This window comes from Nicotiana tabacum, chromosome 22 (assembly GCF_000715075.1).
Source record: "Nicotiana tabacum cultivar K326 chromosome 22, ASM71507v2, whole genome shotgun sequence".
Classification (NCBI taxonomy): domain Eukaryota; kingdom Viridiplantae; phylum Streptophyta; class Magnoliopsida; order Solanales; family Solanaceae; genus Nicotiana; species Nicotiana tabacum.
This window is the reverse complement of record NC_134101.1, coordinates 181,494,386-181,566,474: the sequence shown is the minus strand read 5'-3', so window position 1 is coordinate 181,566,474 and position 72,089 is coordinate 181,494,386. Positions and strand designations below refer to the sequence as shown.

General features: G+C 39.5%; 5 protein-coding genes across 5 annotated transcripts in view; all 5 read left to right on the top strand.

The window, feature by feature from the left end:
• The first annotated feature begins 26,437 nt into the window (after positions 1-26,437).
• LOC142176181 (uncharacterized) lies at positions 26,438-27,742 on the top strand. The gene is made up of 4 exons (XM_075243271.1): positions 26,438-26,598; positions 26,785-27,030; positions 27,316-27,510; positions 27,625-27,742. Exons 1-4 carry the CDS (start codon positions 26,438-26,440, stop codon positions 27,740-27,742), a joined length of 720 nt encoding a protein of 239 aa, XP_075099372.1.
• Positions 27,743-27,759: 17 nt separating this feature from the next.
• LOC107817541 (uncharacterized) lies at positions 27,760-28,182 on the top strand. Its single transcript, XM_016643393.2, has one exon. The coding sequence runs from the start codon at positions 27,760-27,762 to the stop codon at positions 28,180-28,182; it is 423 nt and encodes a 140-aa protein (XP_016498879.2).
• Positions 28,183-47,805: 19,623 nt separating this feature from the next.
• On the top strand, positions 47,806-49,933 carry LOC107794056 (chloroplast envelope quinone oxidoreductase homolog). The gene is made up of 4 exons (XM_016616511.2): positions 47,806-48,038; positions 48,352-48,493; positions 48,593-48,684; positions 48,933-49,933. The coding sequence occupies exons 1-4, from the start codon at positions 47,976-47,978 to the stop codon at positions 49,623-49,625; spliced, it is 990 nt and encodes a 329-aa protein (XP_016471997.1). The 5' UTR covers positions 47,806-47,975; the 3' UTR covers positions 49,626-49,933.
• Positions 49,934-50,967: 1,034 nt separating this feature from the next.
• On the top strand, positions 50,968-53,432 carry LOC107794055 (chloroplast envelope quinone oxidoreductase homolog). The gene is made up of 4 exons (XM_016616510.2): positions 50,968-51,157; positions 51,637-51,778; positions 51,915-52,006; positions 52,429-53,432. Exons 1-4 carry the CDS (start codon positions 51,092-51,094, stop codon positions 53,119-53,121), a joined length of 993 nt encoding a protein of 330 aa, XP_016471996.1. The 5' UTR covers positions 50,968-51,091; the 3' UTR covers positions 53,122-53,432.
• Positions 53,433-71,213: 17,781 nt separating this feature from the next.
• The window catches only part of LOC107801723 (chloroplast envelope quinone oxidoreductase homolog), a 6,569-nt gene continuing 5,693 nt past the window's right edge, over positions 71,214-72,089 (top strand). Inside the window, exon 1 of the mRNA XM_075243689.1 lies at positions 71,214-71,372. Coding sequence (XP_075099790.1) covers positions 71,307-71,372 — 66 coding nt within the window. The 5' untranslated portion in view covers positions 71,214-71,306. The remainder of the gene's footprint in view (positions 71,373-72,089) is intronic.

Sequence of the window (72,089 nt, the reverse complement as noted above, 5' to 3'; positions counted from 1 at the left end):
GGTAGAGAACATTCACTCCGCTGGGAGAAACCTATACTACTATGTTCCACAAATTGAGGCAGTTAGGCCTATTGAGTCCTGTGGAGCCCAAATTGCCAAATCTGCTTCCCAAAAATCTGGACCACTCGGTAAGCTGTGAATATTGTTCGGGGGCTCCCGGGCATGATACTGAGAAGTGTTGGAAGTTGAAGACTACCGTACAAGATCTTAGTGACATAAATAGGATCGAGGTCCAGGAGCCAGAGGAACCTAACATCAATCAGAACCCATTGCCGGCACACCATGAAGCCCACATGATCGAACTAGTGCACGAAGGAGGGAAGCTCAAGAAGCTCTCAAAAATGGTAGTGATGATCTGTGCCAGTCCGAAAGAAAAGTCGATCAGTGGAGAAGTGGTAGTACAGTCTGAAAGGGTAGAAGACAAGCCAGTAGTGGCGATGGGGAAGAGTTCGTCTGATGTTGTCAAGAATCCAAAACTGGTCAAAGTAACGGTGCAAGGGATATCAAGCAAGCCAGTAGTCGTGAAGGGGGCATGCATCGGACCAGTTGTTATCAGGCCAGTAATGCAGTTGCCGATAATCAGCGAGAAAGCTGTTCCGTGGAGCTACAGTCAAGTAATGGTAATGCACATGGGGAAGGAAGTTGTGGAAGAAATATGTGAGGCACAGGGGTTAACTCGTTCGGGAAGGTGTTTTGCTCCCGCAGAGTTAAGAAGGGACAATCCAGTAGCGACAAAGAATCCAGTTACCGAGGAAGAGGCGGAAGAATTTTTAAAGAAAATGAAGGCGCAAGATTACTCCATTGTGGAACAGTTGAGGAAGACCTCGACACAGATCTCATTGTTATCATTGTTGATCCATTCAGACGAGCACCGCCGGGTATTGATGAAAATTCTGAATGAAGCCCATGTCCCAGATAAGATTTCTGTGAACCATCTAGAGAAAATAGTGAACAAGATTTTCGAGGTCAACAGGGTCACTTTTTCAGACGATGAGTTGCCCGTGGAGGGTACAGAACATAATAGAGCCCTATATTTGACTGTGAAGTGTGAAGACTCGGTAGTCATTCGCGTACTGATTGATAATGGGTCCAGTGCCAATATCTGTCCTTTGGCCACATTGAACAAACTGAAGGTCGATGGTGACAGGATTCACAAGAACAACATCTATGTTCGAGGGTTTGATAGTGGTGGTACAGACACAGTGGGTGACATCATACTTGAATTAACAATTGGTCCAGTCGAGTTCACCATGGAGTTTCAAGTGCTAGACGTGGCAGTGTCATATAATCTTCTGTTGGGGCGACCCTGGATCCACGCCACCAAAGCAGTGCCTTCTACATTACATCAGATGGTCAAATTCGAGTGGGATAGGCAAGAGATTGTAGTACATGGGGAAGATAATACAAGCGCCGTAAGTGATGCCATTGTACCCTTCATAGAGACTGACGATGACAAGGGGCCGTGGGTTTACCAGATTTTCAATACGATTTCAGTGGACAAGTTCCCGAAGGTGAAAGCATCCCACTTCCCAAACTAGCAGCTGCAACTATCATGGTAGCCTCAGAGATGTTGAAGAACGGGTTTGTGCCAGGCAAAGGTTTCGGGGCTGATCTTTAGGGTATTGTTCAGTCGGTTTCTTTGCCCCAAAATCTGGATACCTTTGGGTTGGGGTTCAAGCCTACAGCGGCGGATGTGAGACAGCCCCTCAAGTTGAAGAAAAGAGTTTGGGTTCTTCCCAAGCCAGTTCTGCGCCTATCCAGATCATTTGTCATAGCAGGTATCAGAAAGTTGTCGGTCTCGAAAGTTCTGGACCACTGATTAGGCCAGATGAAGATCTGAATGAGGGCTTTGAAAGGCTGTTCACCGATGTCAACATGGTAGAAGATGGAGAAGGGTCCAGTAAGTTAGATGTACAGTTTGTGGGGCCTAGGGCAAAAATCAACAATTGGATGGCTACTCCCCTTCCTACCCGGAGGGAATCTTGGTAGTGGGCTCTGATTTTTCTTTCTTGTCTTTTTGGATTATTCCAGGGTTGTAATCCAGTTTTGTTTTGTATTCGGCAAAGTGTGAAACTCTGTTATCCCATATTTTAATAAAGTGAAAGCTTTTGTTCTTCTTATTTTGTTTTAACTTTGTTTTCTTCTTTTCTCTTTCTGAACAATTCTCTTTATATTGGTTCTAATGACATGGCATGCACAACGGATCATCAACTCAGTCTAAAAAATCAATTTGATTCTGGACTAATTGTACAAGAGGTCGATTATGATGATGAATCGGAATACGACGAGGGTGAAGCCTTCGAAGAGATAAACAGAGAGTTAAGCCAGTTTGAGGAGAAATCCAAACCCAACTTAAATGACACAGAAGCCATCAATTTAGGGGATGCAGATGATATCAGGGAAACTAAAATAAGCATCCACATTGCACCGAATATCAGGGAAGAACTAATCAAAGCACTTATTGAGTTCAAAGACGTTCTTGCATCGTCGTATGATGACATGCCGGGGTTAAGCACGGATTTAGTAGTTCACAAATTTCCCATTAACCCGGCATGCCCTCCCGTCAAACAGAAATTGAGGAAGTTCAAAACAGACATGAGTGTGAAGATTAAAGAGGAAGTAACCAAACAGTTGCAAGAAAAGGTTATTCAGGTCACTCGATATCCTGATTGGTTGGCTAATATGGTGCCAGCGCCGAAGAAAGATGGGAAGATCAGAGTGTGTGTCGATTACTGTAATTTGAATAGGGCAAGCCCCAAGGACAACTTTCCATTACCCAACATCCATATCTTGATCGATAATTGTGTCGGACGTGAGATCGGGTCTTTTGTGGATTGCTATGCTGGGTATCATTAGATTCTGATGGATGAAGAAGATGCGGAAAAGACGGCTTTCATTACGCTGTGGGGGACTTATTGCTACCGGGTAATGCCATTTGGTTTGAAGAATGTTGGGGCAACGTACATGAGAGCAATGACTACTGTGTTTCATGACATGATACACAAAGAGATTGAGGTATATGTGGACGATGTGATCATAAAATCCAAGCATCAGGAAGACCACGTAGCAGACCTAAGGAAGTTTTTCCAAAGACTTCGAAGGTACGATATTAAGCTCAACCTGGCCAAATGTGCATTTGGTGTTCCATCTGGAAAGCTGTTGGGATTCATCGTCAGTCGGCGAGGCATTGAGTTGGACCCATCAAAGATCAAGTCCATCCAAGATTTCCCACCGCCGAAGAACAAGACAGAAGTAATGAGTCTGTTGGGAAGGTTGAATTATATCAGCAGGTTTATTGCTCAACTCACAGCAACTTGTGAACCCATTTTTTGGCTACTGAAGAAAGATGTTACGGTAGAATGGACGGCAGAATGTCAGGAAGCATTTGACCAAATCAAAGGATATTTATCAAATCCACCTATGTTGGTTCCACCTGAGCCGAGAAGACCGTTAATTCTTTATCTAACGGTCCTGGAGAATTCGTTTGGCTGCGTACTGGGGAAACACGACATTACAGGAAGGAAGGAGCAAGCCATCTATTATCTCAGCAAGAAGTTTACAGGCTACGAGGTTAAGTACACTCAACTCGAGAAGACATGTTGCGCCCTAACTTGGGTGGCCCAGAAATTGAAGCATTATCTATCATCATATACTACTTATCTCATTTCACACTTGGATCCACTGAAGTATATTTTTTAGAAGCCTATGCCCACAGGAAGATTGGCGAAATGGCAGATATTACTCACAGAATTTGACATCGTCTATGTGACGAGGACGGCCATGAAGGCCCAAGCATTGGCTGATCACTTGGCCGAGAATCCTGTTGATGAAGAATACGAGCCCTTGAGGACTTATTTCCCTGATGAAGAAGTGATGCATGTAGATGAGTTGGAATTATCTAAGGAACCAGGTTGGAAGCTCTTCTTTGATGGAGCCGCAAATGCGAAAGGAGTTGGAATAGGAGCGGTACTTATTTCTAAAACAGGACATCATTATCTTGTTACGGCACAGCTACGTTTCTATTATGCCAATAACATGGCTGAATATGAGGCATGCATTTTGGGTTTACGGTTAGCTGCAGACATGGATGTCCAGGACGTCTTGGTCTTGGGAGACTCGGACCTCCTGGTGCATCAGATTCATGGTGAATGGGAAATAAAGGATTTGAAGTTCATACCATATCAACAATGTTTGCACGATCTGAGCAAGTGATTTCGATCAGTGGAGTTCAGACACATCCCAAAAGTTCATAATGAGGTTGCCGATGCTTTGGCCACCTTAGCATCAATGTTGCACCACCCAGATAAAATTCATGTTGACCCATTGCATATCCAGGTTCGTGATCAGCATGCTTATTGCAACATGATAGAGAAAGAAATGCATGGCGAGCCATGGTTTTATGATGTCAAGGAATACCTCAGGATGGGGATATACCCGGAACAGGCCACCGGAGATCAAAAGAGAGCCATTCGACGATTGGCAAATGGATTTTTCCTCAGTGGGGGAATGTTGTACAAAAGAACACCAGATTTGGGATTGCTGAGATGTATAGATGCTAGTCAAGCCACGACAGTTATGACAGAGGTACATGCTGGAGTTTGTGGGCCACATATGAGCGGATATGTATTGGCGAAGAAGATTCTTCGAGCAGGGTACTATTGGCTCACTATGGAGCGTGATTGTATCAGCTTCGTGCGGAAATGCCATCAGTGTCAGATACATGGAGATCTGATTCATTCTCCACCGACAGAATTGCATACAATGTCAGCACCATGGCCATTTGTCGCCTGGGGCATGGATATCATTGGACCCATTGAGCCAGCAGCATCCAACGGGCATAGGTTCATTCTGGTGACCATCGATTATTTCACTAAGTGGGTTGAAGCTAAAACTTTCAAGTCGGTAACCAAGAAGGCAGTAGTAGATTTTGTTCACGCCCATATCATCTGTAGATTTGGAATCCCAAAGGTGATCATCACGGATAATGGTGCTAATCTTAATAGCAATTTGATGAAAGAGGTATGTCAATAGTTTAGGATCACACACCGTAATTCCACCCCATATCATCCCAAGGCGAATGGCATGGTTGAGGCAGCCAACAAGAACATAAAGAAGATATTGAGGAAGATGGTAGAAGGTTCCAAGCAATGGCACAAAAAGTTGCCTTTTGCATTATTGGGATATCGCACTACTGTCCGCACTTCAGTAGGTGCAACTCCTTATTTATTGGTATACGGAACTGAAGCAGTAATACCAACGGAAGTTGAAATTCCATCCCTTGAGATTGTCACTGAGGCTGGAATTGATGATGATGAATGGGTCAAAGCCCGATTGGAGCAGTTGAGCCTGATTGATGAAAGAGATTGGCAGCAGTATGTCATGGCCAATTGTATCAGAAGAGGATGGCAAGATCATATAATAAGAAGGTGCGTCCTAGGAAATTTGAAGTAGGATAGCAGGTACTGAAACGAATCTTGCCACATCAGGCCGAAGCAAAGGGCAAGTTCCCCCCGAATTGGCAAGGGCCGTTTATTGTGACCAGAGTGTTATCCAATGGCGTTTTATGTTTAACAGATATCGAAGGGAAATGCGTCGACATGGCTATCAATTCTGACGCAGTTAAGAGATATTATGTATGATTTCTTTTTATTGTAATTATTGTCTGTTTGTACTGGCCATTTACCGGAGAATGAAATGGCGGAGGCAATTCTTTCTTCTATCCAAACACTTTAACCTTTGCTTCCCCTTTTAAGCCTTATTTATTCTTTCATACCCCTCTTTTGGAATCAATAATGAAAATGAAAGAAAAAGAGAAGAGAAAATAATGATAATAAAGACAAAAGAAAAGTCACAAGAAAAATAAAGGAATTGGGAACTACGTTTGACCTGATTCCTCAAAAAGGATACGTAGGCGCCTCACGGCTCGGTCATAGTGTAACAAAAAAAAACAAAAACAATCCCCAAGCAAGAAAAACTGGGGCAGAAGTTGTGTTTATAATTTTGGAAAAGAAAGTTGATTCCAAGAGTTGTAATGTTTTACCCATCGAAATTATTTTGAACCTTTTACCCTTTTTCTTTTAGCCATACACAAAAACCCATATCGATGTCCAAAAAAGACCTCCCGATTAGTATCCAAAAAGTGCCAAGTCATGAAAACGGAAGTCGGGAATAACACTCTGATCCCTAGCAGAGAAGAGGATTATAAGATGGAAATGAATTGGTAGCCGAAAGAATCCCCGGCAGAGAGAGTCATATCGGTAACACTCCAATCCCCAGATGGAAGAAAAAATAAAATGAAATAAGAAAGTCTTATCGGTGAAAACCTCTACAGGCACCATAAGGCGACGTAAGTTGAGAGAAATAAAACTAGAGAGTCTTATCGGTGAAAACCTTCACAGGCACCATAAGGCGACGGAAGTTGAGAGAAATGAGAGAGTCTTATCAGTGAAAACCCCTCGAAGGGCGCTGTGAGGCGACAAGACAAGATTGGCAGAAAGGATCCGCATTTGGCAAAGAGTTGAGTGTCTGTTTATCCCCAGCAAGATGAGGCCGTCCGAAAGATTGATTGATATAAATAGACTGGGTTGATTAATCCGGAATGCACGACATGATCGTTGGGATCAGTTATATCATTCAGATAAGTTCTTTTCTTTCCTTTTCCCCAGCATTTGTTCAGAAAGATTTCTTCTTTTTCTATCTTTGGAAATCATCACTTCTTGGTCTAAAGACTTTATCTCCCCAGCAGTTTGTTTTTGAAAAGGAGTTTCAAAGCTTATTACCAATTGCCAAGGTGGTGCAAAAACACAATGTGGATAGGACGGGCCAAAGATAAGGCGACAAAGTGAAAATAAGTTTGTCGCAAGACCAAATGATGAATGGGTCTAGATTCCAAGAGGGGCGAATTTCCAGGGGAAGTTGGAGAAAAACAGAAAAAACAACAGTTGAAAAGTTATGGATCAAAATTCCAAGAGGATCCCCAGCAGATTTGCGAGATGCAGGAACAACTCCGACAGATTATCGACCAATTTTCGCGATGGTCGGACAACACAGAGCGGGGAAGGAAGAGAAAAGAAAAACCATCCCCGGCAGGAATATCGTCCCCAGCAAATAATATCATCCCCAGCAAGTTTTGTAATAAAGCGTAAAGCAGGGAAAGGAAGAAGGGAAAAACCATCCCCAGCAGGAGTGACACGACCACTCACCACGTTTTAAACTAACAAATTTTTCTTTGACTTGAAGCAGGGAAAGGAAATGTTATTGACAGCGGGAAGACATGGCCACAAAGAAGATTATCAAACTGGGGCAGAAAATTTTCTTGAAATCAGATAGCCACTTGGGGAAGATGGAAGATAACACAAGTTTTGAATGAAGTGGAATCCCCAGCAGTTTACGGGATAAGGCAATACAAGTTTTACAGAAAGCAATCTTGGAAGAAGCAAGATAACCCAAGTTTTAAGGGTAGTGGTCTCTGAATCAGTGACATCCCCACCATTGTTAAAAGGAGGGAAGTAACTATTCTTAAAGAAGGAAGATAATTCCCCAGCAGTGTTATCCCCGGCAGAAGTGAAAACACCAGTTTGAGGGAGGTAGTTCCAGTGGAAGGAAAGCACCAGCTTTAAAGGAAGTAGTTTTTGAAGAAGGAAAATAACATATTTTTGAATAAAACACTGGTGTTATCCCCAGCAGTTTTTAGAGGAATGAAACACCAGTTTAGAGGGAAACAGTTCTAAAAAGGATAATTTCAAGTTAGAAGGAAAATGGTTCAGAAGGCAGGAAGGAGCAACAGCAATAAAACGCATTTTTAAGAAGTAGTTGAAGTCAGGAACCCGCCTGGAGAATGGAGGTATTACATTTTACGAAATAGTCGAAGTCAGGAGCCCGCCTGAAGAACGGAGGGGTTATATTTTCAAATTGTAGTTGAAGTCAGGAGCACGCCTGTAGAACAGAGGTTGTTATATTTTCAGTTAAAGAAGTCAGCAGCCCGCCTGTGGAATGGAGGCTGAATTATTTTTAAGTCGTTGATGGAGTCAGGAGCCCGCCTGGAGAATGGAGGCTGATTTACTTTCAAAATTGTTGTTGGAGTCAGGAGCCCACCTGGAGAATGGAAGCTAATTTATTTTCAAAGTTGTTATTGGAATCAGGAGCCCGCCTGGAGAATGGAGGCTGATTTATTTTCAAAGTTGGAATCAGGAGCCCGCCTGGAGAATGGAGGCTGATTTATTTTCAAAGTTGATAAAGTCAGGAGCCCGCCTGGAGAATGAAGGCTGATTTACTTTCAAAGTTGTTGTTGGAGTCCGGAGCCCGCCTGTAAAATGGAGGTTATTATAATTTTAAGTCAAAGAAGTCAGGAGACCGCCTGGAGAATGGAGGTGTTATATTTTTAAGAAGTTGATGCAGTCAGGGGCCCGCCTGGAGAATGGGGTGTTATATTTTTAAGAAATTATTGAGGTCAGGGGCCCGCGTGGAGAATGGAGGTGTTATATTTTAAGAAATTGTTGAGACCAGGAGCCCGCCTGTAGAATGGAGGTGTTTATTTTAAAAAATTGTTGTTGAAGTCAGGAGCCCTCCTGGAGAATGGAGGCCATATTATCTTTTAAAGTCAAGTTGGAGTCAGGAGCCCGCCTGTAGAATAAAGGAGTACACATTCAAATTGAAGTCAGGAGCCCGCTTGCAGAACAGAGGAATATATTTCAAGATCAAGCCAGAAGTCAGTAATGCGGAGGGTTACAACAAAAATACCCCCCAGCATGAATCCCATTTCAGAAATATGAAAGAAGACTACAAGAGCAAGTCGAATATAGATAAGATTCTGTAATCATTAGTCTAGTCTAGCTTTTTGTTTTCTTTCAGCATGGTGTAATAAGGAGGTCGGAAAGCAGTAATAACAGCATGCAACAGCAGTAACATTGCGGTCCCATGGTCGGCCCAGCTACCAAAACTTCCCGAACTACATTAACCTGATTCTCTTCTAGCCAGGGATATGTAGGAAACCTTTGAAGCAAAGGTTCGGTTAAATCTTTTCAAAAATGCTTCACACGGAGTATTCCAACGGGCAAAAATCGCTCGTATCCGCTCACTTTATCTTTGCACGAAAACTCTTTTTGTTTTTTCGGACAAAGAGGGGCAGCTGTGAGCACGTGATTTTTGCCCTATGAGAACTACTCCCAAAAATTCAAAATAAAATGGTTTTGTGTTGTTTGTGATTTATTTGTATTTTGTCTATGCATGTTTAATTCTACTTTAATTAAGAAAAATACAAAAATATGTGTTGCATGTGCATTTAGGATTTAATTTTACAATTTAGGACTTAATTAAACAATCAAGTTTGTTTTACAAAATGGAAAAATCACAAAAAATATGTACTTTGCATTTTTTGCATTTAATGTCCGAATTATGTGATTTTATCTTTATTTGATGTTTAATTTCGTGTGATAGCTAGTATTAAGAGTTAATGTTTTAGTTAATTGTCAATTTTATAATTTAATTAGGATTTTTAGTTGAAAAGGAATTAAAATAAAATGAAAGGAAAAACAAGAAAAGAGTGAAAATTGGGCCAAGTTCAATGCAAAAAATCAGGCCCAAATCACCCATGGACCAAGTCCAGTTGGCCTGGCCAGAGACGTCTTAAAACGACGTCGTTTGGTCACTCTTAATCAAGGCCGTTGGATTAAATTGATCCAACGGCTGAGATTTAATCTCCCTTACCCATTCCCGAACCCGACCCGTTACCCGGATCCAGCCAACCCCCCCCCCACTTAGACCAAACGTCACCGTTTCCTTTAAGTAAATTGATCCAGGCCGTTGATCGTGCTTGATCCAACGGCCAGGATTAAACCACCCCCCTCCGTATATAAGCCCAACCTCTCACCTCACACCCCCCCTAAGTCATACCCCTATTCATCGTCTCCTTCAGAGACCAACCAAACGACCCTCGAAACCCTAGCCGCCCTAAAACCCTTTCGCTTGAAAGCCGGCGGCAACAACGCCGATGACCATGAAACCAACACCCCTAGAGCACCTAACCACCCTCTCCACGAATCCCTTACCCGCTTTGCTCGAATCAGACTGTAGCTTCTCGAATCTTCAATCGAAGATTCGAGCAAAACTTGAAACCCACCCCAACCAGTCCCAAACTCACACCAAGGCACCCCCTGACCACCCTCGTTACGGATTTGTTAACCGTTTGCCTCGAATCAACCTCCAGCTTCTCGAATCTTCAATCGAAGATTCAAGCAGAACCTAAACCTACCCCCAACCAGTCGCAAACTCATACCAGACATCTCCCTGACCTCCCTCATCACCAAACCACCGTTGGTTTGGTTCGAATCAGACCAGAACCGTTCGAACCCCAAATCGAACCCCCAAGAACCCTAGAAAACCAAAGGTTGAAGTTTGTCTGAAGAAAAGGAATTTGGGTGTCCAGTGGACCTTAGTCGAAGTGTTCTCAGTTGAGACCACTCGATTAAGGTCCGTTCGACCTCAAAAAGGTCTGAGTCAGAGTCCAAGTCAGGATCGTCTAGTCTCCGAGTTCCTGAGGTATTTTCCTTTTCCTGTTTGTTCAATTTTTGTGTTTTTTTATTTTGTTTACTTTGTTTAAGTGTAGCTTTATTGATTTTTTTTAGTTTTGTAGATTGATTTTGACTTTCTTCATCAGACCTTTTATTTGGTCCAATTTTATCATTGCTTCTGTTTGTTGTGTAATCGATTGAATAAGTGTCGTCGATTAGTCCGATAGGTTTGAGTGTTAGTTTAACATGATAGTATTTTAATTTTGGTTTTGATTTCATGGTTCATTCTAGTCTATTTCCCCTCCTGCTTCGTTTCTGTCCTAAAGGTTGTGTTGAAATGAGCCTGTTGGTATAGTTGAACTTAGAACTGAGCCTGTGGGTATGTTCAGTTCGTCACATTGTTTTGAATTGCTTGGTCATTGGCAATGTTTAGAATTGCTTGGTCAGTCGAACGGCTTAGTCACAACTGTTATTTTGGTTGTCATCTGAACCTGCTGTGTCATGCCCTGTAAGGGTGTTCTGAGTCATTAAAAGACTTGGCCTATATTTTGTTGCTATTTGATTCAAGCTTAAGCAATTGATGAATCGAATCCTACTGTTTAGGGTCTGAAATGAATCTGACATTGGTTTGAATTCAGTGTTGGTATGATAATGTCAACCAGATAGTAGTGAGTCATAATGTTGCATTCAGAACTTAGGAGAATTGGTTATAGCTGTAATTTCCGGGGCTTTAGGAGGGTATTTTGGGTTTTAAAAGGTCTGAAAATGGCTTAAGATGAGTGGGTTGTGGTTGAGTGTTATTCTAGTTCTAAAACTGGTTTTTTGGAGCTGTTCTGAATCTCATTGCTGTTGTATTGTCTGTTGCTTACCTACTGCTGACTTCTCCTTCTTCTTGTCTTGTTTTCCAATCCAGGTACATGTTGAATCTCCACATCATGTAGAGTTTGACTGAAATAAAATGAAATGGAAACCTAACTTCATTGGAAAACTTCAGTAGCTACTATATCTTCTTTATAATTGAATGTAATGGTTTGAATTGTAATTAGGATGTTTGCTTAAGTAATTTGGAATGGCTGAATCTACAGCTTGTAATAAACTGCCTTTGAACTGCTATGAACCAATTCAAATTCGTGACTATCTAACTGCAATTCAGTACAATGGGTGTATGTGTAGTTTAGTGTTCATTTATGTTTAAAAAGAAAAGTCGGAAACAGTTGGATTTGAAATCGAGTTTGATGTCCAGTTGAGCATGTATTGTATTGCAGTAACTCATATCATGCAGATTAGTTCTTAATATATAGGTGTTAACTAGCGTTGGTAGAAGTGTATGACCAATAGTCTAATCCTTGAAGGCTTGATATGCAATCTTGTTGTCGAACTCAAAGCTACCTCTTAATTTGCTCTTTCACCTTTAGTAAAAACGGACCAGTAGTTAAAATAATCTAATCTTCAAACCATGTTCTGTTCATTTGAGTAAAAGGACGCAGTAATTTCGATGGGTACTTGATTTGATTCAACTGAAGCTGCGTCGGTCTAGTGGTCAGCCTAATTCCAGGCCATCTGAGCTTTAGCGCTTTAATGAATGGCCCGGGTTTTACCTTATTTGTATACTCGCATGGGCCTGGGCCAAAAACTACGTTGGGCCGGCTTTTGGTTGTGCCAATTCACATTTTTCGGGCTTATTCTTGAGCCCTGAGACATATTTGGTTTACAATTATTGTTTTAGGCCCTTAACAAAATCGATTAGGATTTTTCCTTATTTTTAGAGACAAATTAATTAGAAAATCTTAGTTCACTTTAGGATGGACCTATAAATGAAATGAGATGAGCCTCGCTAAATAGAACACATAAGTCGCGGGGGCCTCATCAAATGTATATTTGAAATACTTAGATTCCGAGGTGAGCCGTTAGCGAATTTCACGGTCTTCCCCAAATAACCACGCGTTAGTCTCTTTAGGCGCGTACTTTAATAACATTGCCTTCTTAAACCCGGGTGCACATTTATGTGACCCAAATCCAAATCTCAACAAAGTCGAAATGTGTCTCTAATCACGGGTACATTGATTGTGACGTGGTTCGAGATGCATTTCCACAACGTTGTAAATTCTTTTAAAAACAATGAGTGAGACGAGCCTCGACAAACAGAAGTATACAAGCTGTGGGTCCCTCTATACGTGTTGGTAAAATTACTTAGACTTCGGGATGGGCCGTATAGCAAAATTTCACGGCCTTACCCAAAATAATGATACGCTAGTCGCTTTAGGCGCGCCTTTAATAATTTACTTTCTTAAACTCGGGTGCACATTTATGTGACCCAAATCCAAATCTCAACGGAGTCGGAACATGTCAATAACCACGGGTGCATTGATGTGACGTGGTTCGAGATGTGTTTTCACGACGTTGCAATTCTCATTAAAAAAAAAAAGCGGTAAAAAGTTAAAATTTGCACATAGGTTCAACATGTATTAAAATCAGATAAATAAGACGAATATGACAGTTGAGCGACCGTGCTATAACCACGGAACTCGAGAATGCCTAACACCTTCTCCCGGGTTAACAGAATTCCTTACTCGGATTTCTGGTTCACGGACTGTAATACAGAGTCAATTTTTTCCTCGATTGGGGATTCAACCGGTGACTTGGGACACCATAAATTATCCCAAGTGGTGACTCTGAAACTTTTAATAAATCCCATTTCAATTGTCCTTTAATTGGAAAAACTCTCCCTACGCCCCTGCGGGCACAGGTGAAAAAGGAGGTGTGACAATGGATGGTAGCCATGGGATATTTCATAACATGGTTGTTGGTGAAAGTAGTAGGTCGAGGGAGAATAGAAATAGTGATTCCATAATTCATGATATGGTTGTGAATGCTTTTGGAATGCACTTTGGGGGTGAGCCCAACGAAAATGTTGAACAAACTCTTAATGATGAAGCAAGACTTTTTTTGAACAGTTAGAGGAAGCTAGTCATCCACTACGTGAAGGACGTCCGCACTCTGAGTTGTCTGTTGCAGTTAGATTACTAAGTACCAAATCTGATAGGAATATTTCTCAAGCAGCCATAGATTCTTTCATTGACCTTATGCGTGAACTAGTTGACGAGGAAATCGAATTACCTGGTGATTTCTATAAGGCAAAGAGATTAGTTTCTAAGTTAGGACTTTCGTCAATGAGAATTTATTGTTGTGAAGATGGTTGCATGTTATATTATAAAGATGATGCAAATTTAAGCAGTTGTAAATTTTGCGGAAAGTCTCGTTTCAAGATGCTTTCCAGCGGGAAGATGGTCGCTATCAAGGCGATGCATTATTTACGTCTTATACCTAGGCTAAAGAGGTTATATGCATCGATGAGTTCTACTCCTCATATGAGATGGCACTTTGAAAATTGAAGACCACCTGGTGTTATGTGCCATCCTTCAGATGGAGAAGCTTGGAAGCTAGCTTGTCCTTACTGCATGGAAAATAGTAAAGCGTTTACTTTGAAACATGGCCGAAAGCAATTATGGTTTGATTGTCATCGTCAATTCTTGCCTGAGGGTCATGAGTTTAGAAGGATGAAAAATGCTTTCAAAAAGAATAAACTGGAATATGATTATCCACCTCCAATACTTTCAGGTGATGAAATTTGGGAGAGGGTCCAGAACTTCAGTAAAGTTACTGAAGTTCCACCGCATAGATTCCCCGGATACGGTGTTACTCATAATTGGACCAAACAGAGTATTTTGGGAGTTGCCTTATTGGAAGGATAATCTTCTCCGTCACAACCTTGATGTCATGCATATTGAGAAGAATTATTTTGACAATTTGTTCAACACAGTGATGGATGTTAAAGGTAAGACAAAGGATAACTCGAAGGCTAGAATGGACTTACAAGAATATTGCAGGCGGCCTGAATTACACTTGCAGACAGCAAACAATGGTAAGTTATTCAAGCCTAAAGCAAGTTACACATTCACTTTGGAGGAAAGACGGCAGATTTGTGATTGGGTAACGAATTGAAGATGCCTGAGGGTTATGCGTCGAATTTTGAGAAAAAAGTTGATATGGAGGTAGGGAAGTTGAGCCATTTGAAAAATCATGACTGTCATGTTTTCATGGAGACCTTAGTGCCTATTGCATTTTCTGGTTTGCCTGAAAGAATCTGGAAACCCATCACTGAGATTAGTTTGTTTTTCAAAGACTTGTGTTCTTCCACATTAAGGGAAGAAAACCTAAGCCGGATGGATCAGAACATTCGTGTAACTTCGCAGTCACAGGGATCACATCTATCGTCATCAGCGACTCCACCTATTGGAGGCCTTCGCTTGCGGGATAGTAGCTCTGACCCCCCTAATCCTTCCACACATGCCTCTAATACACATGTTTCGGACGATGATGCTGATGTTGCTACTGCTGCTGACGAGGAGGTGCATTATGATCAGTATGGCAGGATCATCATAGTCCCTGAGGGTGATGGGTCAGAGTTATTTGTTATTTTTATGTTTATTTTTTTGTACAGTTTTTACTAAGATATTAATTTGTTTTATTTATTAAATTGCAGGTTCCTCCCGAGTAATATTACAACGAGGATAATCACCAAAGCAACCAGAAAGCTTTATGATGCCCCTTATGCGTCTTGGTGTGAATTCCCATTCTCAATGAAGGAGGCAATTTTTAATGAATTTAAGGTATAAATGTTCTTTTAAGAAGTATAATTATTTATATTTTTGATATTTCCATATAATATTTAACTTTTGAAATACAGAGCAAGTGCGTATGGGAACACCAGTATAGCGCGGACGTGTCTACAAATTTTAATCTCAAAGCTCGCAAGCGGTTGTCGCATTCTTTCTCCATAGCTAGACAGCTGAACCAGAAGCCTGGCTAGTTGCTTCAGGAGTTTTGGGATGATTTTCAAAGGCAATGGCTTACTGCAGAGTTCTTACAGAAGAGCGAAAAGGGAAAGAAAGCTCGCGCATCTGAGAAGGGAGGATCATTGCACACTGGAGGTGCGGTCAGTCAGGGGACAATAAAAAGAAGAATGGTACGTAATTGCTTAATTTATTTTAATTTTCAAAGTATATCTATTATATTTATTAATTAAAATTTATGAGTTTTTAGGAAAAGAAGTTGGGCCGTCCGATGAACCAAGATGAGTTATTCAGGGAGACTCATATTGTGAAGAAAAAGAAAGAGACGGATCAAGAAAGGTGGGTCGAGGGACGTGCCTCGACTGTACATGTAAGTTTTCACTTTTCATTAAGTATTTTCATTTACTTTTATATAAATTTTGAAATACTAATTCAATTTACTTTTTCTTATAGGATCGCTTCAGAGTTGAAGCTGAGGAATTCATACGCAGCCAGCCACCTAATGAGTCGGGCGCGCCATTCCAACTTTCGGCCGAGGATGTTGAAAGACTATGGACGCGGGCTGCAGGCGGTCCAAAATGGGGGAAGGTATACGGCCTTCCTACTAAGACATTCCATCGCTATAGGTGTGGAATGCAAGGAATAGGGACTTCCTCGCAAGCCGAGCAACTTGATGGGGAGAGCCTCTCCACTATGCAGGAGACTGTGATAAAGCTCACATCCGAGCTAGAAGCGTCCAAGGAAAGAGAAAAGCTTAGAGATGCTCAGTATATTGGCGTGGTCGCTCAATGCCAGAGTATGCAAGAGCAGATCAAAAATCTACTAGCTGGATCTTTTTCGATTCCCCGATCTCAGCCATCATTGCCAGAGGCTGCCCGCCCCCGTGCTCGTTTGTCCCGTCCTCCAAGTGGCCATTCCTCCCATCCTCCCCGTGATCATTCTTCCCATCATCGATAAGTAGACCATTCTCAATACCGTGGTGATGATGAAACTTCATCAGACGGTGATGATAATGATGTACCAAACAATGAATGAATTTTAGACAATTTGAACTAGACAAATACAATTTGTTTTCCATTGGGTTGTAATAAGAGTTAACTTAGTTTGGTAGTTCTATTGAAATTTACAATTTATTGGTTTTAATGTAGCTTTTAATGTTGTTTTTGTGTTGTTGTTGTTGTTTTTGGGTTGTTGTTTGGTATTGTTATTGGAATTGTTGTTTGAATTGTTGTTGTTGTTGCTTGTTAGGGTTTTGGTATGACTGGCAAGTGGTGTAGCTGCCAAAACAGGCAGTTTCTACCAAAATAATACACAGAAAAGCGACCAAAGTTGGTCTCTATTTGGTCGCTTTTCATGTTAAAAAAATAATTTTTTGGAGAATAGCAACCAACGTTGGTCGCTATTTACCCAGATTTCTACAAAGAGCGACAAAACTTGGTCGTTATTTCATTAAAAAAATAAAATTTCTGGTGATATAACGACCAAAATTGGTCGCTAATATTTAAAAATAAATTAAATTCATGTATTTAGGGACCAAAGTTGGTCTCTAGTTTAATAAAATAAATAAATAATTGAATAAAAAAGCGACCAATATTGGTCTCTAGTTTCCAGATTTTAAAATATAATATTTGGATTAGAGACCAAAGTTGGTCGCTTTTTAATGATTAATAATAAATAAATAAATAACGTATTTTATATTTAGAGACCAACTTTGGTCGCCAAATTTATATTATTAAATTAATAAAGCGACCAAAGTTGATCTCTATAGTCAATATCTGGAAAAATTGGTCCATTTAGCTTAGAGACCAAAGTTGGTCGCTAATTAGCGACCAACTTTGGTCCCTAATTAAAAGGGACCATCAATATAGCTACCAGGCCCTTTTGGTCGCCTTTTGGTCGCTTGTTAGCCCAATAACGACCAACTCTGGTCGCTTTTTGCGGTCGCTTTTCCCGAATTTCTAGTAGTGCATTTATAATGGTGGCAGCATTGTTTTGATTTGCCTTAGCAAATAGAACAATATCATCAGCAAAAAGTAGGTGTGACAACGTAGGTCTATCTCTCCCAATTTTTATAGGGTCCCACTGGTGGGTGAGTATGGCATCATCGATTAACTGGGAGAGAGTATCTATACATATAATAAATAGATGAGAAGATAATGGATCTCCCTAATGTATGCCCCTTGAGGGTTGGAAGAATTGGGTCGGTTGACCGTTTATGAGTATAAAAATGGAAGAAGAAGTTACGCATGACATGATTAGGGAAATAAGTTGAGTGGGGATATTGAGACGTTGTAAGGAGTATCGAATGAAGGACCACTCCAGATGATCAAAAGCCTTTTCAAGATCTATTTTAAGTATCATTTTACCCGTTTGACTAGTGGTTTTGCGGAGAGAGTCTAATACTTCTTGAACGGCAATAGCATTATCAACAGCTCTTCTCCCCGAGACAAAGCTGCATTGGTTGGGGTGAATAAGGGTAGGTAGATAGGGGCGAAGTCTATTAATAATAATCTTTGTTATTATTTTATGTTGTGTTACAAAGTCCTATGGGTCGGTATTGGGAGATATTTTGAGGGTTCTTAACTTTTGGGATGAGTCTAACATAAGTTTTATTAATACTAGACGGAATTGAGAAGTTAGTAAAAGCGTCTCTACAAATGTTAATAATGGCAGATTTGGTGTTGGGCCAGTATTTTTGGAGAAATATTGGATGAATCCCATCGGGTCAGGGTGCCTTTAATGGTTTAAAAGAATGAATGGCTCTATATACTTCAGCGTTAGACAGTGGCTTTGTCAATAAAGCGTGATCGATGTCTGAGAGGGAATTGGGGCTAGGATGAGCGTTGAGGTATGAGGAATGTGTTAGACCAGTAGTAAAAAGTTCCTTGAAATAGGAAAGGATAGTGGACTTAATTTGATGAAGATCAAATGTCCAATTTCCCACGGAATCTAGGAGGCCAAAAATACCGTTTCGCCTTTGACGTTGTATAGTGGTGAGGTGAAAAATTTTTGTATTAATATCACCGTCATTGAGCCATTGGACGCGAGATTTAAGCTTCCAAAAATCCTCTTCATATTTGAGGATTTTATTAAAATTCATTATAAGGCAATTTTCCAAATTATAGTGGAAGCTATTTTTTCTATTAGGATCCATATTTTGAAGACCATGTATGCGAGCTAAGGTTGTCTTTTTTTTTTTGTAAAAGATATTACCAAAGGCGTTGACATTCCAATGTTTGGCATGGGCAGTGAAGTTTTCTAAAGCATCATGATATGGCGAAAAATCATGCCAATTGGCAGAAACTACAGAGGCGAATGTTGGGTGGTTTAACCACATAGTTTCAAAACGAAATAGAGGTGCAAACTTTGGAATGACTTTAGTAAGGTTTAAAATTAAAGGACAATGGTCCGAATGAGTACGTGGAAGGTGATCTCAAGATGAGCAAAGTAATCCATTATAATGAGAAACTTTATATTTGTAGTCCCGAGTAAATAGTCCAAGAATCACTACATACTAAAAAATAATACTTTTTTTAAAATTACACATTTTACTATGATACTACTCAAATTGTTTATTTTGTCTTACAAATTAGAACTGTTTACCTTGAAAATGGTAATTACATTTAGATTTAATTTGTGGTTCTAAAAATAGGTGATCTATTTTAGTACCAGATATTAAGCAATAGATGTTAAGTGTGAGCTGAGAAAAAGAGATAAGAGCTTGAAGATAATATGTTATTCAAACCGAATGGCAGGGAATTGGGGCCTCGAGCTAGCCTACGCTAGGCCTCGAGGTCGAGCTATACGCTAGACTGGGGCTGAAAAGGACTAACAGTTCAGAGAGCCTTGATGATGGATCTTTATGATCAATAATGAACAATCAATGAAACGCAATAAATCAAAGTAGAGACAATGGAGAATGTTTAAATTAAAGAGCAGAGAATGTTCTTGTATTGAATATCATGTGTGAGAAAAATAATAAGGGTCCCCTTTATATAGGAGGGGGAATCCCAAAATAGTACACATGTATTTATTACAAAGATACACAGCTGGTACAGCTATTTAATATCACGGTACAGACTTATAATATGTTTGCGGGCGTTGTCAGCTTTGAGCACGCGCCTTGGGAACTTCCTGCTTATCCAAGATAGTCATCGATTTACGTTGCCCCAAGGTTAGGCATTAAGAACCCTCGTGGTCAAACCTCGAGTTGTGCCTCGGGCCTTCTGAAGATGAGCCGCAGAATGTCATAACGATCATGAAATCAGTCTCTCTGATTTTAGCCGTATACAGATAGTCCCCACGTTTCTTAGACTGAAATGATAAGAAACGGTCTTGAATCTTTGCCTCCTCGATACTCCCATTATGATGTCAGCCCATTAGAGCATTAAATACCATAACTCAAAGGTTTCGCAGAGGTCGCTATCAACACGATTATCGAGAAGCCTGCAAACCGCCATTGACTCGACTCTTCTGCTTCCCAAACACTGCCTAAATGGATTCTATATATACTTCAATTTATCTTTTCATTCACACTTTTACAACATATTCAAGTCTTTAGGGCCAAGTTCACAAATTTCCGCCTTCAACTTCTTTTTGTGCTCATTTCTTCATCTTTTTTCTTTGAAATCAAGTTATAATCATGGCCAAAACTTCAAAAACGGTACCTCAAAAAGAGGGTACAGCTTCTTCATCATGCCCATCCAAGGGCAAACCAAAAACTCCCCCAAGTATTGAGCAATGTATCGCTGGCCACTTCGATACGATCTCCGATTTTACCATCGAAAACCCACTTTCTACACCGGGCCGATGTGAGCCCATGTCTTGGTACATCAGTGTGGTGAACGATATGAAAAGATTAAAGGTAGACTATCGATGGGGGAGGCATTAAGAGTAGAGATCCCCACGGCTGAGGAAAGCATAGTAATACACAAACCTAGCTTCCTTAGTGTATACACATACCCTTTCACCCTAGGCCCAGTAGATTCATCTTGTCCACCGGTAGATCCGGTGATTCTGGACTTTTGCCATCAGTACCGAGTTACACTCGGTCATATCTATCCTTCTTTCTGGAGGATTTTTTATATGCTCAGATATTTTTCCAATAGGGTCGAGGGGACAACCTTCATCCTCAAACATTTGATCAGATTGTACAGCCCCCGTTTCTTTCGATGAGGTTTAATCAAGCTTCACCATCGGTCTGCCAAGACATTCTTTGCTAACACCGATGAGGACAAAGACCTAAGGTGGATGAGCTGGTTTGTTAGAGTGAGAACCTTAGACACCATCCCTGCCGATAGGATGCCATTCCCAGAGGAATGGAACATGAAGCGTAAGTGTTATTACATCGAGAACATTTTACTGTCCCTTCTCCTTCTTCTGAATTGATTTTCTTTTGATTATGCAGCCACCGCTTGGTTCCCCGGTGCGGTCCAGGACCTTCCGTGGTGGATCAGAAGTTTAGACTCTGTTTTTCCATATGGTGAGCGCATTTGGCGTGATTTGTCCAAGACGCGATGGCAAGCTAAGAACCATGGTAAGCTCTTCTTGTTGTTGTTGCCAAATTTCATATAAGTATTCTTTGTGGTGGTAATTTTAATTCATCATGCATGTGTAGGCCTCGGAGATGGTGTGTTGATGAGGTCGCCTCCTCCTGGGAAGAACAAACCTCGAAACCCGACAAGGGTAAGAAGAGAAAGAAGGAGGCATCGGCCGAGTCCCCAAAATCAACAAAAACCAAGGTCCGCAAGCCTAAGATTGATGCCACGATCTTGACTTCGGCTGCTGCGGCCACACTTCGTGAAGATGATGATGATGATGACCGCCTATGGTACAAATGGCAAGACGGAGTGTTAATGCTCCACGAGTTATTGGTCAGAAGGCCGCTGAGGCGGGGGTGATGTGCCGGAGAATTTTGGCATATTTAATACTAATTGCTTATATTTTAGCTTGTTTTAGATGCAATTTCCTTTTATACTTATGTAATTTTAGTGTTTTTGCAGTGTATGAGGTTTAAGAACTTAAGAGCATGGAAAGGAATTCAAAAAGCCACAAAAAGACAAGAAAATAGCAAAAAGGCATCGCAAATGTGGATATGATATCGCAAAGCCAACATGCGAGCCGCATATTGCACAATGAAATCACAAACCACAACAGTTTTCTGGGCAAAATTCAACGCCAGAAATGCAGTCCAGTCTACGATCGCATAATATGTTTGTGAGCCGCAGAATGGACCGCAAACTAAACATGAAGGTTGCTGAAGGAAGAAAATGCGACGCAAACTGCGATCGCAATTCTACAATGCGGATCGCAAACCATGAATGTGGTGAAGGCCTGGAAACTAGGGTTGAAATATGCAATGGCCATGTCAAGAATGCAGATCGCATGTCTGTTATGCGACAGATATGCGGTCGCATATTTAACCGGAAAGGGTATTTTTGTCCCGAATTTTGACCCACTATAAATAGATTTATTGGGATTTTGTGGGGGTACCTGGTCTGATTTTGGGAGCTACAATACAAGGCTTTAATATTCCTCTCTTTTGGAAGCTTTTGGCTCAAGTATCTTTCACTTTGTAAGCTTTATGGCATTAAATATTCTATTCCTTTTGTATTTTAGTATGTGTAGCTAACTCTAAATACTAAGATTGTGGACCTTAAATGGGTGTTATGTTAATGGATGTTTAACATTAAATATATGTATAATGGTTGGTTGATATTTATTTACTTTTCATTCTTCATCTATTGTTGGTAGTTGCAAATATTAACAAGTGCCATTAAATTCTTACTTTTCTTGGGAAAGTGGGTTGGAATTTGGTAGAAGTAAATATCAAAGACTCAAGGCTTTAAACCTTGTTTAATAGAATCGCTTAGGAATAAGTGGATTTTATTTGGCATATATTGATTACTCTTAATTGCAACTCTTTTATATTTGGAAAAATTGTAAAGAGGAAATATTACCCAACTATTGGAAGATATTGGGTAGTCATTTAGAAATCATTTGCATATCAAAAGAACCTTCCATTAGAAATATATCATATTAACACCGATCACATTACACTTTATTAATGGGGACACAACCTTGGTTTCTTTAATCGAACTATCTACATTCTCAATATCACAATTAGTTATTTCTTCAAACCAAACTCAATTCATACTCTTGTTACCATTAACCGGATAGAATTACGACTTTAGTCAAGTAACACACTATTTGAGTAACCTTTTCACACCTATTCCATGTGGGATTCGACCCCAACCTCGTTGGGTTATTATATTTGACACTGACTGCCTTACACCATTTATTAAAGTGTAATTTGAGCGTATCAAATTTTGGCGTCGGTATCGGGGAATACAGTTTTGAAATTACTAATTAGTGTGTGCTTTACTTTACGTCTTATTCTATTCCATCACACTTTGCTTGTTTTGCTTGGTGTTGATAGGAAGACATGTCCGAATATGAAGAAGAAATGGAGGCGGAAATGGAAGAAAAAAATCCTTTTGCGGACATAGAGGAGTACATTGAGGATACAAATGCTATTGTACCTCCGGTCGTTGGCGCTGCAACTTTCAAGGTGGAACATGGTTTAATCCGTATGCTCAAAGCGGATGGGTTTTTCAGGAATTCCATTGATGATGATCCGACACAATATCTTAGAAACTTCTTAGGTGTGTGTGCGATGCACAAGCAAAACAACATCACTGTTGATGCCTAAGGTTGAGGTGCTTCAAGTACTCACTAGTTGGGGATGCAAGGAAATGGCTTCAAAATCTGCCACCAAACTCCATTTATTCTTGGCCCGAACTTGCCTGAGCAATCTTAGCTAAATGGTTCCTGCAAAGTAAGAAATCTGAGCTCCGGGATAAAATCTTCTTTTTCAAACAAGTACCAGGAGAACATCTACATGAGGCATGGGATCGGTTCAAATTATATTTGGTTAGGTCTCCCAATCATGATTTTCCAGATTCCATCTTGTTGGAAAATTTCTACATGAGCTTAGATCCGATGAACCAATCTATAGCCAAGAATTCAGCTGACGGATCTTTTATGGACAAGACATTCACAAGGGTCACTCAGATCCTTGACAAAATGGCACAACATAATCAAGCTTGGCACTCCGAGGATACCACAGGTGGAATTGCATATGGTTCTCCCTCCTTGACCAACCTAATTAAGGAGAATCAAGAGAGAGATCAAGTAATCGCAGGGCTTGCCAAAAATGTCAATGTGTTGACAAAAATGTTCACGAAAAGTTAAACAAAAAAGGTGAATGTGGTGGAGGGTGTGCAAGCTATACCAAATGAAGATTTTGAGGAAGCAAACTACATCAACAACCCTCAAGGAGGGTAGCAAAAAAACAATACCAAGGTCAAGGACAACAAAATCAATGGAGGCCAAATCCTCAAGGGCAAGGCCACCAACAATGGCAAAATGACCAAGGTGGCTCAAACCAAGGAAATTGGAACAATAACAACAACTTCTAAAACCGGAGTTCAAACCCTTATATTCCTCCAAAGGGTCAATATTCAAATCAAGGTTCCTCAAGTGAGTCTAAGTTGGAAGGTATGCTTTAACGGGTATTGCAAAATCAAGAAAAATCCGACATTTCTATGAGGAACATGACCGAGTTTGTTGGCTCTCATACCGCATCCATTCAAAAATTGGAGATGCAAATGAGAGACCTCTCTAGGGAAAAAAATCCAAAGCAAAATGGAACACTCCCTGGTGACACAATTGCGAACCCAAGGGGTAGTGGGAGTGGCCCAACTTCTCATGTCATGGCGATTACTACACGAAGTGAGAAGATACTACAAGGAGAGGGTGAACAAGTGGTTGAAGTAGAAGAGTCTGAACAAGGGGTTGAGGTTGAAGAGCCAAGTGTTGTCGAAGTTGAGAAGATTCGGGAAGAGTTGCAAGTGCAAAAAGAGAACCGGGTAGAGGTAAAGGAAAAGGTAAAAGAGACACCAAAAACTCTTCCACCTTATCCTAGACCTCCTCCTCCATTCCCTCAAAGACTCGCTAGGAAGGTTGATGATCGCAAACTCGAAAAGTTCTACGACATTCTCAAGCAATTATCGGTGAATATTCCATTTGTGGAAGCATTTCAAGAGATGCCGGGTTTTGCTAAATATTTGAAAGACTTGATTACCAAAAAGAGAACCACCAAAAATGAAGTGGTGAATGTGACTCACCGGGTTAGTTCTATCATTGCAACATCCATCGTTCAAAAGAAAGAAGACCCGGGAGCTTTCACCATTCCTTGTACCATTGGGGCACATGATTTTGCAAGAGCCCTTTGTGATAATGGGGATAACATCAACTTGATGCCTATTGCCATTTACAAGATAGTAGGGTTAGGTATGCCAAGGCCCACAAGTATAAGATTGCAAATGGCCGATCGTTCCATCAAACAACCGGTGGGGATTGTTAATGATGTACTTGTGAAGGTAGGAAAATTTCATTTACCCACTGATTTCGTAATCCTTGATTGTGCGGTTAACAAAGAGATCCCTATCATTTTGGGGAGACCATTCCTTGCCACTGGAAGAGCACTAATGGATTCGGAACGGAATGAGATCAAATTCTGTGTGAATGATGAACAGGTTACATTCCAAGCAAGCAAGGGTATGAAACTACTGCATGAGTATGAAAGCATCTCGGTGATTGATGTTCTTGATGAAGTAGAGGATGCGGTTGAAATGAAAATGGAAGAACAGTGCCTCGGTGAGGCATTGGCGGCTATTTTGGTGAACTTTAAGGGTGAAGATATGGAGGGGTATATGGAATCGGTAAATGCATTGGAGGGGCTTGGGTCCTACACTTATGCTCCGGCAAAGCTCTCTCTCGGCTTGGAGAATAGAGACACTCCTCCCGCAAAGCCTTCTATTATCGAACCACTGCAACTAGAGCTCAAACCACTTTCACCACACTTGAGGTATAAATTTCTTGGCTCAAATGATACTTTACCGGTAATTGTTTCTTCTTTGTTGAATGATGTGCGGGTATAATAATTGTTGGAAGTCTTGAAGGATCACAGGCAAGCCATTGGATAGACAATTGCGGACATTCGAGGGATTCCCGCGGGAATTTGCAAACACAAGATCCAATTGAAGAGTGAGACGAAACCAAGTGTGGAACATCAACGATGGTTGAACCCGTCAATGCAAGAGGTGGTAAAGAAAGAAATCATCAAATGGTTGGATGCCGGGGTAGTCTACCCTATTGTCGATAGTTCATTGAGTGAGCTCGGTGCAATGTGTGCCAAAAAAAGGAGGCATGACTGAAATTGAAAATGATAAAAATGAGCTCATCCCAACAAGAAAGGTGACCGGTTGGAGGATGTGTATGGATTATCGGAAGCTCAACAGTGCCACATGCAAAGACCATTTCCCTATGCCTTTTATTGATCAAATGCTTGATCGGCTAGCAGGAAGGTCATTCTATTGTTTCCTTGATGGATATTTCGGCTACAACCAAATTAACATCGCATTGGAGGATCAAGAGAAGACGACATTCACTTGCCCCTATGGAACTTTTGCCTTTAGCCAGATGCCATTTGGTTTGTGCAATGCTCCGGCTACTTTTCAAAGATGCATGATGTCCATTTTCTCCGACATGGTGGAGGATTTTCTAGAGGTTTTCATGGATGACTTCTTGATGGTAGGTGACTCTTTTGAGCATTGTCTTAACAATCTTATACAAGTGCTTAAGAGATATGAGGAGACCAACCTTATGCTCAACTGGGAGAAATGCCATTTCATGGTGGATGAAGGCATTGTATTGGGGCATAAAATCTCAAAACATGGCATCGAGGTTGACTGGACTGAGATCGAGATTATTTCCAAGCTTCCTCCACCTATTTCCGTTAAAGGTGTTCGAAGTTTCTTAGGGCATGCCAGATTCTATAGGCACTTCATCAAGGATTTTTCCAAGATTGCAAATCTTATATGCAAACTCCTTGAGAAAGATGCCAAATTTATGTTTGACGGGAAATGCCTCAAAGCCTTTGAGTAATTGAAACAAAGGCTCACCACGGCACATATTATTGTCACACTCGATTGGTCTCTCCCTTTCGAGCTCATGTGTGACACCAGTGGTGTATCCATTGGAGCAATGCTTGGCCAACATCACAACAAGGTTCTCCACCCGGTCTATTATGCAAGCAAGACACTCAATGGAGCGCAAATGAATTACACAGTGACTGAGCAAGAACTTCTTGCCATTGTTTATGGCTTTGAGAAGTTCCGGGCTTAATTGTTGGGATCTAAGGTGATAGTGTACACATATCATGTTGCTCTTCGCTATCTTATAGCAAAGAAGTATGCAAAGCCTCGGTTGATTCGATGGGTCTTGTTGTTGTAAAAATTTGACTTCGAGGTCAAGGATCGTAAGGGAACTCAAAATTAAGTAGCGGATCATTTATCAAGGCTTGAAGAGGCAGGGAGGCCAAAGGGAGATCTTGAGATCAACGATGCATTCCAGGATGAACACATATTGGAAATTTCTAGCACTTTTGCTCCTTGGCATGCCGATATTGCCAACTACTTGGTTAGTGACCTTATTCCGGATGGATTGGAATCCTATCAAAAGAAGAAGTTTTTGACAGATTGTTGCCAATACTATTGGGAAGAACCATTCTTGTTCCGTGTTTGTGCTGACAACATCATCAGAAGGTGTGTTCCAGAAAAAGAGATTATGCCAATTCTAAAGGCATGCCACGACTCACCGGTAGGGGTTCATCATGGGGGAAATCGAACAGCGGCTAAGGTACTTGAATATGGTTACTATTGGCCGCCAATCTATCATGATGCCAATCAAATGGTCAAGGCTTGCGACTAATGCCAAAGGCAAGTATCAATCTCCAAGTGGCATGAAATGCCAATGCACTTTGTGATGGAGATAGAAATCTTCGACGTGTGGGGAATTGATTTTATGGGTTCCTTTGTGAGCTCTTGTAGGATGAAATATATCTTGGTAGCTATGGACTACGTTTCCAAATGGGTTGAAGCAATTGCCTTACCAAACAACGAGGCAAGAAGTGTGACCACATTCTTGAAGAAAAACATATTCACTCGGCTTGGCACTCCTAGGGCCATTCTTAGTGATGGTGGGTCTCATTTCTGTAACAAGGCTTTCACGGGGCTACTAGAGAAGTATGGAATCAAGAACAAGGTGGCCACACCTTATCATCCCCAATCTAGTGGTCAAGTTGAAGTTTCCAACCGAGAGATAAAGAGCATTCTAGCAAAGATCGTCAATGCAAATAGGACCGATTGGTCAAGAAAGCTAGATGACGCGTTATGGGCATACCGCATGGCATACAAAATTCCTATTGGCACTTCTCCTTATCGGTTATCTTCGGCAAAGCTTGTCATCTACCCGTAGAACTGGAACACAAAGCCATGTGGGCTCTGAAGAGGTTGAACTTGGAGTGGGTTGAAGCTGCGAATTTGAGGTTAACACAACTCAATGAAATGGAGGAATTCTATTTCCATGCATATGAAAGTGCAGTTGTGTATAAAGAAAGGATAAAGTTCATCCATGACAAAACGATTTTAAAGAGGGAGTTCAAGTTGGGTGACTTGGTTTTGCTCTTTAACTCAAGGCTCAAATTGTTTCCGGGCAAGCTCAAATCAAAATGGTCCGGTCCGTTCAAAGTGGTAAATGTCTCTCTTTTTGGAGCTATGGAACTAGAATCGGAGGATGGGATCCGAACCTTCAAATTGAATGGCCAGCGAGTCAAGCACTACTTGGGCACAGATGGAGAAAAACATTTAGTGGAGCAGCTGGCTCTCAAAGATGGTCCGTGCCCGATCAATGAGTGAATCCAAAAGAACGCCAACTTCGTCGTGCAGCGACGTTAAATCAAGCGTTTCATGGGAGGCAACCCATGTGTGGTAACACCCTTTTTGGTCTTTGAGTTTTTAATTCTTTGTTAGATAAATTTAATTGAGCAATTTAAAGTGTGTGTTAGAGTGCAGGGGATTCAAAAGATCATGACACGGGGTAAGATTGCATGAAAAAGGGAAGAAAAAATCACCTTGGGTAGTTTGCTACACATATGCGGTCGTATTTTCACTATGCAGACCGTATTCTGGTCGCAAAACAACACAGTGTGTTTGGTTAATTTGGTGGTAAATATGCGACGAGTTGGTGCACTTTGCGGACCGCATTTTCACTTTGCGATCGCATAGTGCACCGCATTTTTGGCCCTTCAGCAAGTCACTTGAATCCACCACATAAAACTTATGCGGTCGCATAGTGTGTTATGCGGTGACTTACCCACCGCAAATCAGTCAGGTATATCTTCGCATCCCTTCAGCTCTCGCACATTCAAAACAAAACAAAAAGAAATATAGAAACAAAGAACGAAACAAGGGCAAAACGGCTAGTGTCATCTAACAAAGGACGAAAACACTTGAGAATTCATCTCATTAGTATTCTTATTCATCTTCACTGGTATGTTTCCTTGCCCCGATTTTTATTTTTCAATTTCGCCTTTGTTTCCCCTGTGTCTCTTTTCTATTTTCTTCCTTTATCTTGATTGTGTTTTGTAAGTAAATGTCTGCCCATATTGTGATAGTCTTTTGGGTAGGAAACATATTTGGGGTGTTGGGTAGTAAGAATTAGGACCGCCATTGTTGAGGGTAGAATTAACTCTTGGGGACGATGGAGTTTGCGGTTCGCATAATCGAAATGCGGTCTGCATTTCTGCCGCATAATTAAACCCTAGTTGGCTAAGGAAGATGATCAAATGCGGCAACATTTGCGATCACATAATTGATATGCGGACCGCAAAGTCACCGAAGACTGAAACAGAATGCCCAGTTAAAACCTTGCTTTTTGCGGCTATTTTTGCGATCATTTCCAACTTTGCGGTGGAATTTGCGATCGCATTTTGTGATTTGGTTTTTGGGAGCAAATCAATTCTGTGATGGTTATGCGGTCCACATAGTGGTTATGCGATCGCATAACCTATCGCAGACTGAGATCCAGAAGTGACCTATCAAGTTTGCGACAAGTTTACGGTCCACATAGTGGTTATGTGACCGCATAACCTATCGCATTTTCAACTTTTTCTTAAATTTTTCTGTTTTCTTTCCACTGTTGCCTACCATGTTGCTCACATTTCACTTTTGTGCAAATATGGGTCCCAGGAAACATCTAGCCTTTGCCTAGAAAAGGGCCTCCTCCAGTCGTCAAACTCACCAAGCAAAACGACCGCGATCAGACCCTGCTGCTACACTTCCATCCCAGTCTGATGAGGAGGAGATCTTTCCCTCAGTTTACCTACAAGTTGAGGCAAGAAGGAAACACGAAGATGACTTCCAACTCCAATTTGGGGTCGATGGGTCCAGGGAACTGTATAGAGAAGGGCTCACCAAACAGAAAATCCTGGCCGAAAAGCAATTGAGTTTGAACGGGCTACAAGAGTAGTACCCCCACATATGGGAGAACATCAAAGCAAGACAATGGGAGTGCTTCACTGAACCGCTTGTTGAATATAATGAGACTCTTGTCCATGAGTTCTATGCATCATATGGAGCCTCCAAGATGGCGCACCACAAATGCAACAGGATTTTTGTTGACACCGTACTGGTTCGGGGGAAGAGTGTGTTCTGCAGCAGTGAGACAATTAATGAGTTGTACTTCCCTGGCTGGAGATCAGGCGCAGCTGAGTATGCTGCCAATGGGAAAATAGGGAAAATGAGCGTAGTTGATTGCTTTGGTAATAGCAAAGGGTACCCCTGCTTGGATCAACCCTGTGCATAAAATTTACAAGGAGGATCTCACACGAGAGGGTCGATTTTGGCTCAGCTTTGTTACCTCTCGACTGATACCGTCCACGAACGAGACTGACATAGGCATTGAGAAAGCTCTTCTCCTTGAATATATTATGGCGAGTATTAAGATTGACGTGGGAGCTCTTATATTCCAAGAGATAGGGATCTGGGAAAAGCAGCACGCCACCTCGCTTCCATTTCCCTGTTTGATCACAGCCCTCTGCAAAGCTGTCCAGGTCCCTACCATGCCACACACTGACATGATAAGGAAGGAGACGAGGGACATTGATATCATGTGGATTAGTGATATTGTTGCTGCCCCCAGAGGTTCAGACTCAGGGCCCAGTTGATATAGAGCCTTCAGACTCCTAGACTCCTGTGACCCCTCAGGTTCCAGTTGCATCCACTTCTACTTCACAGCCCGCCTCTAAGTTCATCACTACTCAGCCTTCTGCTGCACTACCAACGATCTCGAGGCTTGGTCTTATAGCTCAGCATGCCAATGATAAGGTAGACCAGCCTCTGAAGAATTTGCCCAAACTCATCAAACAAGCTTTGACGCCTATTCAGTCCTCACTAACCGTATTCCAACAACAACAAACGACTTATAGGGATTGCCTGCAACAACTTAAGTTGAGGGTTGAGAAGATAGAGCGGGGTGAGGTTAGTGACCTTCCTAGGCTCCAGGAGGAAGTTTCCACTATGAAGACCGAGCTCCACAAGATGTAGACTTTGGAGTTCGATCTATCATCCTTCCTACCCAAGGAAGGTGAGCAGGGTACAGACACAGCAGCACCAGGATTGGACCTTGACTTCTCTACTCTGATGACGGACATTGCACCTCCGACTGTCGGGGCTTCTTAGCCTCCAGCTCCCCTTGCACATATTGAGATTCATTCTGAGAAGGATTCCGGACATTATTCAGAGTTCGATGGTGCGGAGGCAGACGAGGGAGAGGATAAGGAGGATTCATGGCCCACGGAGGATGATGGCCCTCAGGAGAAGGGCAAGCAGATTGTTGCTCCTACAGTTGTGGATGAGGAGCAAGCAGAAATTCAGATGGCAATCAAATATTCTCTAGTAGATATGGCTGCCCCTGTAGATCCATCGGCCACTCAGCCATCAGTGGGTGAGGCTAGCAGCTCACAGGCCCCAGCTCCAGTATTGGGCCACCCAGAGATCCCTCCTCCATCAGTGGAAGTCACTCCTTAGGCCGAGATCTCATCGGTCCCAACTTCAGCATTAGAGGGTGACCCCACCATCACTCAGCCGGCTTCCGACTCCCATAGCGCTTAGTGCGCCTCAGGGAGCCCCTAAACTTTATTCTATGTTCTTATGCATTGCAGTCTACGCATGTTTTTTAGTTGGGGGTGGTAGGTAGCCTTGGTATATATTTTTGTGACATTGGCAACTGTTGAACATGTTTTATGCTTTTGTGCTACCAGCAACCTTATGTACTCATTTGTATTTCGTGATTCTGTATATATTGGTGTTTTGTGATTTCCGTACATAAGTTGTGTTATCCTTGTATATAAAAAAAACAAGTAGATAGTTGTCCATCTTTAGCAATTAGCAATTTCCCTTGGTTTTTCTTCGCCGGGTTCTTTTCCAAGAGTGTAATAGTAGAACCGGGATAGTAAAATGAAGCATGTTGACCGGTTTAGTGTACTTGTTTAATTTCAAGCATGTGTGTGTGTATATAGCATATACCCTTCCATTAATAAAAAAACAAAAAGAGATATCAACTGTGTGAACTTGAGGCTCGCTCTGTGACTCTATGTCTATCTAGAATTATACATGCAAATATGATGAAAGCTTTGAGTTGCCAAGTGTTGACTCGAGGGTTTCAAACTATGTAAGCCAAACAGTTCGTGTGCCATGTGTGTGAGTTCTTTTTGTAAATAATTCTTGTGTTTACTTCTGCCATCTAGAACTTGCCCGGTTGGTTTTTCAATGCTTTTAATAATTACATTTGGTTGGAGAAATGATCTTAGGTAGTCTTTGTGATTTTTGGAAAATCAGTTAGCCTTTGAAGCCACCAATTGTACAGATAGTATCACTAGTCACCCCATTTGAGCCTTTAACCTTTTCTTTGGCTACATCATTACATACCTTTCCTTTTTTATGAAATAATTCCCTCTTTTGAACTCGTCCTTCCTTGACCATTGAGAATGAGGCTAAAAGTCTAAGTTGGGGGTGTGTGTCAAGCCGAAAATTGGCAAGGTTGTGCAATGAGCGTAGGAAAGTGTACCTCAAAATGTGAAACTACTCAAGCTCCAAAAGCAAGTTAAAAAAAAAGTATAAGAGTTGTGAGTGTTTATACATAAGGAGCCTTGAAGAGAATAAAAGAGGTAGTTGAGGTGGCTAAATGGTGGAAAGGTTGATGCAAATGAAGGCTTTGTGGTTTGAAAAGAAGCAAAGAGCACAAGAAAGAAAAATGTGATTAATGTTCAAGGAGGGTATAGTCACTTGTACCCAAATGCTTATCCGACCCTTCCCTAAACCTACATTACAAGCTTAAAAAGTCCTTATGGGATTGCCAACCGAGCGTTCTTAGAATAAAGCGATGAATTAAAATAAGGGCAAGCCTATGGTATGGTATGTTGTAACACTTGAAACTCTTTTTGAGGGTGAGTGTATTTGTGAATTCGTCCCTTTTGTTGGCAGTGTAAATAGTGTGATTTTGGGACTTTCTTTCTAGTGAGGGCACATAAATTGTGAGGTTAGACAAAAGTTGAGTTTTCGAGTCAAATGCAAGTGCACTCAGCTGAGGGTAGCATTTTGTCACATTGTTTGAGGCTTAAAGTTTCACAAGTTGATTAGTTTTCCTTGTATATATTGATGGTTCAGGAAGGGTAAAACAATCGAAGATGCATGCTTGTAGTACTAACAACAAACACCGTCCATGATCACTATTGTTTCATATCTTGTAGATGTAGTCTAGAATAGAATAGTGTTGTCTTAGTTGCTTGAGGACAAGCAAGAGTTTAAGTTGGGGGTGTTGATGTGCCGGAGAATTTCGGTACATTTGATACTAATTGCTTAGATTTTAGCTTGTTTTAGATGTAATTTCCTTTTATACTTATGTAATTTTAGTGTTTTTTGCAGTGTATGAGGTTTAAGGACTTAAGAGCATGGAAAGGAATTCAAAAAAGCCACAAAAATACAAGAAAAGAGCAAAAAGGCATCACAAATGTGGATATGCTATTACAAATCCAACATGCGAGCCGCATATTGCACAATGAAATCGCAAACCACAACAGTTTTCTGGGCAAAGTTCAACGCCAGAAATGTGGTCCAGTCTGCGATCGCATAATCTGTTTGCGAACCGTAGAATGGACCGCAAACTAAACATGAAGGTTACTGAAGGAAGAAAATGCGTCGCAAACTGCGATCGCATTTCTACAATGCGGACCGCACACCATGAATGCGGTGAAGACCTGGAAACTAGGGTTAAAATATGCGATGGCCATGTCAAGAATGCGGATCGCATGTCTGCTATGCGACAGATATACGGTCGCATATTTAACCGGAAATGGTATTTTTGTCCAATTTTTGTCCAGAATTTTGACCCACTATAAATAGATTTATTGGGGTTTTGTGGGGGTAAATGGTCTGATTTTGGAAGCTACAATACAAGGCTTTAATATTCCTCTTTTTTGGAAACTATTGGCTCAAGAATCTTTCACTTTGTAAGCTTTATGGCATTAAATATTCTCTTCCTTTTGTATTTTAGTATGTGTAGCTAACTCTAAATACTAGAGTTGTGGACCTTAAATGGGTGTTATATTAATGGGTGTTTAACATTGAATATATGTATAATGGTTTGTTGATATTTATTTACTTTTCATTCTTCATTTATTGTTGGTGGTTGCAAACATTAACAAGTGCTATTAAATTCTTACTTTGCTTGGGAAAGTGGGTTGGAATTTGGTAGAAGTAAATATCAAAGACTCAAGGCTTTAAACCTTGTTTAATAGAATCGCTTAGGGATAATTGGGTTTTATTTGGGATATATTAATTACTCTTAATTGCAACTCTTTATATTTGGAAAAAGTATAAAGAGGAAATACTACCCAACTATTGGAAGATATTGGGTAGTCATTTAGAAATCATTTGCATATCAAAAGAACCTTCCATTAGAAATATATCATATTAACACCGATCGCATTACACTTCATTAATGGAGACACAACCTTGGTTTCTTTAATCGAACTATTTACATTCTAAATATCACAATTAATTATTTCTTCAAACCAAACTCAATTCATACTTTTGTTACCATTAACCGGATAGAAATAACGACTTTAGTCAAGTAACATACTATTTGAGTAACTTTTTCACACCTATTCCCTGTGGGATTCGACCCCAACCTCGTTGGGTTATTATATTTGACACTGACCGCCTTACACTATTTATTAAAGTATAATTTGAGTGTATCCGAGGGCGGACGATGTGGACCAGATTCGTGTTGGGGAGACCCTCGAAGAGGGTTTGGACACAGTCCCCGAGCCTCATGTCGGACATGGTGCAGTCCGTGTCGGCCACTCCTCGGCTGGCGAGCTTGGAGAGCCTAAATTCAAAATTGTTCGGGGTCGAGAAGAGACCCTTATAGAAATTGATACTGTGGGAGGCTTTGAATCGGGCCCTTCATGTTCTCTGGGGGAAATAAGGGATGCCCAGAACCAGGGTGCTGCCGATGCAAGGACTTCTCTGGGAGAGGATGAAACATTCAAGGCCTACTTCCTCAGTGTCGATGAGGACACAGATCTCGACACCCCTCGTTGCTCTCAAAGAGGCTGAAAGGCTTCAGAAGCAGGTAATTTTCTTGACATACCATTTGTGCTTCAAACTTTTGCCCCTGCCTTTCTAACTCCTTTGTTGTAAGCCAAGAAAATGTATGACCATGCCTTTTCAAAGCTTCAATATAAGCTCTCGTGTTGTGAGGAGGAGCTCAAGTAGCTCCCCTCGAAGCTGAATGAGTTGAAGGCTTCCTCTGCCCGAAAAGGAAGAGGAGTTAAATGAGCTTCGGGCAAGTTTGGAGGGAGTCCACTAGGAATAGACCAGCTTTGCTGAGCAGGTAGCACGACATTCTCGTGTTCATCTCTTTATTCTTGCAACTTGATTCTCACTATTTTGTTTTACCTTTGTAGATTGGGCAAAAGGATTCCCTGGTGGGGCAACTTCAGGAAGAGGTTGCATCCAAGGACGCGGAGATCCTCTATCTGAAGAGGCAGAATGAAGACGTGGACTCAGAGAGAAATCTTTTATGTGGAGAGCTGGCCTCGATCAAGGGTCTTCTTCAAAGTGCCTAGGAGGAGGTCACTGCATTATCTGTGGCCAAGGATGAGGCCGATTAAGATGTGTCCTCATATAAGAGAGATGCCGCCACTGCAAATGATCGAGCTATGGAGATATCCGAGAAGGCCGAGCAGAAGCTGGCTCGGACCGTTGCTTACGCTCGCCTACAAGCTAGAAGGCAGGCCTTCGAAGAAGCAAGCACCGAAGGCGTCGATCTCTCTGCTGAGATCGAGAAAGCCAAAACCTTGGAGGAAGAATCAGCACCTTCAACTACTTCAGATGAGGATTCTAGAAGTGACTCAGATGGTAGTGAGGGTGAGTAATAGTCTCGCGTCGTCCTCTCTGCTTCTTCTTCTCTTCCTTTTGTGTATGGGCTCCTCGGGGGAGTTTTGTAAGGATAAATTCTGTAAATATATTTTTGGAAATGCAAAGAGATTTCTTTGCCTCATGTCTTCAAATTTTATTTTCAAGTGCTAATGCAAATTTAATCTTTGAATTTCGACATCGGCTCTTTGGGGCCCATACTTGGAGTAACCAAGATCCTCGAGATCGGGTACCATCTCGAGGCTAGATTGATAGCTCTTTTTTAGAGCCCATTTGTAGTGACAGAGATCCTCGAGATCGGGCACCATCTAGAGGCCAGAGTGATATCGATGGCTCCTTAGAGACCATAGTTATAGTAATAGAGATCCTCGAGATCGGGCACCATCTGGAGGCTAGATCGATATGGGAATTTTGGACCCTCGAACGATGTGTGATGGCATCATTCATATGACATGGTCATGAAGTGACCGAGGTGGTCCCACCAATACACTTCCCTAAAAGGGATAATGGCCTAGTCAGAATTAATTGGCCTTTAGAGTGGGTGAATAATTGCCGCTTGCTCTATATATGAGCTTGCTTTCCTCTCATTTGAGGACTTTGTTATTTTGATCAACTATCCTTCTTGTGGAGCTTTTCTTCCTTGCGCTAGTTCTTTCACTATTTTAATTCGAAGCTTTCACGTAAGTTTTCATTTCCCTTTCCTCGTTTCACTATAGTTATGGCTTCTACACCAAAATTAGTTCACCAAGAAGAGGAGAGTTCCGCCTCTATTTCCCGCTCGATCGGTGGTACACCACCAGCGTCCGGTGAACTAACCTCGAGATGCTTTGTCTCGAGGAGGGACTTTACATTAGAGAGACCGTCCAATGTTCAGGGCCATCGGGAGCACGTATCGAGGTTTATCTCATCAATAGGAGAGGAACACCTCGAGGCAGTTAGGTAAGACTACGGATGGGGAGAAAAGGTGGTACTGCAGGTACCTTCCATGGAAGAGAGCATCATGGCTCATGTAGAGGGGTTTTTGAATGTATGCACGTACCCCTTTACACTAGGGCCTCTCGATAAAGTTGCGCTCAAGTTTTGCAGAAGATATCGGGTTACCCTGGCACATGTTCATCCGTCGTTTTGGAGGATATGTTGATGATAAGGTACTTTGCAGATAAAGCCAAGCTCGAGTTCACCCTCAGCCATCTTATTAGATCGTACCGGCCCTAGCATTATCGAGGCCTGATTACCCTACACCATCGATCCACTTGGCCTTTTGTTGCCAGCAATGAAGAAGACAGGGATCGAGGGTGGATGAGTCAATTTGTCTGAGTGTGGACTATCGATATTATCCCTGCAGAGTTCCTTCCATTTCCTGAGAAATGGAATTTCACATGTAAGTGGTACACTTGTGCTTTTATCATTTTGTTTGTTGTGGAGGCAGACTCTGTAAAGATGTTTTCCTCCCTTCTCTATAGCAATCCCGTGGCTGCCATACGAGGTCCCCGACCTAGCGGATTGGATCGGAAATTGGAAGCTTACTCGATTTACGATGAGCATAAGTGGCGAGATCTGTCCAAAGGCATATGGGAGGCCAAACACCACGGTACGTGCTGTGTGGTTTATTTCCTTTGAAAGGTACTTTTTTTATATGTATTAACTCCGTCACCGCAGGCATTGGAGAATTTTTTGAGATGAGATCGTGCCCCCTCAAAGATGAGGAAGGATCACCAGCTTCAAAGCCGAAGAAAGATAACAAAAGGAAGGAATCCTCGAAGGATAAGGGCGCTCATAGCGAGGCAAGCCCTGTTCGGAGGTTCAAAGAAGATGTATCAGCTGAGCCTGCGGTACACGAGGCTTCTAGAATCGGAACAATGGTTCCTCCTTTGTCTCTTTCTTCTTCTCCCGTCGAAGGTACTTCGAGGGATTAAGATTTTCTGCTACCACCTTCTTCTCCCGTCGAAGGTACTTTGAGGGATAAAGATTTTCCGCCGCCATCTTCTTCTCCCCGTCGAAAGTTCTTTGAGGGATAAAGATTTTTTGTCGCCGCATAAATCAAGCGGGGTCTCAACGATCATATCCCCACCGAGTGCGGTTCGACTGGGGCCAATGAGACCAGGCCAGTAGATGCACAATCAACCTTTGAGAAGGCTCAGCAGCTCTGTTCTATGGTGAGTTTTGATTGATTTTGTTGGATTTTTGGTTTTACATTTTCATTTACTCACTGGGATTCTTTTTCATAGGCCTTTGAAAAGCTCAAGTCCGAGTTGCTCAAATGTGAAGCCAAGTTGAGGAAAGCCTTGGACGGGGAGAAATCCCTCTGGCTTCTTTGTGATAAAAGGGGAAAGGAATTGAGTCACCTTCGGTACTAGGCGAATCAAAGCCTAAACTATGAAAGCCGCCTCGAGAAACAGGTAACCTTTGCTCCGAGGGAATGCATGTTTCTTCTTCTATCCTCAGAGATTAATATTTTGATACTTCAGTTGTAGAGAAAGACGGAGGACCTGGAATGCCTTTGGGGCGAGGTTGGCCAGGCCAAGTGTGAGTGTAATGAGCTAAAGGCTCAGATAGATGCCCATATTGCGGCCAAGAAGAATGCTTTGGCCAAGGCTTCTTCCCTCGGGGTGCAACTCCGGAATGCTCGTGAAAACAGCACGGTCCAGACGAGTAGGATTGCAAGGCTCGAGTCTGACCTTTTGAAGATGAAGGCCGAGGTTGGGGATGCCCGGGTTGAAGCTGAAGAGATTCGAGCTAAGGTTTATAAGAAAGTGGCCGTCTATTTAAAAGATGATGCCACGCTTGAGCTGAGTTGAGAGGAGCTTCTAATCGGGAGAGCAGAAGCAACGAGTATGCCCGGTGCAAATCTCGGAGGGAAACCCTCGAGGAAATCCATGCTATGGGCTTCGATCTCTCAGAAGAGATTGAGAAGGCCAAGGTGGATGAATACGACGCTAGTTCTGATGCCGAAGATAATGAGGGAGAGGCCGACGGGGCCGCAATCCCCGAAGGGAAAGTAGAATAGGCTATTCTTTTTTGATTCTATGTATAGGGCTCTCAGAGATCATTGCAAATGTAGCCTTGCATTATTTCATATATACATATATAAAGAAACCTTTCGGTTTTCTCCTTCCATGAATTTATATTTTCTTGTGTATGTCTTTATTTGTCTTGAGTTTTGACATTTGTCAATGATTAGCCAGATGAATTGGCCTTCGAGTAAAAACCCTTAGGTTTACAAATCGGCCCTGAGGCTTGTTAGGCTGGCCCATAGGCTTTTGCACATTTGGTCGGTACGACCTCTAATCTAAGCTGGCGACAATGGCTCTTACGCATTGGGTCTGTACGACCTTTTGATTTAAGTTGGCGACAGTGGCTCTTACGCATTAGTTCGGTACGATCTTTTAATTTAAGCTGGTGATAGTGGCTCTTACGCATTGGCTCGATACGACCTTTTAATTTAAGCTGGCGTTAGTGGCTCTTACGCATTGGGTCAGTACGACCTTTTAATTTAAGCTGGCGATAGTGGATCTTATGTGTAGAGTCGGCATGACCTCTAGTATAGGCTTTATTTTTCCCTCGTTGAAGTTTTTATGTTTGTCCAGCTCTTCGACGGTTCGATATGAACCTCGATTATGAGCCGTTATATGATGATAGATGAGCAACTCAGGAGGTTTTGCTCGATGGATGAATTGTTTTGAAGCCTTTTTTTGTTTGGAGCTGATATGATCGAAGCTCTTCTGCTTATGCTGAGGGTAGCCTGGTTAACCAGTTCTTTTCAAAGTATTTCGGAGTAATTGAAGGCTTGTGATTTCATGGCGACGGTCGGGCATCCCCGAGTCGCGTTAGTTTGGCCGGAGCCTTGTTACCGGAGTCATTGTGTTTGGTCGTAGCCTTTTAGTCCCTGAGTGAGGTAGCCTCGGCGTCTATATCAAGGGTATGCCTTTTTAGGGGTCTTACAAGTTTGAATATATAGCCTTGACTTTAAGATTGGGATTATGCCTTTTGTAAGGTCTTACAATTTTGAACATGCCTTACTTGAGGTCTTACAGATAGGTTACTTGGTACAAGTATAAATCATGCCTGGCTTGAGGTCTTACAGATTTGGGCATACCCGAAGGTCTTATAGCATTGAAGATGCCTCATAGAGGGCTTACATTGTTGATAATGCCTCATGGAGGTCTAACAATGTTGGGCATCGCCATATGGAGGGCTTTTGAGCTCGAGGTTGCCCGCTCGGGGTCTTATGGGCTCGAGTTTTTGATAACTGGGGTGACAGTCCCCGAGACATTGAAAGTTTTTGGCTCTGGAGTCGTTCTTTGCAAGCTTGATGTTGTCTCATTGAGGGCTTACGAGCTCGAAGCTTCCGGCCCGGAGGTCTTACGGATTCGAGTTTTTTTTATGTCAGTTTCTGAGTTTTTGGGAAATTTTTGGCCCTTGGGCCATTGCTTGTAGAAATGGAAAACTTCTTTGAAGCTTAAAAAAGATATTCCTTTGATCACTTGGTACAAGTATACATGTTTTCGTCGTCGAAGGTTCGATTATTCTATGCGGACACGGTTCATTTGACCGTTTGGCCCGATACATCATTTGTCTATCGAGGCCCTCTTTTGCTTATCTTGATTTCACCGGGGAGGTGATCTCCCCGGGGGATGCCCCCCCCAGTATTCGAGGTTGATTGAAGAGGAGCCTTGAATACTCGTTAAGTTCTCCTTAGGTAGAATGTAGATGTTGCCTCGTTAAAAACCTTGCCGGTAAAACCCTTTTTGGGATAAAATCCGATTGAAGAAAAAGAGTGCAACGCATGCTTTAAAACCCAAGGCATTCAAGCTGGAAGGTGCTTCGATTTTTTCAACCAGACACCTGCATATAGATTAGTGTAAGGCGTAAATAAAAAGGGAGATGGTTATACCTTAGCAGTTATGTCACTTCGACCCTCGATATTCTTCAACTACTTGCTCCGGGGACGTGGTACGGTCCTTTGCTCATTCGCTCGGGTGCAACCGAGAGTATATCTTGCGATTTCTACTTCGTTGTTTGTTTATCTTTTGGCTCTTTCGATGTCGAAGGGATCGATGTTGGTGCTACGTCATGCACCGCGAACATCTCTCTTGCTACATGCTGCTCTCCGTATACTTTTTTATTCCGTCCTTTGTTGGAAATTTCATCATTTGATGAAGGGTTGATGGTACTGCTCTTATGCAGTGTATCCATGGCCTTCTGAGCAAGCATTGTACCTCATGTCTCCTTTGATGACATGAAACTTGGTATTTTGGGTTGTGCCCGTCACATTGATTGGGAGGGTGATTTCTCCTTTCATTGTCTCGCTTTCCATGTTGAATCCGTTGAGGACTCGAGAGGCGGGCATGATCCGGTCGAGCAGTCCGAGCTGCTCCACCACCCTCGACTTGATAATGTTGGCCGAGCTACCTGGATCCACAAGTACACATTTAATTTAAAATGTATTCACAAGAAAAGAAATTACCAATGCGTCGTTATGAGGCTGAGACAGGGTCTCAATGTCCTCGTTGCTAAATGTGAGAGCGTCCTCGGGTATGTAACCTCGAGTCCGCTTTTCCCTGGTGAGGATATTTTTGTTTGTTAGACAATGGGTTCATGTGGGTGGTCGATTTCTCCAACGATCATGTGGATGACATGTTGTGGCTCTTTTGTTTTATTTTTTCTGTTCGCCTCTCTTTCCCGAAATTGATTTTTGGATCAGTCGTTGAGGAACTCTCGGAGGTGCCCTTTGTTGATTAGTCTAGCTACTTCTTCTCAGAGGTGTCTGCAGTCTTCGGTCATATGATCGTGTGTGCCGTAAAATTCGCACACACCAGGTTAGGGTTCCTTTGCGACGGATCTTAAAGTACGGGCCTTGGCCACCTGGTGTCTTTGATTTTACCTATGGCCGATACGATGTCCGACACATCAACATTGAAATTGTACTTAGAAAATTGGGGCGCTTCCACCAGTCCTACATTCCTGTCGAAACCGACTCTGCTCACGAGTCCCCGAGGATTCTGACCTCGGTCTGTCCTTCGGTTGTTTCGGGGTATACTACGCCTTGAGGCATTTCGTCGATATTCAAGGTACGGCTGCTACCTTTCCTTGTTTGGTTTTAGCTCCTTTGCCAGGAGCCTGCTATGATATACTGAGCCCGAGGGGCTCCTAGTTGGTTGTCCTCGACCCTAATCTTTGATTGATACCGGTTGTGGACATCTGCCCAAGTCACGGCAAGATATTCAACCAAGTTCTACTTTAACTGCTTCGAAGTTATCGAACTTCCTTCATTCAAATCTTGGGTGAAGGCCTGCACTGCCCAGTCATCGGAGACCGATAGTAATTTCATTCGCTCCATTTGAAAGCAAGATACAAACTCCCGTAGCATCTCGTTTTCTCTCTGTTTGATTTTGAAGATGTCGGATTTTCTTGTAGCAACCTTGATGGCACCGGCATGTGCCTTTATGAAGAATCTGCCAGCATGGCAAATGAGTCTATTGAATTCAGGGATAGGTTGTGATACCACATCATGGCCCCTTTTGAAAGTGTTTCTCCGAATTTTTTCAACAGGACGGATTCAATCTCGTCGTCCAATAAGAGATGTTGAAATTGCATTTTGAAATCGACTGCTTACGAGTCAAAACTCAATCCAAGTAGGGACAAGCACTAAATCATTACAAAGGCCAGAAAACAGTTCCAAATAGTAATGCTACAGTGCCCAAACAGTGAATGAAACAGTAGATCGCGCTACTGTTCATCGCGGAAAAAACTGGTGATCTGAGCTCAATAGCCATAATGGCCGGCGACCAGCCTTCATCTATGGCTGGTCAGCCATCAACAATCTTTGATCCATCAAATCCAGCAACAAATAACAACAACCAACCATTAGATTATAGCAGATTGTCGAAACCATCAACAATCAACAACCAGATGAACGAGAAAGCTGCATCAGTTGAGCCAATTCCTTTCAAACCAGCTACTTTCTTACATGGACAACCTTTTGTCAAGTTTACAGAATCAGAGGTGGATAGAATGAATATTATTGAAGGTCTACAGTATGCTGTGCTAGGTAAGTTCTCTTACGGATGGCCAGATCTCCAAGAATTGCGTCGATTAATCCCTGTACAATGTGGTATTAAAGGTGATTGTAATATCAAATTTTTGAGAGACAAACATGTACTGATTCGTCTAACTTTGAGGGAGGATTTTCAGAAAATCACGTCAAAAAGCACCTACTATATTAAGGCAAAAGATGGTTATGAATACCAAATGAGACAGCTCATTTATGATAAAAATTTCAAAATTGGAGAAGAAACACCTATGGCGATGGCATGGATTTCATTTCCACATTTACTGCCCACATACTTTGTGAAAGAATGTTTGTTTTCTCTAGCCTCTGCTATTGGAAAACCACAACAATTGGATTTGGCAACCATAAACAAAACAAGGCCTAGTTGTGCTAGAGTGAAGGTACCTGTTGACCTACAAGCAGATTTGCCGAAGAGAGTGCGTATGGACATCGAGAATGAGGCTACTGGAGTTGCGAGAACTGAATGGGTGAAAATCCAATATGAGTTCATGCCAAAATATTGCAAGGAATGCAAATTGCAGGCCCATGATATGATAGAGTGCTGGAGGCTATATCCAAATTTAATGGAACACAAATCAGACGAGAAACAGGGTACTGATGAAGCTGTGGTTCAAGCCAATAAGGACTTTGTTTCTGAGAAACAGGGTAATTTGGCTACTGTTTCGAACAAAAATGGACCTCTGCTAATTTTGTCAAGTGGTAAAGTTGTGGGTAACGTGAATGGAAATGGAAAGGAACAATGGAAAGAGGTGCGAGATAATCGCACTAATAAGGCTGTTACTCAGAAGAATGATCAAGAAACTACTGGAAAAGAAATAGTCCCAGTTAATCAAGATGAAAGGCAGCAGGTGCAGCTGGGAAACAAATTTGCATTGTTGGAACTTCAGGAAGAGGGACATGAGGATGCTAATATGCTGCAAAGGCAAACTCATATTGATGATATGGCTGGTGTGGATCAGACTAAGGGGGGAGATAAGCTGGATAATAATAAGTTGATGTTAGTTGCAAAAGGTAATGATCGAAGTCCAAGGCCTAGTTCTGTTCGTACTGGTAAAACACTAAATCCAGCAGCTCCAAGGTTCAATCCAACAACTGCTGGGAATGGGATATCACAAGAAGGTAATAAAGGCAGTGTGAGGAATGAGGCAGCTCTACATAAGGAATCCACATCAAAGTGGGTTAACAAGAATTTTGGACAACGTGTTACTACCAATCAATCGTGTCAAGAAATCCCGTCGCAAACAGTTGATACTAATGCAATAGGAGAGCTGAAAAAATCTGATGAGAGAATACAGCAGGGTACTAGAAAAGTATGGTGTGCTCAAACTGAGGAAGAGTCAGATGAAGGAGAGTTTGGGTTTGAAAGTGAAGAAGAAGGTCCAACCGAGGATCAGGAGCAAGATGGACAAGAACAAAGTGTCAATAGAGTTCAAGGGCAGGGGAAGAAGTCAAGGGATACTGGAGATGAACATGACAATGTTGAACATATGGAGGGTGAGGATATATCCAAAACAAGGAAAGAAAGTGATCACCACAACGGTGTGAAGACAAATGGAACAAGGTTGCAAGAATTTACAACATCTAATCCGCCTGGGCAGCAACAGACCATGTCGAGTAGTACAACTGGTACTCTTCCAGTAATAAATCAGACTGGACAACAGCAGCAACAGTTGAATGCAACAGCTAAGCAGCAAATTCAATTTGCGAAAGAACTTCAACAAATTGTTACAACCACTCCAACTATATCTTTGGAGGATAGAAAGCTTCTGGACGCATTGGTAACTTCTAATCCTCTTAATTTGTTAACTCCATCTCAAGTTTACAGCACTAAACAGCCGAGCAAGGTTAGAAATAATGTGCAAAGGGTTCAACAACATCAATACAAGACAGTCATGACAAAGGCACAAGATGCAAATGTACTGATGACTCAAAACACTACCCAAAACCTGCCAAATACAGTAAACTTTAGAAGGGACATTTATGAAGAAGGAGAGGAAGATGAAATATTGCAAGAATGTCGTGGACATGCAGTAATACAAGGTGATTTATCACCAATGCATAGCGGCAAAGGTAAGAAGACTCATACAAGGGAAAATAGTTGGGACGAGAAGGTTAGTGATTTTTTAAATGTTAGGCGACCTCCAATGAGAGTTGCCAAACAAAAGAAGGCTGCCCCAACTACATCAACGAGGTCCAACCGTTCAAAAAAAATGATGATTTTTAAATACATTTTGAACACGGGTGAGGAAAACAACAAAGAATTACAAATTGAAGATTTTACAAGTTTGGAAAAGAAGGGACAAGATTTTAATTCCTACTACATTCTATTTTATCATTTTATAAGTATTATCATTTGTAATATCATCACAGAGTTTGTTATAAACTCTGTGATGATCATTGAATATTTGGTACTCTCCAGTTCTTATTTTTTACATGCTTGTTAGTAGGTGAGGCCTTTTTTTGCCTCAATAGGATTAGTAAGGTAAGGTTTAGCCTGGTTTGTATTATATGGGTAACAATACCGGTGCTATTGTCCCCCCTTATTTCTACTTTTCCTAATTGTTGTATTTTTCTTTTATGTTATTAATAAAAAACTAGCCCTAGGCGCTTGCCTAACGGATTGCCAAAAAAAAATCTCGTCGTCCTTCAAGTCATTTCCCATTACAGCACAAATAAGTAGTGATGTGCTCGTTGGGGTTCGAGGTTCCGTAGTACTTCGGGAGATCGGGCATTCTGAATTTCTTCGGGATGGGCTTTGGAGCAGCACTCGATAGGAATGGCTTTTGTACGAATTTCTTTAAATCTACACCCTTCAGAATTGGAGGTGCACCCGGGATCTGATTGACCCTTGAATTGTAGGTCTCCGCCTTTTTGTCATTGGCTTCTATCTTCCTTTCACCCTACTCAATCCTCTTTGTGAGGTCCTCGAGCAGCTTCATAATAGCGGGGTCGGTTGCTGACCCGTTGTTCCTCGATCTCTCTGATACCTATTCAGCTCGAGGAGCCATTTTCGGCGTTGCTGTGTTTGGAGTTTTTGGTGGCTTTGCAGTTGAGTGATCACCAGCTATTGTACCTGCAACATTTCAAAAATAACATGAAGGCTAACCTATCGCTCCTCTTGATCTGGGGTTCTCTGAGCTTCTTATTGGTCTTCTTGGCGTACACTCTCGTTACTGTAGGATCTTATATCGACGTGTTGGGCATTGCGTGCGCCCACACCCGCAGGGATTGGCTCTGTTGCGTCTTCAGGGTTTTGCAGCAGTACGCCGGTGCCTGAAATAGCTACACCATTCTCTTCATGGTCCTCAGGACCGTTGTTTTCATGTGCATTCACTGAGTCAGACATTTTGACCTGAAATCAAAGATTCTTGAACAAGAAAAAGTGTGAAGAGTAACTTGCGTTTTCAGTAAACCAGCACTAAAATAATCACTATTATTTTTAGCCCCGCGGTGGACGCCAAACTGTTTACCTTGAAAATGGCAATTACAATTAGATTTGATTTTATGGTTCTAAAAATACATGATCTATTTTAGTACCAGTTGTTAAGCAATAGATACTAAGTGTGAGCTGAGAAAAAGAGATAAGAGCTTGAAGATAATATGTTATGCAAACCGAATGGCAAGGAATCGGGGCCTCGAGCTAGCCTACGTCGGGCCTCGAGGTCGAGCTATACGCTAGACTAGGGCTGACCGATGAAGGACTAACAGTTCTGAGAGCCTTGATGATGGCTCTTTATGATCAATGATGAACAATAAATGAAGAACAATCATTGAAACGCAATAAATGTAAGCAATAAATCAAAGTAGAGACAATGGAGAATGTTTAAGTTAGAGAGCAGAGAATGTTCTTGTATTGAATATCATGTGTGCGAAAAATGATAAGGGTCCCCTTTATATAGGAGGGGGAATCTCAACATAGTACACATGTATTTATTACAAAGATACGCAGTTGGTACAGCTATTTAATGTCACGATACGGACTTATACTATGTTTGCAGGTGTTGTCAGCTTTGAGTACGTTCCTTGGGAACTTCCCGCTTATCCAAGATAGTCATCGATTTACGTTGCCCTGAGGTTGGTCATTGGGAACCCTCGAGGTCGAACCTCTAGTTGTGCCTCGAACCTTCTGAAGACGAGCCGTGAAATGTCATAACAATCATAAAATCGGTCCGATTTTAACTCTCAGATATGTTTCTATGAAATTGGTGGGTCAGAAATGAGAGTCGAAGCTCCCCTTGAATTGAAAGAATAGCCGCCCATATTAACCAATTTCAATCTGCAATTTGCACTATGCAATTTTCAGAGCTAATTGGTTGCCAACTCGAAGACTTGTTTTGCCATCATTTCTCCTTTCTTTTTGTTTCCTTTTTGTTTTATTTTCTACTGGGTATGGACCACATGGTTCAATGGAGCGTTTAAGCCTACGGAACTCTGCCACTTACTCTACCACTTATTCAACTACCGTTTAGTCCTAGGCCACGTTAAGAGGCTCAACATATCCTATACAATACAATAAGCTGCACAGGGTGCATAGAATTTGCTATCGACATGATCTTCTTCTAAATCACTCACAAGATTGATTAGAAATGGTAAAAACATGTAGTTAAGATAATGTCATTTTTTTGTTCAAATAGGCCCAAAGCGATCCAACAGTGAAATAAATGAAATACAAATGCTTTATTCAATCTTAATTAATATGTTTATTTTGTTTAGATTTGTCTGTATGCCTGCGTTTGTATACATCATGATGATCTTCAAGAAAATGGATTAGATTTGTTGAGAATCCATAATATGATCTCTTCTCAATCATTAATACTCAAGGTACAAAACTCCAACATGGCAACAAGTGATATTTCGACTAGTCAATACAGTAAACTAGTTTTGTAACAAGTGATAATCGTTATGCCACGACTCTAAAGGAGGACTATTCACCTAGGCAAGTAGTAGGAAAGGAGGAAACTCTGACTATCACGACTTTTCAACAATTGAAGACTTAGAATATTTGCTTCAACGTTGGTAGGAAACACTAACTAGCACCACTTTTCAACATGCGTTAGTTCCCAATCTCAGTTTAAATACTGCTTCTGAAGTAGTAGGATGGCGAAGTTAAATTAGTTTGAATGAAGAATTAGCAATCATGGCTGAGTTAATGCGCGCAGTCCAGTACGATTCTTATGGAGGCGGGGCTGCTGGCTTGAAGGTATTTGCTCTACATTTCTTTTGAATGGAAACTCCCTGTATATGATTATTATTATTATTATTTTAGACGATGTTGTTCGGTCAACTTGCGCGTACTTTAATTATTTCATCAAAACCTTGCTACCCTACGTCACCATAAGCCCTTTATATTATTTGTAACTCAAGCATAAAAATTTCGATTTCCATTTTATGATGACATGAATAAAGCCTATGTTACACGGACCCCGGAAGGGGTACATATTTGGGTGTGTAAGTATTTGTACAGTGACGAAATATCCAAATTTTGATTGATGCACATGTATTGCCTGTTGCAGCATGTTGAAGTTCCAGTGCCTACTCCAGGCAAGGATGAGGTGTTGCTAAAGTTGGAAGCAACAAGCTTAAATCCATTAGACTTGAGATTTCAGAAAGGTGTGGCTCGTCCTTTTATTCCTCGCAAATTTCCCGTAATACCTGGTAAGTTCAATAATTTATTAATTTATGACATATAATCTCTTCATCAGAATACAAAATGAGGACAATATGCACTTTTAAAACTGACATAATGAAGTGCAGGTACTGATGTAGCAGGGGAGGTTGTACAAGTTGGACCCAATGTTGTAAAATTTAAGGCTGGTGACAAAGTTGTGGCACTTCTTAATACACTTGTAAGTCCGATTCCCATCCCTTTTGAGTGTTTCCCTTGCATTGTTTTTAGTGTTTCTTTTTGCTTTAACATGATGAGTTAAGTGTAAAGAATTATTACACTACACTAGTGCAATTTAACCGGGTATTGCAAGTTATTACACTATTTTTCAGGCTACCATATTATTCTAGGTCAGCTTAATTTGATAGTGAAACATTCTTTAAAATGTCAATGCACAAAACATAAAAAAATTCGTGTGCTTAAAAACAGATTGGAGGCGGATTGGCCGAGTATGCAGTTGCAAAGGAGAGCTTGACTGTTCCAAGGCCAGAAGAGGTATCGGCTGCTGAAGGTGCAGGACTTCCAATTGCTGCTCTTACAGCACACAAGGCCCTTGTTGATGTTGCTGGACTCAAACTAGACGGAAGTGGACCGCGTATGAACATTCTTGTCACGGCTGCCTCGGGTGGTGTTGGACACTATGCTGTTCAATTGGCAAAGCTAGGTAATACTCATGTTACAGGGACATGTGGAGCTCGTAACATTGATTTCGTAAAGAGTTTGGGAGCAGATGACGTTCTTGACTACACGACGCCAGAAGGAGCAGCTCTTAAGAGTCCATCAGGCCACAAATATGATGTAGTGGTTCACTGTGCTAGAGGAATTTCCTGGTCAACATTTGAGCCTAATTTGAGTGACACAGGCAGGGTCATTGATCTGACTCCCGGGCCTAGTTCAATGTGCACCTATGTATTGAAAAAATTGACCTTCTCCAAAAAGCAGTTGCTGCCATTGATTTTGATTCCTAAAGGAGATAAGGAACTGAAGTTGCTTGTCCGGTTGGTAAAGGAAGGGAAGCTTAAGACTGTATTTGACTCCAAGCATCCTCTAAGCAAGGCGCAAGATGCTTGGGCCAAGAGCCTTGATGGACATGCCACGGGGAAGATCATTGTGGAGATATAAAATTATTGTCTTTCAGTCGATCTAAATGTGGCAATATTGGTGTCTCACTGAGCATTCAGAGCATTAAGGATTACGCCAATAGATGTAGATCAATCAATCTGAATCTATTCGAAGTAATCAGCAAGATTGGAAATCGCCTCAATGATTGTGTCTGTAATGTGCCTACCACTTAATGTATTGTAACGTAATTTTTGGTTTTTTTACCTTTACAGCCACTATGTATAAGCATTCTTTCGGGAAGGTAATGCCTTAGACCCTATAGTATAGCTGTAGCCTTTCATTATAAAATGCGGGTGGTTTTAGAGCAATGTGTAAAATGAAATGGCTGATGCCTGATGGTGCAATACCAGAAAAAGTTAAGAAATAACTTCGACAGGCTAAAAATCCAGAAGTAAAACTGGTAGTTTGAGGTTAAAACGAGGTTATCTGAATACGCTTTATACATGAAATTGAACATAGATTAGCATTACCATTAAGAAGAAAAGTTTTCAGTAAATATAAAGCGCACATAATTAAGCTTCAAAGTAAAAGATGATAAATCCAAATGTTGATTGAGGAAATTACTCAAGTTATAGAAAAACCATCCTGTCTAAGCATGAGGTGCACCCAGATCAGTAAAAGAACCCTCTGCAGTAGATGGGGTAAACACAAGTAGATCAAAAGCTTGACATAACTCAGAGTTCCCGCTTTCAAAACAAGTGGAATTAGCCAATCTCCGAGAAGCTTGTCCAAAAAACAAAAGGCTAATCTCCAAGAGGATGAGGTTAAACTCTATTCGAACTGGCATTAAAATTTTGTAGTAATATTCTCAAACCGTTATTGAAATTTTACCATTAAGAGTACATCAAATTATTGTTCAAACTTCTCACTGGTTAAAGTCCAGTCAGCTTTAGTGTGCAATTCTCTGAATAAAAAGCTTTACTTTTCCCTGTTTGAAAGAATGATCAATAATAACACGCGATGTTCTTCCGATCATAACGTTCTCGCTTCGACTCTAGAGAAAGGTGAGTTCCCTAGGAAATGACAATTTTGTTTGAATAGGCCCAAATGGTCCAAGATGAAATACAGCTGCTTTCTTCAATTTTAATATGTTTATTTTGCTTATTACATTTGAATACACAACTTGATCTTCAAGAGAATGGATTCAAACGGTTGACAATCCACTATATGATCTCTTCGCAATCAAGGTACACCATTCCAACAAGGCAACAATTGACTATTTCCATGATTCAAAGCAATTTCAATTTTCGACCTTAGTTTTTTAACTAGTGACAATGGATATGCCAACGACTATATATACACGGTTGACTATATATACACGGAAGGAGGAAACGATGACTAGCACCAATTTTCAAACATTTAAATGCAAAATATTGCTTAATAGTCGTCCTCAATCATTTTAAATACTGCCGCTGAAGAAATAGGACAATGAAGTGAAATTAGTGAATGGTGAAATAGTAACTGGCATGGCAGTGAAGCTAATGCGCACGGTGCAGTACGACTCTTATGGAGGTGGAGCTGTTGGCTTGAAGGTACTTTCTCTCCATTCTTTTGGATGGAAACTCTCTATGTACAATTAAGGATTTATCTCGTATATATTGGCAATAGAGAAAAAAATTTAAGCATATCAGTCTATGTTAAGTAGGTAATATATCTTATTTTCTAGGTTACTAGTCCCACTTCTTATGGACGACTACATGTAGTTCTCTTATAGTATAAATTTTATTCTTTGCACTGTGAGAACAAATTCTATGACCGTTAACTGGAGCATAAGAATTTTAACTTCTATTTTATGCAAGTGTCATGAATAAGGCCTATGTTACATGAAACCGGGAAGGATTACGTATCTGGTGTGTATTAAGTATTTATATAGTAAATGTAATTTTTTGGTGTATCGCGTTAACTCATTCCACAGGGGTGCATCAAGACAAATTATGATCCGTGTAATACAAAGCAAGGTTGCTTCATGTAGCCAAATTACTGATTGATGCACATATATTGCTTGTTGCAGCATGTTGAAGTTCCAGTGCCTACTCCAGACAAAGATGAGGTCTTGTTAAAGTTGGAGGCTACAAGTTTAAATCCTTTAGACTTGAGATTTCAGAACGGTGTCAATCGTCCTTTTGTTACTCGCAAATTTCCTGTTATACCTGGTAATTGCAATAATCTATCACATCTGATCCTTTATTCAGAATCCAAAATTAAGGTCCTAACCCCTTTCTAGCTCATCGTTTATAGTCTTCTACTTTATATTATACACTTTTAATACTGCACTTTTGTGAGGAGCAGGTACTGATGTAGCAGGGGAGGTTGTAGAGGTTGGATCTAGTGTTGTAAAATTCAAGGCTGGTGACAAAGTTGTGGCTATTCTTAATCTTCTTGTAAGTCTAATTACTTTTCGTTTTGACTTGTTTTCATTATGTTAGTCTTGCATATTTATGCACCTGCTAGGCTTTAAATTTACACACAAGTCACAAAAACAATTGTCTCTGTATCTTATTTTATTTTGGTCTCTGCTACCATTATTAGAAAGTAACCTCATCAACTTGATCTTTTTGCCTCAATATGATGAGTTTAAGTTATATATGTTGATGGTCTAAAGAATATATTATCAATGCAATTTAACTAGTTATTGCAGATATTATACTATTTCTTCAGTTTACCATATCAGTCTGCGAGTTGCCTGTTGTTGTGAACCAACTTAACTTGATAGCGCAAAAATTCTTTGCACTGTCAGTGCACCAAATATAAAAACTCTTGTATAATAGTTGTAACATAAATATGCTCATGTGCTTGATAACAGATAGGAGGTGGATTGGCTGAGTATGCAGTCGCAAAGGAGAGCTTCGCTGTTCCAAGACCAGAAAATGTATCGGCTGCTGAAGGTGCATGTCTTCCAATTGCTGCTCTTACAGCACACAAGGCCCTTGTTGATGTTGCTGGAATCAAATTAGATGGAAGTGGACCGCGTATGAACATTCTTGTCACGGCTGCCTCGGGTGGTGTTGGACACTATGCTGTTCAATTGGCAAAGCTAGGTAATACTCATGTTACAGGGACATGTGGAGCTCGTAACATTGATTTCGTAAAGAGCTTAGGAGCAGATGAGGTTCTTGATTACAAGACACCAGAAGGTGCAGCTCTTAAGAGTCCATCAGGACAGAAATATGATGCAGTGGTTCACTGTGCTAAATACATTCCCTGGTCAACATTTGAGCCTAATTTGAGTGAGAGTGGTAAGGTCATTGATCTGACTCCTGGACCTAGTGCAATATGCACCTATGTATTCCAGAAACTGACCCTCTCCAAAAAGCAGTTGCTGCCATTTATTTTGATTCCAAAAGGAGATAAGGAACTGAACTTGCTTGTTAGGTTGGTGAAGGAAGGGAAGTTTAAGACTGTGGTTGACTCCAAACATCCACTAAGCAAGGCACAAGATGCTTGGGCCAAGATGATTGATGGACATGCCACAGGCAAGATCATTGTGGAGCAATAAAAACATTTTCTTATAATTGATGATTGAGAGCATTAAGGATATGCCTATAGATGTGGGTCAATCAGTCTCAGTCTATTCAAGTGATCAGTCAGTGTCAAGCGAGATTAGTCATCGCCTTAATGATTACTTTTAATGTGTCTATGTCATGTAAGTTTTGCCCTTTTACCATTACAGCCACCCTATATAAGCATTCTTTTGGAAAAGTAATGCTTTTAGAACCTATTGTATAGCTGTGATTTTTCTTCGTAAAGCTCGGGTGATTCTTGTTCAGTTAAAAGCAATGTGTGGAATGAAATGGCTGATGCCAAAAGAAGTTCAGAAATAACTTTAACTAGATAAAAGTTCCATAATAAAACTGGTGGTTTGGCACTAAAACTTGGTTGGCATTGTAACTAGAACTTGTGTACGCTTTATACGTGAGAAATTGAACGTATAAGGAGAAACGTTTTAAGTAATATACAACACATAATTAAGCTTCAAAGTAAAAGATGATATATGTAAATCATAAATGTTGGTTAAGGAAATTTCCCAAGTTATAGAAAAATCATCCAGTCTATGCATAAAGATCAGTAAAAGATCCTTCTGCAATAGACGGGGGAGAGTGGGTAAGCACAACTAGATCAGGAATCCTTTTATTTGAGAAACTTGGCACAACTCATAACTCAGAGTTCCCCTTCCGGCCAAGTGGAATTTTTTTGGTTTTCTATTCAGAGTCCGATACTAGAATAGGGGCTTCGATTAATTTCGTGCAGTATAAGGCCCATTATGGGATAAATTTCACAAATGGTCATATAACTACGGCGTTTTTTCACTAAAGTCATACAACTTTGTTTTCTCACACAAAAGTCATATAACTATGACTTTTTTTTCACTAAAGTTATATAACTTTGTTTCTTGCACAAAAATCAAATAACTATGACTTTTTTTCAATAATGTCATATAACTTTGTCTTTTCACACAAAAATAATATAACTATGATTGTTTATTTTTTTACCAAAATTATATAATTATGTTTTCTCACACAAAAATCATAGTGATCGGAAAATATAAATTTTCACTAGTATTTTCTTATTTTGTAGATTTTTATTTTCTTATTTTTAGCCTAATAAATAATAATCTAATTAAAATAGGAATGACTCAGTCCGATCTAGCCCACCCAATCCAATACTCATATATATAAACTAAAAAAATACTAAAAGCGAATAGTAAATCCTTCAAAACATGATATTTCTATTGTTTATTTTTTTCGAGATTTTTATTCAAATTTATAGTATTTTTATTTCAAGTGCTCTCTAATTATACCTTTTATTTCTTTATTTTTTTGTCAGAATCTCATGTATTCCAAATTGATTTTTTTATGGGGAAAGAATTCACTTTTAGTAAATAGGAATGATCCAACTTTTAATTTATATATGAGAGTATTGGGTCGGGTGGGCCAGGTCGGGTTGAGTCATTCCTATTTTGATTAGATTATTATTTATTAGGCTGAAAATAAGAAAATAAAAATCTACAAAATAAGAAAATACTAGTGAAAAATTATATTTTCCAATCAATATGATTTTTGTGTGAGTTCGTAAAATTTGTATGATTTTTGTGTGAGAAAATATAATTATATAATTTTGGTTTAAAAAATTATAGTTATATGATTTTTGTGTGAAAAGACGAAGTTATATGACTTTATTGAAAAAAAGTCATAGTTATATGATTTTTGCGTGAAAAACAAAATTATATGACTTTAATGGAAAAAAGTCATAATTATATAACTTTTGTGTGAGAAAACAAAGTTATATGACTTTACCAAAAAAGCCATAATTATATGACTATTTGTGAAATTAACCTCCCATTACGAGAGGAAACACCCTCGGAATTTTTTAATTCTCTGCTTTGGTTAAGGGTGGAGGGGTCATGATGATACCAAGTGGAATTAGCTAACCTCCAAAAAGATATTGATTATTGAGGTTAAAAATCTAGTGGAATTATAATTGAAATTTGTAGTAATATACTCAAACCGGACAAAACAATTGGTGAGAAATTTTGCCATTCAGAGTACATCAAATGATCGGTCACGTTGCTTTGACAAACATATGTTATTCCTTTTATGATTAGTAAAATTTTTGAGCCAGTTTAATATAATATGACCTGATTAGAAGTTAATTAAGTTGCTTAATTTGTCCATCATTAAATGATTGAACTCTTTCTTGTTTTTAATCCTCAAGAACTTGTCGCTTGCTAAATACCTATCATTTCCAGATGCATATAGCCTCTTCTTTGTTTTTCTTTTTTTTCTTTTTCCATTCACGATAAAAAAGAAAAAAACAGAGAAAGAGGAGAAGCTCAAAATATAAATTAGAAGAATCAGTCAACAATCGTTCAACTTTATTGGCGTTGTGTACCTGGTTATTAACCAACTCATATTTCATGATAACAGTAGCTGTAGATTGAACCTAATTATATACATGATCTCAGGGCGGCTCAATCGATCTCGTGGCATAAGGCGAAACCATATTGAAAGACCCTTAAATTTATTTTATAAAAAATTTACACTAACAACAAAATTACTTTTTAAACAATAAACTAATCATTTAAGACAAAAATAAGCACAATTTCAAAAAAAAAAAAGGAAGAAGGGCACAAAAATAAAGTGGTGGACTATCGGATGTTGAGATCCACAAATTTTGATTTGGGTATCATCACAAACAAGAAAAGAAACAAACGTAAATAATGAAATAGCTTAAGTTTTGAGCATTAATTAACGGTGTCAAATATATTTACTCCTTATGATCAATTTAAACGATAATTGTAGTTCATTTTATTAAGTAACACTTAGCTAGCGTTTGGACATAGATTTAGTTGAAACTTGAAAAAATAATTTTTGAAGTAGTTTTGAAAAATAATTTTTGGAAGTTGAAATTATGTTTGGACATGCATTTTATTTGAAAAAATTTGAAGTTTTGTGAGTGGGAGAACAAGTTTCACCCAAAATCTACCCTAAACTAGATTTTGGGAACTTGAAAAATAATTTCAGAAATTTTTCAAAAATAGATCATTAATCTATGAACAAACAATGTTTTCAAAAAAGATTTGAAAAAACGTTGCCAAAATGTATGGCCAAACGGGGCCTTATTGGTGAATATCTAAAATAAATTATAAATAACCTAATACAATATGTCAAAATATTACACTAAAAAAAACTGGTACATGAATGTTTTTGTGTTCATGCAGTTTTAGAAAACATTGTAAAAGAAATTCATTATATTGTCGATATATATAACTAAATTCCTATATAAAAAAGATAAAATTAAAATTGAAGATTGAAACAAATATATTAATTAATCAGTAAAGAAAATTATCATAATTTATGAATTTATTGATATAAATTAATCTCAATCAAATAACAAAAAAAATATACTATAACACTTTTCTTTATACTAAATTATTTATATAATTTATATAATATATAGTAATAATAATAAAAAGAAGAATTTAAAGTAATTTTGGGGCCTAAGGCGACGGCTTCACTGCTAGAGCCGTCCCTGCATGATCTTTAAAAAGAAAAAAAAAATCCAGAAACCACCCTCCAAACTTTTATCTTAGTTGCTTAATTTCTCTTGTGATGGTTCGCTCGTAATGCCATCTGTATAATTTGAGAAACTTTTACAGGATAATTTCAATTAAGCTTTCGTTATCTAGTAACACAATAAACTCAACTACCTTAAACCTTTGATCAATTAAAAAAATACTACCCACATATGAAACATATAGTGGATTCAAATAATGCCACTGAAAAGGGCAGCTTGGATTGAAAGTCCCACGTATGACGACATCTTTTTTTGCCGTTGAAAGGATAAATCTCGATCCTATTAACACATGTAATTGAAAGGAAGGAAAGATATTATGATCCACACATATTCATTACGTATATGTTTCATATAAAAAATTGAATTCCTAATTAATTAATTAGAAATTCAAAAACTTTTCAAGGAACACACCTATCAATATGCGGAGATCATATATAAAATATAGTATAAGCTTTCCGTATTGATCGAGTAAAAAAATTTATATATCCTCATATTACTTAAAAAATAATTGCAAGTTATTCTCTATATAAAATATTAATTGATAGCTTTAAGAAGTCGGGATAAAACTTCTATAAAAAGTTAAAATACATAACTATATATATATATATAACACTATATAACTATATATATAGAGAGAAATATCCATCCTAATTTATATAATGGTATTCGAATTTTGAGAAACTAAAGAATTATTTTTTAAATTCTTTAAATTATTAATTATTGTGACTTATAGTATTTAATTTTTATGTAATTTTTAAAAATATAAATTTTATAAAAAAAATAAAAATAAAATAAAAGATCTTATGTCTGGAGACATGATCAAAATTAACAAAATTGAATCTCCAAAACAAAAAAAATTCACATAATTGAAACAAGGGAGTATAACCGAAACTTAAATAGTGCCAAAAATGGCACAAAATACGTTTCTACTGTTTAAAAAAAAGTTACATAAATACATAAAACGCAATATAATATTGCGTTTTATTTTAAACGGAAAGTTAGTCGTTAAAGTTAAATGCAGTACTATACTGCGTTTTATTAAAAAATTAACTTTTTTTAGGAAAACGCAGTACAGTACTACATTTAACTTAAACGCAATGCATTTTCCTATAATATTTGGGCCCACTTCTGCAGGACTGCAGAGAATTATTTTTTAGTGTAAAACGCAGTATTATAATGCATTTTACACTGAAACGTATTATTATACTGCATTTTACTCTGATTTTTGGGCCCACCAATAAGTGTTTTGCAGATAACTGACATAACAATAATTTAAATACATAAAACGTGGTATTGTACTGCGTTTTACATATAAAAATTCTACACCCCAAGCTCGGACTTGCCTTATTTAAAAACGTTTCAATTTTATGAAAATCCATTCAATACTTTCTTCAAACTTTCGTTCATTCTTCAGTCATTTTTTTATAATGTCTGAAGAGCCAAAAATAAAGGTATCATTATATTGGGGGTGAGGTTGTGCTGGAAAATAACTCTGTGAGGTATAGCTCACCTTCACAGTGTCATGTTAAATTGTCGCTTACAATGGAGTACAATAAATTAATATCGTTATTACGTAAAAAAAATGAATGTGAGAAAGCGTTCGGTTAACCTTAAAGTAACCGGTAGATTTCCGTATCCAGTGACTCCGCAGGAGTTTGCTTATTATTTTGAGTTTAACATCGAAGATGATGAAACTCTTAGAGATTTTTTGCAGATTCCGGATGAATACAGGAAATTTATTGTAATAAAATTGTTGGAAATATACGTCAAGATTGAAGACGTTCCCAATAATGAGTGTGTGCATAGTAGGGATAACCCCCAGTCATCGGGTGGTTATTCTGGAGCAGTTTTTGCCGGACAGATTGCTGATGAAAGAGCTTGCCTTAATTTAAACTTGTCACCATAGGCGAATGAGCAACCACAAAATAATTTTTCTACTTTATATAATCCACAAGACGACTGGTAAGCTTCAATTTTCTACGCTTTAGTATTGTTTATTTTATGTTTTAATTGGATTTGAATTAACACTCATATTTTTCATAGGGGGTACCGTTCGGATATGAATTTTACAAGTTATGACCCCGCCCCTAGTTGGAATATGCGTAGTTCTGGCGTATTGGACCACAGTGGTCCATCCGGGAGTCATCACCAACAAGAAAATATCCATCATGAAATGTCAAGACAGTACGACTTGTAAGTAAAGTGATATAGCTATATGTAAAGTATTTATCTAGTTGGGTAACTTATCATTTTGTTCTTTTTGTGCAGTGAAAACGAGCTTCTTGATGTTCCTGACCTCACACAGTTTCCCATAGACGACATATTGACTCATGATTTGGCAGATGCGTAGAGTCAGGAAGATGATAGTGATTATGACAATAATGCAGATGAGTCTGGAGTTGACACACCCTTCCCTGATGAGGGTGATGATGAGGAGGAAGTGAATGTTGAACCTGAGCTGACGAGGGAGCATGTTCCTCCACCTCCCGCTAGACCAAGAGTGTACGAGTCCCACGTTCCATTTCATGAGCGGAATATTCCCTACCTTGATAATTTTCCAAGTATGCCGAACGTGGATTCCCTCACAAGGGATGATGACAAAATTCTGTCAGCGATGTGGGATGAGTCTAGACCAGCGGTTCTGACAAAGGGCATGTATTTTCCCGATAAAGCTCGCCTAATTAGGGTTGTAAAAATCTACAGTGTAAGAGAGTGTCGTGAGATGACGGTAAGGGAGTCAACTACGGAGGTATACAAGGTTATATGCCGTAGAGACTTTATGGGTTGTCACTGGATGTTGCGTGCCAACAAGAAGAAATCAGGTTTGTGGAAAGTGGGTAAATTTATTAGCACCCACATATGTGAAATGGACACATTCAATGAGAATCATTTCAACCTAGATGTAAACTTGATTTCTCTTGTCTTGATTCCATATTTGGAAGTGTCCATTAGGTTCAAGATTAAAGAGTGTATTACAGTCGTCCACCAGGAGTATGGTTGTACTATAACCAAAAGAAAGGCATATCTCGGTCACAAACGTGCCTTTGAACTTATTTATGGCGACTAGGATAAGTCATTTTCATCGCTGCCCAGGTATATGGCCGCACTGCAACACTTATTTCTGTTTCGTTTCAGAGAAATTTAATATGTAAAGCATGGTATAATACTACGTTTTATATGAAATCTTGCCTATAAATAATGGGTGCATTCTAGTTATTTTTTGTGCTTAACAATAACCAATAGCAAATATTTCCATAAAACCAAAGTTTCTCTTTAAGAAATGTCTCAACAACTCCTTTATGTCCCAAGGTGCTATTACGGAGAAAAATGCAGTTTGTACAATTGTTGGGAAGAAGGTGGATGCCGCTACTGGGCGTGTATGAAAAAGTTTGATAGGCAACCCGACGATCCTACATGTGATTTTGAGGTATGGATGGATGAACCATGTGAGCAGAAATACTACAAAGCGAGAATTTATGATTTTCATAATTTGTGTACGAGGCAAGAAAGAGAGTGTCGAACCAACCAAGAAATTGAGGAGTTGAAGGCGAAACTCAAGGAGGTGGAAGAAGAAAAAAAAATCTGGAAGACCAACTCAAGTGGTTGGAGCAGAGAGTAGTAGCCGGTCGTGACTAAACAGTGGCTTGTACGTGTTGAGCGTAGTAGTGTATCTTTATGTTTCTCTTGTCAAGTATTTTCATTAGTTGTACTGTTTGTTTTTTGTTATGTGTATCTTTAGGTTTGCTATGTTTGTATTTGTGTTTATGTTGTCATGTTAAAATAAAATTGTTGTTCAAATTCTGTTGCAATAAAAATGTTGTTAAAATAGAATTGTTGTCATTATTCACATAATGTAGTATTTTCTTCATATAATTGTTCAAATATTCAACTTATTGGTGTTACTAAGGAAGACCAATCTAAAAATTAAAAAAAAAATTATATGTAAAGTGCAGTATAATACTACGTTTTTTTGAGTTGTCTTGTCGCTCTGAAAAAGCTGAAAACCATGTGAAAAAGCTGTTTTCTTGCAGAAAAATTTAATATGTAAAGCGCGGTATAATACTACGTTTTATTGAGTTGTCTTGTCGTTCTGAAAAAGCTGAAAACCATGTGAAAAACCTGTTTCGTTCCAGAGAAATTTAATATGTAAAGCGTGGTATAATACTACATTTACGTATATGTAAAGAGTGGTATAATACTACGTTTTATGTGAAATCTTGCATATAAATAACGAGCGCATTCTAGTTATTTTCTGCGCTTAACAACAACCTAAAGCAAATATTTCCATAAAACCAAAGTTTCTCTTTAAGAAATATCTCAACAACCCCTTTATTGTTCAAGGTGCGACTGCGGAATCAAAAGCATGATGTACGATTGTTGGGAAGAAGCTGGACGCCGCTACTGGGCGTGTATGAACAAGTTTTATAGGCAACCCGACGTACCTACATGAAATTTTAAGGTGTGGATTGATGAACCGTGTGAGCAGGAATACTACAAAGATAAGTTGTATCATCTTCATAATGTATGTACGGGGCAGTGGGACAGAGAGCGCCAATCCAAGCAAGAAATTGCGGAGTTGAAGGCGAAACTCAAGGATGTGGAAGAAGAGAAAAAAAAAGCTGGAAGACTAGCTCAAGTGGTTGGAGCAGAGAATACTAGGCGGTCATGACTAAACAATGGCATGTACGTGTTGAGCGTAGTAGTGTATCTTTATGTTTCCCTTGTCAAGTATTTTCATTAGTTCTACTATTTGTTCTTGTGTTAAGTTTGATATGTTTGTGTTTGTGTTGCACTGTTAAAATAAAATTGTTGTTCAAATGCAGTTAAAATAAAATTGTTGTGAAAACCGAATTGTTGCCATTATTTACGTAATGTAGTATTTACACAAAGTACAAACATAAGTAAATTAATGAGTCTCGTAGCCTGTGTGCTTCAGTGTTGCTGCTGGCCTGAGCCGCATCCCCTGTCGCCCGGGTACACTATCGGGATCATCATCATCAAGTCGCCTCTTAGATGTGAGGATGCGCAGCAGCATCGACAGTACAGCTGGCCGGTAGAAGAGGCCGTCAGGCCGTCAGCAACCTACAAAACAAGTGCTACGCTTAGCATTTGAGAATGTATATTAGTATTGTACGTGTTAAGTCAAAAATATTTTCTCACCGTGCTCATCCGTGATGTCCTCATCAGCGCATACAGCGGCCTCCGTGATGGGCTGGGATGAAGCCTTAATAAGAAAATTAAAAATTAATTAATGGCAAATCATTAAGAAAAAAAGAAAATAGATTGAAATTTTACAGTAATAAAAACATACCTGCACCTGTGGTAGATCCGGATCAACCGCCAGGGATGAGGCATAACTCAGCCTGCGCCCGCCATTCACGTCCCGGGTCGGCTGATCCTCAGCTGCGGTAGATGGTCCTGAAAAGAATTGGTCTATATCCTCGTTGAATGTACTCGTGATCAACAATATATCTGACGGTGTGACCTGTGATGCTGGCAGAGATAGCTGAAGGTTGTACGACGGCATGCTGATGGAAGGCTCATCTACGTGAGGGAAATAACCCGGATGAGCATCTCCAAGATCCTCATCATGTGCCTCAACAGGTGGGTCGACAGGTGCCTCAACGCCCCCTTGCTGGGGACCACCTCCTCGTCGTCCCCCGCGACCTCGTGGGGCACCCCTGCCTCGTGGGACATCCCTACCTCGTGGGACAGCCCTACCCCGATAGTACTCCTCTGGCGCCGCATACTCAGCCTCGTGATCCAACCTCGCGCCATCTCTCGCTTGAAACAGGGTCCGACGAGCCAGCTCTTCCACCCGCTGGCCATACTCAACGAGTGCAGCACTGTCGCCACGCTGCTGCATCTCCTGTCCCAACTGGTAGAACATGTGATGCCCAATAGCATGCGAAACATTTAAAATATTAATTAAATAATGCTATATCACAATTATAAGATATTAATAAGCCACAAAAATATACCAGTGCCTCGTACCTCCCGACGTATGGTCTGTAGCGCTCGCCAAGTACATGAATGGGGTTCCCGATCATCAGTCGGGTGTGACGGCGGTACCATGACGTATACAGCTCAATAGTGGCCTCCTGGATATGTGAAGGTGGTGGCGGAATACGGTACTTTCGCTGGTCCCAAATATGGACCTGTTGCTCTAGCCATCCCATAAATGCATCGTCCACCCTGGTACGGTCATTCCGCTGATAATGTGTAGGCACCCATGCAGGCTCCCCCGGTATAGGCTGGGGACGGTGAAACTGGCGAAGCACACGCTCTGTGGCATGATACTCAACCACATCGAAGAAGATCATCGGGACGGAAGTGCTCCAAAGCAGTCGGTCGACTGAGCAATAATCGGGCAGCTGAGCTAGCAACTCGTCGCTGTATGGCATCTAGATGAACTATTAAATAATAACATAAAAGTGAGTATGCGCAACACAACTCAATTTATAACAAGTAAGTGTAGGTACATATTTACACGTCCGGCCACCAGCATATCTAACATATCCCTGACAAGGGGGAGATTATGATGAGCATCAGTCCCTCGGTAGTTCCCACGCCGGAGAACCCACCTCGTAGCTAGAGGAAAAAATGGAGGTGTTTCACCCGGCTCTAATGGTGGTAGAGGTGGCTGCAACGGCATGATTCGTTGCTAGGCCCAAACCTAAGATAAAAGGTTGACGTAAAATTTAAGAGTCATTTCGACCATATAGAATTCGGAGTAATGAACAGAGTATTCAAAAATGTTGTCACCTGTAGAAGGGGCAGAAAACCACATATGTTCACCTGGCAAAGCATGCTCGCCTGGAACACATACTCCTATACAGGTATGCTAGAATAGCAGCACCCCAGCTGTGCAAGGGTAAATCATCTAGCTGTTGCAGATGATGCAGAAAGCATATACTCACTAGACTTCCCGAAGTGTTCGGGAACAAGACACACCCCAAAAAGCAGGAGTAGCGCCAACCTCGTGTACCGCTCAATATGGATAGCCTCTGTCTCGCCGGTAATGTCTGGGTGCAATACCTCCATATGCTCTCTGATAGCTGACAAAGAAACGCGACTTCCCCCTCTAAGTACAACCTCACCGAATGGTCTGTAACCAGTATACTTCCCCATCAAATCCAAATATTGGGCACGCGTCATGGATATCATATATTGGGGCAGTGCAACGGCCAGTCCATCTACGCGCAGCCCATACAAAACCTGAACATCCTCAAGCGTGATGGTGGCCTCTCCAGTGGGAAAGTGAAAAATGTGCGTCTCCGGTCGCCACCGCTCTACCAAGGCCGTGATGAGAGACCAATCAAGCTTCATCCGCCCAATCCGAAAATCGTAAAGAAGCCCGTAGCCTATAGGTGCTCGACTACGCGGGGGGTGGAAATGATGCTCCCTCAAGAAGTCCCACAAATCGTCAGGTCTCCTGGCGCGGAGAGGCTGATCTGATAGATGTCCCTCTCATACATAGGAGGATCTATGGTCGCGCTGCAACACTAATAGCTCATCCTCGGCTGGTCCAGGATGCACAGGCGGCAAGTCCATGTCGTCTACTATAATTAAAATAATATTAATTGTGTGTTTGTGTAATAATAAATTAAATAAATAAATATTTAATTGGACTGAGTAATTATCTATGGGTTCTAGGCTCGATATTTGAGGCTCGGTAGCACCAAGTTATCCTTAATTATTATGTGTGTCAATTTCAACATTTTTAGAATTTTGTTAATTTAATAAATTAAATAATTAATTTTATAATTGGGCTGAGTAATTATCAATGGGTTCCAGGTTCGATATTTGAGGCCCGATAGCACCAAGTTATCCTTAATTATTATGTGTGTCAATTTCAACCTTTTTAGAATTTTGTTAATTTAATAAATTAAATAATTAATTATTGATTTGGACTGAGTAATTATATATGGGTCCAGGCTCGAGATTTGAGTTAATTTGACAACATATATTAATTTGTTAGTTTTATAAGTTTATTTTTATAAATTAAATAATAAATTTTGCAAAGTGTAATTGGATAGAGTTTGTAGTTAGTACATACTTAAACTACAGAGACTTTACGTTAAAAGGCTCTATATTTTACTATGCTAAAAGTCTCTATATTTTACTACGCTAAAAGGCTCTATATTTTACTACGCTAAAAGGCTATATATTTTACTCCGCTAAAAGGTTCTATATTTTACTACGCTAAAAGGCTATATATTTTACTACGCTAAAAGGTCACTATTACATATAAAAACAACAAACATAACATACATATGAACAACAAATTAAATAAATAATTCAAGGCTAATAATTAACTATTTTTTGTCCCAAGGCTAATAATTCAATCCGGGTAAAAGTAACATGCAAATTTAAACACAAACATAATACAAATCAACGTAAAAACACATTCAATAAAACAAATATGCATATGCTCTACGAGTTTCGACATAAATAAAATCAAAATACCTCGATTTAAGTTTTTTAAAATAGATCCAAATTGAATTTTTCAACCCGAAAGAAGGAATCCAAGGCTTGTGATGTGTGCGTGACCTACACTCTTCGCTTTTTGTGTACGGGTGGGGCCCAAGAATTTTTTAAAAAAATCGCGGTGGGGGGAACCAGCAGTGGTGGGGGAACACAATGGCTTCTGTCGTGAAGCCAAGGAAGAAGAAGGGTCCCTATAATTTATTATAGGAAAACGCAGTATTAAAATGCGTTTTCTAATAAATTATAATTCTCTGCAATCCTGCAGAAGTGGGCCCAAATATTATAGGGAAACGCAGTACAATGATACGTTTAAGTTAAACGCAATATTGTAGTGCGTTTTTCTAAAAAAATTAACTTTTTAATAAAACGCAGTATAGTACTGCGTTTAACTTTAACGGCTAACTTTCCGTTAAAGTAAAACACAATATTATACTGCATTTTATGTATTTATGTAAAAAAAATTAAACAGTAAAAACTTATTTTGTGTCATATTGGCACTATTTAAGTTTCGGACTCTTTACATTAGTGAAGTCAAAAATTATCATCATTGTGAATAAAGGGTATGAATCTGTAGCCTCAGATTTAGAAACAATGGAGCATTCTCAGATCTGTTCGTTGATGTGACATACTACTATTTTTATCATTCATTGTCTTTACTCTTTAGGATCGTTCCGGTCTTCATTCCAGAAAAAAAAAAAGATTTCATCATAATTCGAAATAAATGTCACCTTGTTATAAATATATATTATATTATGGATGTTCATTTAGTATTCCGTTGTAAATTTCGGTACTCCATTAGGGATAAATATTACCTCCGACAGAAGATTATCTATATCTAATACAGTAGCAGCTTACACAACAGCTTGCGGTAACAGCTTACACAACAACTTGCAGTAGCAGCTTGCAAGCAACTTACACAACAGCTTGCAGTAGCAGCTTACACAGCAGCTTCCTTTCTTCTATAAATAGAGGAGATTTCAGTTCATTATGTACATGAATTTGAAGTTGAATAATAAATCTCTCTCTTTCTCTCTCTACTTGTCTTTGATTTCTTTACTTTAAAGTCTTTATTTTATAATATGTTATCAGCACGAGACTCTGTCATTTTGAGCACTTACTTCAAATTTAATTTCTATTTCAGTGTTCATCTCCGATGTAAGGTGACGCTCTTACATCCGTGGTTAGATCTTGTTCATTCCGAGCATCATAAAGCAGATTATATCCTTGAAGTGGAGTACTTCTTCTCTCGTGAAGTAATTGGTTAGTCTTTGTTATAAATTCCATTTCTCTGAACACCTGAGATGCAATCATACTGGTATTCTTAAGATAAGTACTACTATTAAATTATGTTCTTTATGTCTTTCGAGCTTGAATAAATATATGTTTATCATGTATATTAATTAATGTCTTTCTAGCCAACTAATGATGCAGATGTTGTTTTACTTGGATGTGGTCTCGTGAAATTGAAAAGAACAATTGATTTTACTTAAGTTGTTATATGGTCGTGACACACCAGTTTTTATGTGGCAAACGAATGCGTCTAAATATATGTATACAATAGCTATTTTGTGCTTATCGTCATTCTAGTTATCTTAATAAAGGGTTGCAAAGTGAATAACATTGTTAGATTCACTTAAACTCCAGCAAAGTTTGTAAGATATATACAACCACCTGAATTGGTTATGTTTCATATATTTCATTGTGAAATTTTGTTAACCACCAGAAGTGGTATATGCCTATGTCCACCAGAAGTGATAATTTAGGCTTTCTATGGTTACAATTGAAGATAAGCTAGAGAAAATTTCTCTATATTACTTGCATGCCTCGATTTACTCCTGAAGTAGCATTATCTTAAAAGAGGTTGAAGCATCATACGATTTGGTGTGATTAATGCACGTTCAAATAATTATGTTCCGTTCCCTGAAGGATGAGAATTTTTGATAAATATTAATCCATTCCCCGAAGTGAATGTGACAATATTAATAAAGCTCGTAAATATGAACGCGTTTTTATGTAAATATATTACAATTCACCTCCAGAAGAGGTAATATGATTGAGAGAATATATATTCATTTTTCGTATTTTAAATTTACTCCTGAAGAAGTAACACGACTGAAATTTTCTCCTGAAGAAGGAAAATATTATGAAATTCTGTCTTTCTGTGCTTAAATAAAATAATAAGCTATTCAAAGTTATTTTTGAAGCACATTTTATTCTCTGGAGTGAATGAAGAAATACCATAACTCACCCCCTGAAGAGGTAGAATAACAAAGGATATAAATCTTGTTTTTGTGACATAAAGATCATTATCGCACGTACCCATTGTACGTAAAATATCTTGAATAATTTTATTAAATATCATTCTAAGGCAAAAGCATTCTTGTAGAATGCTTTGTACTACAACCACATTAATATGTTATGGTTAGTTATCGAGTTCCCCGAAGGAAATAACAACTCATGTATCTTTCCCTGAAGGATGTTATGATTATGTGGTTGTCGCTTTGACATAAAATATTCAGATGTTAGTGACGTTTCTCCCTGAAGGAGACATTTGTCACAAAGTTGGTGGTAAAAATACTGAAATTCTTAATTTCTTACATTTATAAACTTAGAATTGTCTTTATAATGTTCATTTTATTATGATTTTCTCTCATGATACCAGAAGTGTCTAAGTAATATTTGATAGTACAAATATACCAACAACTTCTGAAGAGCTAACTGTTTGTCTAGAAGACACATGACACCAGTAGCGTCTGATAAATATTAAATTGTGGATAATAAATGAAGGCTATCGAAGAGTTTATGTACAAATATATCATTCATATTATATGATTATGGTCAAGACATATGTTGTAGTAAACATGAAGTTTACTAATACAAATGACTATCATATTGAGACTACAAATGATTGGAAGATTGAAAATCTTCATGTTTCCACAATCATAGGGGGTAAAATAATATGTATATGAGAAGTTACCCGTCTTATATCTTCAATTTGTACTTCATCATGTATCATAGTAAATCAGAAGTTTACTAATGAAAAAGTTTATGTCATAGTAAACTTCAGAGATAGCACATGCCATGATAAACTTGAAATTTTCATTTGCCATTTTTTAAATGAGCTATTTGAGAATTCTGATAAGCATATACTGAAGAACCAGAAAATTCTTCAATAATTCTCTTGTACTGCTTGTTCTCATAATAAATTGGTTATACCGGCTAAAGTTGGGACTAACCCCTGAATTCTAGAATATATAAAGGTGAATATGAGTTCATTCACCTATCATGTGAACCACTCATAGATGCATATATAAGATGGTTACATGTGTGTTCATTGTCAACCTGCAGTTTGACATTTGAAATTGTTTTTCTCAACTAAGAGCAAAACTTTCAGATTATGAAATCAAGATAGTTCATCTTGATAATGCTGGTTTATATACAAGCTGGTTTAGCATTGAATACCTCCTATTAATGGCTAAAACATTGCTTATGAGAACAAAGCTTCATTTGTTGGTCTAAGATTTTCTAAATTGCATATAACAACACTTGTATGCATCAGACCAACAATATATGATAAGTCCTCCCCTCACAATTGGTTTAGGATCATAAACCAAATATTTTTACTATCTTTTGATATGTGGAATATGGTTAATTTCTCTACCACAATGCACAAAGATATGTTTCCCAAAAAAAAGATTGGGAATATATGCTAGTTTTCTAACATTTGGGGGATGGAATAAACAGCTGAAAAATATGATATACGAATCGAATTATCATTAATATGATCCTCACTTAGAAGATAATTCAAGTCAAATGCCAGAAGCATTTGCTGATCCAAAATCAAATATCATATTTCAACTGCAAATGCTCCTATTAAAATTTAAAGTCCCTGAAGGATAGAGTTTACTGTTCGCATGAAGCGTGGTAGACCAATCGGTTCCAAAGTTAACAATCCTTAAAAAATGATAAGGAGCTAATGATCAAAATGATCATAATGAGGAAGAAATAAGCTCTAGAAGAGCTCACGACATAACATTTCATGAAACTCCAGAAGAAGTTCAGGTATCTGAAAATAAAGAAAGTGATGAGATCTCAACAAGTTATGTCGCTTGCGAACCGATACAAAATGATCGTCGACGATATATTTGATACAATATAGTGCACAATACTATGAAATATTGTGAGGATCGGACCAATAGTCCAGACACCTGAAGATGTCATGCCATTTAAATGCAAGTCATAACCTATATGACTCATTTGATCAAATCTCTATATAGAACCCTGAATGATTTAAAATGCCTGAAGCATATTCAAAATCTCAGGAAATGTACTCAATCAGATTACAAAGATCTTTGTATAGTTTAAAGCAATCTAGGCGTATGTGGTATTATCGCCTCATTGAATATTTGTTGAAAGAAAGTTACATATATGATGTTATTTGTCCATGTATTCAGAATTTGATATACTTGCTGTTTATGTTGATGACATAAATCTTGTTGGAACTCCAGAAGAGCTCCAAAAGGCAATTGAATATCTTAAGAAAGAATTTGAGATGAAAGATCTTGATGAGAAACTTTGTCTTGGTCTGCAAATTGTACATTTAGCGGACATGATCTTTATCCATCAATCTGCCTATGCAGAAAGGGTCTTAAAACGCTTTTACATGGACAAAGCGCACCCATTGAGTACAAAAATGGTTGTTCGATCACTTGAAGTGGATAAGGATTTGTTCCGACCTCCAGAAGAGGATAAGGAACTCCTTGGTCTCGAAGTACCCTATCTTAGTGCAATTGGTGCATTAACATATCTTGCTAATGCTACAAGGCCTGACATAGCATTTTCTGTTAATTTAATAACAAGATATAGTTCTTCTCCTACACGGATTAAGGATTCGTTCTTACCTCCAGAAGAGAATGATGAACTCCTTGGTCCAGATATACCCAAGTCTCTGCACTGTACTCTTTTTTCCTTGCTCGGATTTTTTTCCACTCGATTTTTCCTGGTAAGGTTTTTAATGGGGCAGCTTGCAATGTATATTATTAGTGTACTCTTTTTCCTTGTCTAGGATTTTTTTCCATGGGATTTTTTCTAGTAAGGTTTTAACGAGGCACATAATAATGAACATCCAATGAGGAGTGTTTTGAAAATATTTTTGTGGATGTCCATTTATTACTCCGCTGTAGATAATCTTCCTAAAGAAGATTATCCATTTAGTACTCCATTGAAGTTTTCTACAAGCAGCTGATGCAGGCAGGTTGCAAACAACTCAATGAAATGACTTGTAGCAACTTCTTGGTTTGATGAGATTAATTTAAATCGATCTGAAATAGTGGTGGATAATATTCTCTACAAATTCAATTTTTGAGAAGATGGTATACAAGATTGGAATGCGGAGACTTGAATATTTGAAACAAGGTTTTCATCAGGGGGAGTAAAATACGCGATGCACTCTTTTTTTCTTGCTAAGGTTTTTCCCACGGGGTTTTCCTATAAGGTTTTTAATGAGGCACCTAGCAATGTGTATTACTAAATATGTGTACTTTTTTTCCTTCACTAGAATTTTTTTTCACGGGGTTTCTTAGTAAGGTTTTAATGAAACACATTATCTTTTAATGAACATCCAAGGGGGAGTGTTATAAATATATATTATATTATGTATGTTCATTTAATACTCCGTTGTAGATAAGTTTCATGAGGAAGCTTATCATTTCGGTACTCTGTTAGGGATAAATATTACCCCGGCAGAAGATTATCTATATCTGATACAGTAGCAGCTTACAAACAACTTACAAAAAGCTACACAGTAGTATGCAGTAGCAGCTTCCTTTCTTCTATAAATAGAGGAGATTTTAGTTCATTATGTACATGAATTTGAAGTTGAATAATAAATGTCTCTCTACTTGTCTTTGATTTCTTTACTTTAAAGTGTTTATTTTATAACACACCTAAGTTTCATACTTCCGGGAGAAGTCCTGTATGAGCCACGTGTCCCCTAAAGATATACTAGTAGAAGCACCCAATGCTAGCGAGCGGCGATATATATCCATTAAATTAAATACTACACTGCCTCGCTGGTTTCGCTCCAGAGAAAGGTTTAGCCAAAGGCGTAAATTTGATATGGCTGGGAAGGTGATGCATGCTCTCCAATACAACTCTTATGGTGGCGGTGCCGCTGGCTTAAAAGTATTCTCACTTCCGCTCTTCGCTTTCCTTTTTTGCATTCATTTGACATATCAATAACTATTTTTGAGTGTTTAACATATTTTATTGATTCTTTGGGACGTTACTGAAGACAGTGTCTTCAACATGGTTAAAGTTGGTATTTTAATTGGCTCATTTCTCATTAGAAAATTGCAGATATAGTTGTTTGAAGAGGACTCTTGATGAAGACCGTCTAAACCTATATAATTGGCCCTTGGACTGTTGAACTTACGTCATTAGAAATTTAGAATTCTTCGACTGAATTCTTAAGACTCAAAATATAAAATTGCCAGGATACTTGAATTTATTTGAAGTTTAGAGAGAAAAAATTATTTTCAGACTAGTATTTGAAATGATAATTTAACTACTCTATAGGAAACTTTTCTTGTTGGGGATTGGGTATCACAAAAAGTCGCAGAATTAGGACGTAGGGATGTGAGAAGATGATATCTGCCATTAGTTAAGAATTGAGTATAAAACTTAAATCATTTTTTCCCGTTGACTATCTGGAAATTAAGTTTTTGCTTCGTTGCTTTAACAAAAAGGGATTTAAAATACTCTAGTAACAGAAGAGGCAGAAGGGCTTTATTTTGATGCCATTAGCTTTAGGGGGTTTCCTACTTCTTGTCCTATTTATTTTGATAAACCATCCTTACAAGTATTCTAATTTTCATGGTTGAGTTGATAATAAAACTTTAG

Coding starts and splice junctions, on each gene's coding strand:
- LOC142176181 (XM_075243271.1), top strand. CDS start 26,438: ATGTGTGACACCAGTGGTGTATCCATTGGAGCAATGCTTGGCCAACAT. Junction 27,031..27,315: donor GCTGACAACATCATCAGAAG/GTGTGTTCCAGA, acceptor GAGCTCTTGTAG/GATGAAATATATCTTGGTAG. Junction 27,511..27,624: donor TTCACGGGGCTACTAGAGAA/GTATGGAATCAA, acceptor CAATGCAAATAG/GACCGATTGGTCAAGAAAGC.
- LOC107817541 (XM_016643393.2), top strand. CDS start 27,760: ATGTGGGCTCTGAAGAGGTTGAACTTGGAGTGGGTTGAAGCTGCGAAT.
- LOC107794056 (XM_016616511.2), top strand. CDS start 47,976: ATGGCTGAGTTAATGCGCGCAGTCCAGTACGATTCTTATGGAGGCGGG. Junction 48,039..48,351: donor GCGGGGCTGCTGGCTTGAAG/GTATTTGCTCTA, acceptor TGCCTGTTGCAG/CATGTTGAAGTTCCAGTGCC. Junction 48,685..48,932: donor TGGCACTTCTTAATACACTT/GTAAGTCCGATT, acceptor GCTTAAAAACAG/ATTGGAGGCGGATTGGCCGA.
- LOC107794055 (XM_016616510.2), top strand. CDS start 51,092: ATGGCAGTGAAGCTAATGCGCACGGTGCAGTACGACTCTTATGGAGGT. Junction 51,779..51,914: donor CAAATTTCCTGTTATACCTG/GTAATTGCAATA, acceptor TGTGAGGAGCAG/GTACTGATGTAGCAGGGGAG. Junction 52,007..52,428: donor TGGCTATTCTTAATCTTCTT/GTAAGTCTAATT, acceptor GCTTGATAACAG/ATAGGAGGTGGATTGGCTGA.